The sequence below is a fragment of the Leucopleurus acutus genome, assembly GCF_964270905.1.
Source record: "Leucopleurus acutus genome assembly, chromosome: 18".
Lineage (NCBI taxonomy): Eukaryota > Metazoa > Chordata > Mammalia > Artiodactyla > Delphinidae > Leucopleurus > Leucopleurus acutus.
In genome coordinates this window covers 48,986,850-49,058,938 of record NC_139160.1, presented here as the reverse complement: position 1 = coordinate 49,058,938, position 72,089 = coordinate 48,986,850, and the positions used below count along the sequence as shown (strand labels likewise).

At 38.1% G+C, this 72,089-nt stretch overlaps 1 protein-coding gene across 1 annotated transcript; it reads right to left on the bottom strand.

The window, feature by feature from the left end:
• Positions 1-38,173: 38,173 nt before the first annotated feature.
• On the bottom strand, positions 38,174-71,369 carry UCHL3 (ubiquitin C-terminal hydrolase L3). The gene is made up of 7 exons (XM_082859715.1): positions 71,155-71,369; positions 67,948-68,104; positions 67,517-67,602; positions 65,631-65,678; positions 43,772-43,847; positions 39,115-39,173; positions 38,174-38,374 (listed from the first exon to the last, which is right to left on the bottom strand). Exons 1-7 carry the CDS (start codon positions 71,227-71,229, stop codon positions 38,291-38,293), a joined length of 585 nt encoding a protein of 194 aa, XP_082715841.1. The 5' UTR covers positions 71,230-71,369; the 3' UTR covers positions 38,174-38,290.
• Between the last annotated feature and the right edge of the window lie 720 nt (positions 71,370-72,089).

Genomic DNA, 72,089 nt, shown 5'->3' with positions numbered 1-72,089 from the left:
GGGTGCGGAGGGCAAAGCGTACAGATTCCAGCGCAGAGGATCGGGCCGACCGGCACTCACCAGCCGAGAGGCTTGTCTGCTCGCCCGCCGGGGCGGGCGGGACTGGGAGCTGAGGCTCCGGCTTTTGTCGGAGCGCCGGGAGAGGACTGAGGTTGGCGCCTGCAGGGCGTTGGTGCGCCGCGGCTGGCCGGGAGAGAGTCGGGGGGGGGGGGGGGGTGTCTGGACCTGCCGAAGAGGCAAGAGACTTTTACGTCCCTCTTTGTTTCCTGGTGCACGAGGAGCGGGGATTGGGAACGCTGCTTGGGAGAGCTCCGGGGACGGGCGCGAGCCGCGGCTGGGAGTGCGGAGCCCAGAGACGGACATGGGACGCTAAGGCCGCTGCTGCCGCCGCCAGGAGGCCTGTGTGCGAGCGCAGGTCACTAGCCACGCGCCCTTCCGGGGAGCCTGTGCAGCCCGCCGCTGCCGGGGTCCCGGGATCCGGGGACGGCTCCCCCAGGAGAGCGCACGGCGCGCCTCAGGCTGCAGCGTCACGCCGGCCTCTGCCGCTGCAGGCCCGCCCCCGCACTCCGTGACCCTCCCTACCCCCCGGCCTGGGTGAGCCAGAGCCTCCGAATCAGCGGCTCCTTTAACCCCGTCCTGTCTGAGCGAAGAACAGACGCCCTCCGGCGACCTACACGCACAGGCGGGGCCAAATCCAAAGCTGAGCCCCTGGGAGCTGTGAGAACAAAGAAGAGAAAGGGAAATCTCTCCCAGCAGCCTCAGAAGCAGCGGATTAAAGCTCCACAATCAACTTGATGTACCCTGCATCTGTGGAATACCTGAATAGACAACGAATCATCCCAAATTAAGGAGCCCTGTGGATGAAAGGCTCTTGGTGCTGCAGCCAGGACTCAGTGCTGTGCCTCTGAGGTGGGAGAGCCAACTTCACGACACTGGTCCACAAGAGGCCTCCCAGCTGCACATAATATCAAACAGCAAAAATCTCCGAGAGATCTCCATCTCAACACCAGCACCCAGCTTCACTCAACGACCAGCAAGCTACAGTGCTGGACATCCTATGCCAAACAACTAGCAAGACAGGAACACAACCCCACCCATTAGCAGAGAGGCTGCCCAAAATCATAATAAGTCTACAGACACCCCAAAACACACCACCAGACGTGGACCTGCCCACCAGAAAGACAAGATCCAGCCTCATACACCAGAACACAGGCACTAGTACCCTCCACCAGGAAGCCTACACAACCCACTGAACCAACCTTAGCCACTGGGGACAGACACAAAAAACAACAGGAACTACGAACCTTCAGCCTGCAAAAAAAAAAAAAGGAGACCCCCAAACACAGTAAGATAAGCAAAATGAAAAGACAGAAAAACACACAGCAGATGAAGGAGCAAGATAAAAACCCACCAGGCCTAAAAAATGAAGAGGAAATAGGCAGTCTACCTGAAAAAGAATTCAGAATAATGATAGTAAGGTTGATCCGAAATCTTGGAGATAGAATGGACAATAGAATGGACAAATTGCAAGAATCAGTTAACAAGGACCTAGAAGAACTAAAGATGAAACAAGCAACGATGAACAACACAATAAATGAAATTAAAAGTACTCTAGATGGGATCAATAGCAGAATAACTGAGGCAGAAGAACGGATAAGTGACCTGGAAGATAAAATAGTGGAAATAACTACTGCAGAGCAGAATAAAGAAAAAAGAATGAAAAGAACTGAGGACAGTCTCAGAGACCTCTGGGACAACATTAAACGCACCAACATTCGAATTATAGGGGTTCCAGAAGAAGAAGAGAAAAAGAAAGGGACTGAGAAAATATTTGAAGAGATTATAGTTGAAAACTTCCCTAATATGGGAAAGGAAATAGTTAATCAAGTTCAGGAAGCACAGAGAGTCCCATACAGGATAAATCCAAGGAGAAATACGCCAAGACACATATTAATCAAACTGTCAAAAATTAAATACAAAGAAAACATATTAAAAGCAGCAAGGGAAAAACAACAAATAACACACAAGGGAATCCCCATAAGGTTAACAGCTGATCTTTCAGCAGAAACTCTGCAAGCCAGAAGGGAGTGGCAGGACATATTGAAAGTATTGAAGGAGAAAAACCTGCAACCAAGATTACTCTACCCAGCAAGGATCTCATTCAGATTTGATGGAGAAATTAAAACCTTTACAGACAAGCAAAAGCTGAGAGAGTTCAGCACCACCAAACCAGCTCTACAACAACTGCTAAAGGAACTTCTCTAGGCAAGAAACACAAAAGAAGGAAAGGACCTACAATAATGAACCCAAAACAATTAAGAAAATGGGAATAGGAACACACATATCGATAATTACCTTAAATGTAAATGGACTAAATGCTCCCACCAAAAGACACAGATTGGCTGAATGGATACAAAAACAAGACCCATATATTTGCTGTCTACAAGAGACCCACTTCAGACCTAGAGACACATACAGACTGAAAGTAAGGGGATGGAAAAAGGTATTTCATGCAAATGGAAACCAAAAGAAAGCTGGAGTAGCAATTCTCATATCAGACAAAATAGACTTTAAAACAAAGACTATTAGAAGAGACAAAGAAGGACACTACATAATGATCAAGGGATCGATCCAAGAGGAAGATATAACAATTGTAAATATTTATGCACCCAACATAGGTGCACCTCAATACATAAGGCAAATACTGACAACCATAAAAGGGGAAATCGACAGTAACACATTCATAGTAGGGGACTTTAACACCCCACTTTCACCAATGGACAGATCATCCAAAATGAAAATAAATAAGGAAACACAAGCTTTAAATGATACATTAAACGAGATGGAGTTAATTGATATTTATAGGACATTTCATCCAAAAACAACAGAATACACATTTTTCTCAAGTGCTCATGGAACATTCTCCAGGATAGATCATATCTTGGGTCACAAATCAAGCCTTGGTAAATTTAAGAAAATTGAAATTGTATCAAGTATCTTTTCTGACCACAACGCCATGAGACTACATATCAATTACAGGAAAAGATCTGTAAAAAATACAAACACATGGAGGCTAAACAATATACTACTTAATAATGAAGTGATCACTGAAGAAATCAAAGAGGAAATCAAAAAATACCTAGAAACAAATGACAATGGAGACACAACGACCCAAAACCTGTGGGATGCAGCAAAAGCAGTTCTAAGGGGGAAGTTTATAGCAATACAAGCCCACCTTAAGAAGCAGGAAACATCTCGAATAAACAACCTAACCTTGCACCTCAAGCAATTAGAGAAAGAAGAACAAAAAAACCCCAAAGCTAGCAGAAGGAAAGAAATCATAAAAATCAGATCAGAAATAAATGAAAAAGAAATGAAGGAAACAATAGCAAAGATCAATAAAACTAAAAGCTGGTTCTTTGAGAAGATAAACAAAATAGATAAACCACTAGCCAGACTCATCAAGAAAAAAAGGGAGAAGACTCAAATCAATAGAATTAGAAATGAAAAAGGAGAGGTAACAACTGACACTGCAGAAATAAAAGAGATCATGAGAGATTACTACAAGCAACTCTATGCCAATAAAATGGACAATCTGGAAGAAATGGACAAATTCTTAGAAATGCACAACCTGCCAAGACTGAATCAGGAAGAAATAGAAAATATGAACAGACCAATCACAAGCACTGAAATTGAAACTCTGATTAAAAATCTTCCAACAAAGAAAAGCCCAGGACCAGATGGCTTCACAGGCGAATTCTATCAAACATTTAGAGAAGAGCTAACACCTATCCTTCTCAAACTCTTCCAAAATATAGCAGAGGGAGGAACACTCCCAAACTCCTTCTACGAGGCCACCATCACCTTGATACCAAAACCAGACAAGGATGTCACAAAGAAAGAAAACTACAGGCCAATATCACTGATGAACACAGATGCAAAAATCCTCAACAAAATAGTAGCAAACAGAATCCAACAGCACATTAAAAGGATCATACACCATGATCAAGTGGGGTTTATTCCAGGAATGCAAGGATTCTTCAATATAGGCAAATCTATCAATGTGATAAACCATATTAACAAATTGAAGGAGAAAAACCATATGATCATCTCAATAGATGCAGAGAAAGCTTTTGACAAAATTCAACACCCATTTATGATAAAAACCCTGCAGAAAGTAGGCATAGAGGGAACTTTCCTCAACATAATAAAGGCCATATATGATAAGCCCACAGCAAACATCATCCTCAATGGTGAAAAACTGAAAGCATTTCCACTAAGATCAGGAACAAGACAAGGTTGCCCACTCTCACCACTCTTATTCAACATAGTTTTGGAAGTTTTAGCCACAGCAATCAGAGAAGAAAAGGAAATAAAAGGAATCCAAATCGGAAAAGAAGAAGTAAAGCTGTCACTGTTTGCAGATGACATGATCCTATACATAGAGAACCCTAAAGATGCTACCAGAAAACTACTAGAGCTAATCAATGAATTTGGTAAAGTGGCAGGATACAAAATTAATGCACAGAAATCTCTGGCATTCCTATATACTAATGATGAAAAATCTGAAAGTGAAATCAAGAAAACACTCCCATTTACCATTGCAACAAAAAGAATAAAATATCTAGGAATAAACCTACCTAAGGAGACAAAAGATCTGTATGCAGAAAATTATAAGACACTGATGAAAGAAATTAAAGATGATACAAATAGATGGAGAGATATACCATGTTCTTGGATTGGAAGAATCAACATTGTGAAAATGACTCTACTACCGAAAGCAATCTATAGATTCAATGCAATCCCTATCAAACTACCACTGGCATTTTTCACAGAACTAGAACAAAAAAATTTGCAATTTGTATGGAAACACAAAAGACCCCGAATAGCCAAAGCAATCTTGAGAACGAAAGAAGGAACTGGAGGAATCAGGCTCCCAGACTTCAGACTATACTACAAAGCTACAGTTATCAAGACGGTATGGTACTGGCACAAAAACAGAAAGATAGATCAATGGAACAGGATAGAAAGCCCAGAGATAAACCCACACACATATGGTCACCTTATCTTTGACAAAGGAGGCAGAAATGTACAGTGGAGAAAGGACAGCCTATTCAATAAGTGGTGCTGGGAAAACTGGACAGCTACATGTAAAAGTATGAAATTAGATCACTCCCTAACACCGTACACAAAAATAAGCTCAAAATGGATTAAAGACCTAAATGTAAGGCCAGAAACTATCAAACTCTTAGAGGAAAACATAGGCAGAACACTCTATGACATAAATCACAGCAAGGTCCTTTTTGACCCACCTCCTAGAGAAATGGAAATAAAAACAAGAGTAAACAAATGGGACCTAATGAAACTTAAAAGCTTTTGCGCAGCAAAGGAAACCATAAAGAAGACCAAAAGACAACCCTCAGAATGGGAGAAAATATTTGCAAATGAAGCAACTGACAAAGGATTGATCTCCAAAATTTATAAGCAGCTCATGCAGCTTAATAACAAAAAAACAAACAACCCAATCCAAAAATGGGCAGAAGACCTAAATAGACATTTCTCCAAAGAAGATATACAGAGTGCCAACAAACACATGAAAGAATGCTCAACATCACTAATCATGAGAGAAATGCAAATCAAAACTACAATGAGATATCATCTCACACCAGTCAGAATGGCCATCATCAAAAAATCTAGAAACAATAAATGCTGGAGAGGGTGTGGAGAAAAGGGAACCCTCTTACATTGTTGGTGGGAATGTAAATTGATACAGCCACTGTGGAGAAGAGTATGGAGGTTCCTTAAAAAGCTACAAATAGAACTACCATATGACCCAGCAATTCCACTACTGGGCATATACCCTGAGAAAACCATAATTCAAAAAGAGTCATGTACCAAAATGTTCATTGCAGCTCTATTTACAATAGCCCAGAGATGGAAACAACCTAAGTGTCCATCATCGGATGAATGGATAAAGAAGATGTGGCACATATATACAATGGAATATTACTCAGCCATAAAAAGAGACGAAATTGAGCTATTTGTAATGAGGTGGATAGACCTAGAGTCTGTCATACAGAGTGAAGTAAGTCAGAAAGAGAGAGACAAATACCGTATGCTAACACATATATATGGAATTAAAAAAAAAAAATGTCATGAAAAACCTAGGGGTGAAACAGGAATAAAGACACAGACTTACTAGATAATGGACTTGAGGCTATGGGGAGGAGGAAGGGTAAACGGTGACAAAGCGATAAAGAGGCATGGACATATATACACTACCAAAAGTAAGGTAGATAGCTAGTGGGAAGCAGCCGCATAGCACAGAGAGATCAGCTCGGTGCTTTGTGACCGCCTGGAGGGGTGGGATAGGGAGGGTGGGAGGGAGGGAGACGCAAGCGGGAAGAGATATGGGAATATATGTATATATGTAACTGATTCATTTTGTTGTGAAGCTGAAACTAACATACCATTGTAAAGCAATTATACTCCAATAAAGATGTTAAAAAAATAAAAAATAAAAAAAATAAAGAGTCATGGCAATATAAACAAAAAAAAAAAAAAAAAAAATCAGGTATTTCCTTCCCAGCTCAGACACCTAAGTCAAATTTAAATCTAGTCAAGAATGCAAAATCTTTGATCATGATCTTGGCTTCAGTCCTTACAAGTCTAAAACACTAACTAGAAAGTATCCTCATCAAAAATATGAAATATATTTCGAAGCACTATACAGTAACAGACTGTACAATTTTGGTATACCATGTACTACTTAAAATCAGGTAGTATAAGAGAAAAAATTGGGAATTTTATAAATTGTTTAGAGAAGAAACTAGTTAGATATAATTTATCTCCTACTCTAGTACAAAGTATGACTCAGTGTCATCATATAACCATGTTTCCATTTTGTAACACTTTCAAGGGTTTATGGAGCACTTAGATACACCAGAACATACAAACCTAAAGTCTGCAATTGCTCAAGAGTGTCTGTTAGCAACGCTGTAGCTTACATAATATTCGATCACGAGCTTTCCAGGCACTAACATCACAAGACAGAACCTGTTGTGTGTGGAGGACTTGTCATAAACAGAAAGCAGCTAATCTCACAGCTTTAGGCGGAATGAAGACTGACAGCCCATTCTCTTCCTGATTTATAAATCCTTCGCCACGATTTACCCACCGGTGTCCCTCTTGAACAACAGCATATACTGGTTAAGAGTCAGATTGCTTGGGTTCAAATCCCCAACCACCACTTACTAGTTCTAGTGTTTCCTTGAGCAAATTATTTTACCTCTCACCCTTCTTTTTCCTCATCTGGAAACACACACACACACACACACACACACACACATATTTGGGTAATAATAGTCCTTCATTATAAGAGCATGTGGGTATGATGCTCTAGCCACATGTCTTCCACATAGTTAAAAAAAATAACTACTAGTTGCTTTAATTGTCAGTTACTTACCTACTCTTGGAAAACCTTCACTAGGCGGTAACCCACCACTCAAGTCAGTCCATTCTGGTGTAGGACAGCTCTTTATTTATAGAAGGGTCTTTAAAATACGAGTCAAAAGTTTCACTGTGCTCAATCAGTTATTACCAGTTCTACCCTCTAAGCCCACAGAAGACTTTTCTATTCTCTCTCCTTAAGACAATCCCCCAGGTACTTAAAGACAGATGTGATGCCTAGGGCTGCGCACTATCATCTAAACACACGTAAGCACCAAACTGAGCATCCTGTACCCGGGAATTAGAACCAGGCTTTGAGAAGCCTATCAGGGAGGATTTTACAGTCTTTGAAAAGGCTGTTTATGGGGCCGTGTGGCGATTCATCTGTAAGTGGCAGAGTGAGTGTGCTAAACCTGTTTTCAAGGCTGTGCATATATGACAGGTATCATCCTTATTAAGAGCTCTGAGTACATCAAAAGTGTTTTTAAAGAAACATACCCGACAATTACCTTTGGAAAGAGTAAACACGGGTACAACACATAGTTTATCATTTCCTCGGGCTCAGATACATTTTTGACAGTTAACAGATTTAAGGAGATCTACAGACATCAATTAAATCAGCCAACCTTTTGACTGGACACAAAACTTTCATTTGTTCAACAAGAACCTGAGAACTGTCTGTCAGGGACTGTAGAGCACAGGAACAATATGGACAATTCAATCTGCAGATAATAGATGTAATAGATGAAAGAGTTCACCGACAATCGGTTTCTCCGAACTAAAAGAATCAGGTAAATGTGCTGATGTTGCTTGGTTTTTCTTAACTAACGTTGTCAAAACTAGTGCTTTTCTAAAACTCAAATGCTGTTATGTTGAGAAGTAATTTTGAAAGGAAGCAGGAGATAAAAGGAGCCAGTTAGGGCTTCCCTGGTGGCACAATGGTTGAGAGTCCGCCTGCTGATGCAAGGGACGCGGGTTCGTGCCCCGGTCCGGGAAGATCCCACATGCCGCAGAGCGGCTGGGCCTGTGAGCCACGGCCGCTGAGCCTGCACGTCCGGAGCCTGTGCTCCGCAACGGGAGAGGCCACAACGGTGAGAGGCCCGCGTACCGCAAAAAAAAGGAGACCAGTTAGCCTCAGTGCAAATCCCTGACCACCCAAAGCCCTCTGGGCATCCAGAGACAGAGCGCCCTGGAGCACCGCAGAGAAGGCCAAGAGCCCAACAGGTTAAACGAATTGCACACTTCCTTCCACACACCGGGGAGATTCTTCCTCTCTCAGCCTCGGAGAAGCTTCAAGAATTCCTCAAAACAGCCAACTGTTCCATTCTTTATCTCATAATTGTGTTCAGAACTCAACGGGCCTATCTCCAAACAACCCAAAAGCAAAGTGAGACAACTCAGGGGACGCTTCCTCAATGGCCCTACCCTGGCCTATGAACTTAGAGACTTACGTCACCAGGCCAGGGGCCCTCTGAGCCTTTTGCGACCTCATTTAGAGGAGGTAGAACCCTCCCTGTTTCAGCTTCACCCTTCCTCACTGGAGAAAACCCAATGAGTCATCGGTTAGACAAATGTTTAACATCATTAGTGACCTAAGAAAAAGTAGAATGCACATCTTTCATCTATTTATTTAGAGGGAAAATGCAAATGACAATTTCTAATTCTGGCCAGAATAATGAGAGGCTGGGCCCCCAGCCTCTGCTCATGGCTGCAAATTAGCACAAAGCTTTCACAGAGTGACTTGATGATGTGCATCAAGAACCAAAAAATCGGGCTTCCCTGGTGGCGCAGTGGTTGAGAGTCCGCCTGCCGATGCAGGGGACACGAGTTCATGGCCCCGTCCGGGAGGATCCCGCATGCCGTGGAGCAGCTGCGCCCGTGAGCCATGGCCGCTGAGCCTGCACGTCCGGAGCCTGTGCTCCGCAACGGGAGAGGCCACAGCAGTGAGAAGCCCGCGTACCGCAAAAAAAAAAAAAAAGAACCAAAAAATCATTCATTTCCTTTGGCCCAGGGATTTCATTTCTCTAGCCAGTTCAAGAACACTCTGTTTTATTAAAGGTACGAGTTCCTAGTATTTTCCCCCACTTTAAGGAGAGGTCCACTTCTAGCTTTCAGTGTACCAGTACGCTGGAAGGATCCAGAATGACTGACACTGCTAGAATCCTCCCACTTCCTCAGGAAATACCTTGTCATATCTGTTTACCCTTCCTGGAATCAAGCTATTCTAACAGCATCTCTGCCCTGGTTCCTCTGTGTGAATCAGTTCCTTCCCAAGAGAATTCTGTGAACGCCCTCATCTCTCGCCGCCCCTCCTGTCCTAGGATCCTTTCTTATTTGCTAAATAAAGAGGATGTTTAAGAAATAGGAAGATGCTGCATAAAGAAAAAAGAAACAAACTGACATCAAGACCCTCCTTGGCTGCTCACAACTGCCCTGAGAAATCTATGATGCTAGAAATCTGAAGAGTGGAGAGGTAAAGACTGATGTGCCCTTCTGGAAGGAAACGTTCTTGAGTGGTAAAAATATTCAATAAGTTGATTGGGGTGCTGGGTACACGGGCCTATACATTTGACAAAAAGGTATATCCTGCAACTCTACACTTAAAACCTATGCATTTCACTGCATGCAAAGGTTACCTGAACAAAAATAAACTACTCTGGGGCTTCCCTGGTGGCGCAGTGGTTAAGAATTTGCCTGCCAGTGCAGGGGACACGAGTTCGAGCCCTGTTCTGGAAAGATCCCACATGCCACGGAGCAACGAAGCCCAAGCACCACAACTACTGAGCCTGCACTCCAGAGCCCACGAGCCACAACTACTGAGCCCATGTGCCACAACTACTGAAGCCCGCGTGCCTAGAGCCCGTGCTCCGCAACAAGAGAAGCCACCGCAATGAGAAGCCTGCGCACCACAACAAAGAGTAGCCCCTGCTCGCCACAACTAGAGAAAGCCTGCGCGCAGCAACGAGGACCCAATGCAGCCAAAAATAAATAAATTTTTTTTAAATATAAAAAATAAAAATAAATAAATAAATAAACTACTCCAAGCAACTCCTGAAAGTTGTGCTGTATGCAACCTCAACATCTCTCAACAAATTACAAAGTCACAATGCTCTAGCTCAGGGGGCAAAGGTGTTAGCCCCACTCCAGCCTCGACTCAAGTGCTGCCTCCTCTGTGAGCTCAGGCTGCCTCCCAGATGCCATCACTATACACGGGGCAAAATTCCATCAGAGCAATTATCTGATGGCACTGCAGGGTCTGTTTGCATGTCTGCTCCTCACGGGGTGCACTCTGTCTGGAGGTCCTAGAAAGATACTAAAGAATTGGCAGTTGAATCAGCAAGCCCAGCAAGTGCCTGGTACAGAGTAAGCACTTCATAGGCATTTTCTGGATAACAGAACGACTGAATGTAAGTCCCCATGAGGGGAACCAGTAACTAAAAGGCAGGAGTAGAGTGACATCACTCAGGAACAGGGTTGGGGCAGAAGAGGAAATACTGCGTAAATAGGTAAGTACACACTGGCACCCAGATGAACGCGTATCTTGTAGCTGGTCCCAACCAACTGCCAAAGCAACAAGCTCAGCTTTGGACTCTGATGCACATTTCCACTGGGAGAAGGAAAGAGTCCTGGTCCTTAGGTTTCATTAAAGCTCCAGCCTTAGGACTGTACATTCACTCAACAAGTGTTTACCTGGCTCTGTGCCAAATCCTCAAGCAAAAGACAAGCTATTGTTCCTGCCCTCAGTTAGCGCCTAGTCTAATATGGAAGAATGCTTGTAATGATACCACAGAGAGCAAAAAAGAAAAATCCATACAAGCAATAGTGATAAGGAAGGAATGGGTGGGGTGGAGGCTTGGTGGCCGAGAAAAGGCTTCACGTAAAGCTTGACAGTAGAGCCCAAGCATGGAAGAATGCAGAGGAGCAACACATATTAGGTAAACAAGGAATAGCAGGCATTCCACACACAACAGCCTGGAGGTGAGAAAACAGCACCCTGTGTGGGGCGGGGAAACACAAGCAAGGATTAGGGAGCACTAATTCCTTTACAGTCAGCATCTCATTCAACGGGCGTAAGCACCACTGGAGGCTCAAGGAAGAACACTGACTGAGGCCTACAGCATTTAAGAAGCTGAGCCAGGACTTGAACAATGATTTGATTCCAAAACGGTGCTTTGGGGTTTTTTTCAGCTTTATTGAGATTTAATTGGCACACAGTTTGGTATGAGTTAAAGGTGTACCACCTAACAATTTGACATATATTGTGAGATGTTTACCACAGTAAGCTCAGTCAACATCCGTCTCCTCATATAGTTACAAAAAACTTTTTTCCTTGTAATTAAAAGAACTTTTAAGATTTACTCTCTTAGTAACTTTCAAATCTTAAAAGAACTTTTAAGATTTACTCTCTTAGTAACTTTCAAATATACTGTACAGCAGTGTTAATTGCAGTCATCATGAATTGGATGAAGGTGGTCAAAAGGTACAAACTTCTAGTTATAAAGATAAATAAGTTCTGGGGATACCTGTACAAATCTGTGCTTTTAATGTCTATGCTATCTGGCAACTATGCAAATAGTAATGGAAAAAATGAGCAAAAAATAAAGATAGATATACAGACGGAGACCAGATTGTAAAGGGCTGTGAACGCTACACTTCACAGCTTAATGTAAATGCGGACTTTTAAAATCTTTTCATGGCTCCTCAGAAAACAAAAGACAAAATCAGGTTTATATTCTGAAAAACTAATTTTAATTGCAACAGCTAGTGTAAGAATTGCTTTCTAACATTTAAAATTTTAAACAAAGTTTTACCATCAGAGTCTTTTCAAGCTTAATATCTGTTAATTGAAATTATATATAATTACCAGAAATGCTTCTATGAATTCAGTAACATTTTCAAATGCATTGGTATCTTATCTGTTGACGTCGCTCTACAACCATTTGAAAAGCAACAGTACAAATCATAAGACCCTCATTTAGTCTATTGACAACACTGGTATGCACTGAGGATTCAAGTGCACCCAGCAAACCTTTTCACGCAGACCACAGGTTGGAAACCACCAGTAGAAGGGATGCAGTTTACAGAGAAAGAGGGAAACCACTTAGGGGAATTTTGTAAATATCAATGGGGGACCCACAGGGTGCGATTCTTTAAAAATTTAGCACTAAACGCAAACAAAAGTGATGACCAGCACACAACTCCCAAAGGACAAAAATGGGGCAGGTGGAGAAACAGACCAGTTGGAAGTAACTGGGGAAGGATTCATATTCTGGTGCCAGGCATGGCAATGAGCTCAAGTTGGCATCCCTTTGGTCCTTCTACAGGGTGACAGTGATACTGAAAACTTCGAACACAGAGATAACAGGACGGGCAGGTGAGCAGGAAGGTGTTGAATTAAGTTAGCCTGATCCGCTCCAGTCATAAAAATTACTACTGTTGTTTAAACCTCAACCTAGATAGGAACATTAAGTCACAGACTGGAATGGGTGACCAACCAATGCAATGAGCAATATACTCAGTTTTCAACTTCATTGGTATCTTGTCTGTTTATCACAGGTTTTTAAATGCTCCATAAACAGAGGGACAGAGGCAACTATTAGGTACAGAAAATTAAAAGGTGCTGAAGAAAAGGACTAAAATTAGAGGGTCCAGGCTGCATTTTCTACCAGTTCCTCTCCCACTCCATGACCTTGCTAGAATCAAGCTTCCCCTCTGCCTCTGCCTTCAAACCATTACATTATTTGGCTTTCAACCCGTGTTTAATCATAAACTAGCTCAATACATTATTAATATTCCAAACCACATTTCCAACCAGATAATAATCCAATATCATGATGTTGAATTACCTTTAAAGGTTATGTTCCTACATTTGTTTTGATTTCAAATATGAAACTAACCAGAAGTATATGTACACTTTTAAATATCGAAGAAACACTTTGAAATAAACAAAAAGAGTCATGAAATGACAATAATTGGCAGAATAACAAGCACTAGCCCTCACCTTACCCTTTCTCCTCCTCCCAGAACAAAACAAATTTAAGACTTTAACTTTGGTTGTGGGAATAATACATTAGTTATTTAAAATCGCTGACGGAGAATGGAAATGGCAAAGGCATACGGCCATGGACTCTGGTCATCTTTCAAAGATGTACAACGTTATCGGGGTTTTCTGACCTTGGGTTGGTCAAAGCTGCAGCTGAGAATAAAGGTAGCAGATTATATTATATGCATATTACATACAATACATATAATATGTATATTATAGTATATAATATATTAATGTATTTATTTGTGTTATATGTATATATATAAATACATATATATGAATGATATAATTCACATAATATAATACATATATGCTTATATATGTGTACTGTGTATATATAAATATATATATATATATGAATGAACCACTTATGCTTCAATGCATGCAGAAGAAAGTATGATAGAAATGGAAAAATGGAGCAAAACTATTAGTAAGCAGAAGAAAGATTTACACTATAATCTTCCTTGCTTTCCAAAGTAGTTTATAAATACACTTTGGAATCAATATTTTATCCTCAAATTAGGGGTTCTCAGGGTTAAGTGGTTGTGGAATGAGACACTCATTCACTCTGCTTCTTTTGGCAAGAGCGATATTTTAAAATATGTGCTCTGGTTATAAAGGCAAAGCTAAGGAGACAGATAAATTTGGACACTAACTGGAGAAATAACATAAACCTAACAGTGAACACAATGCTGTCACTTCAATGTCCCAAGTATACCAAAAGTATATGTGAATATGTAAATTATTCACATACCTTCAATGAACGTACTGCCTCGCTCCCTGTGGCACTAGGGGAAAAAAGTCACTTGATTTTAATTTCATGAGAGTTAACCATATTAAAATTATATGGCAAAGCCTTTAGAAAGATTTGGCTTTCTGCTAATGATGAACAAAGCACTCTACAGAGTTGCCAAATCATTGCTGACAAACACTTTTAGGTGGAGTGGGATGGTGGTGGGAAGATGAGCACATTTACCGTGCACACGGGGTATCTTTTATCACAACACACCTCCCCAGAGTTTATTAGATACAAATTTCTCACAGAAGTCTCCAATTATAAGCAAGCTATCACACACAAAAAAATGTTTAGATTTCAAATATCTGTATACTGAAAAAGGAAAGGATGTGAAATCATCCATATTCACAGATTCCCTGAAGCAAATACAGAACTTGCAGATACAAACTCCACACAGGAGGCCTGTATGGCCAAAAAAGTATCCCCATATTTCTTCCCTTCTCCCTCTCTCCAGCTCAACATTCAAACACAGAAGGGCAAGTTTGAGTTCTAAAATTATGCAGTATACATACTGCTAATGGAAAATTACCTTTGGAAGCCTTGACTTTTCAAGGTTTATGAATGGGGGAAGTTATTTCCCTTAACTACATTGCTGGAATTTTTCCACTCTCATTTCAATTCAGAATACAGTGTTTATTCTTCTCCCAACCTCCCCACGCGCTCCCCTCACCCTGTTCTAAGTCACCTTCAAACCAGCTCAAGTTTCAGTACAAAAAGACGGCAAAGCTAATTTCTTAGACGCCCCCCATCTCCATCTCCCGCCACTGTCTAGTGGGTAATGATACATTCACTTTCCTTAAGCGTGAAAAACATAACATTTAAAGTTTATCTTTTTTTCCCCCACATACATAATTTACTTCTTTAAGGAGAAATGAATTGTTTTAAAGTACTGTTTGCTTTGGGATTCTTGAATATTTTGTTTTTCCATGGAATAACCTTTAATCCTAATTTGAATTTTTAAATACGCTGAGTAGACCAGCACGTGGCATCAATAACCCTTAAATGACTGCAAGGCTGGTAAAGGCAATACTTTTGGTTCCTGATTCACATCTGCTCCGAAGACTTCTTTAGCATCATTATAAAAGTCATCTTTTTCATCCAATAATAAAACGGCTAGAAGTCCTGGTGTTAACTTTCTACAGACAAACGTAACCCTAATGCGTTGATCAAGGAACTTCCAAGAGACCATCTCCTTTTTAACGGCAAAGAGGGGAATGGAAGATCTCCTCCCTGAGGCACAGCTGGGAAACTAACAACCCTTGAGCAAGTGATTTCAGGATATCTTAGTCTTATCAATGCCGACTTTGGAAAACGTACGCGCCTTGACTCACACACCCTGGGCTCCAGAAGCTGCCTCGGAGAAAGCATCTCTCCAGGTGCGCCACAGGTGTCTAACCTCCTCCATCCGCCCTCCCACACAACACACAATACGCTGCCCAAGCAGGTGTGTTTCAGGCATTTCCACTTCTAGCCACCCCAAAGAAACGCTCCCGAGGACCCTGGGCCGTCTCTGCCCAGCAGGTACATCCCAGGCGTCCTGGCGCGGACGTGGGCTGCTCCACAGAGATGCGCGGTACCCAAACCCGCGGGGCCAAGCTCTCGACTCTGTCCTGGCAGAGGAGATCCGGGGAAGCCAGCGAGACCGTCGGCGGGGAGGGCAGCGCTAAGCTTCGCTGGACGTTAAATCATAGGAGGCGCAGAACTTGCAAAGTCCCCCAAACTGCTGAGCGAACCAGCCTGAGGCGCTGCGCAAGCTAAGGTCAGGGAGGCGGCTGAAAGCAGAGTGGCGGGAGCGGCCGCAAGGCCGCCAACTCTTGCGGAAAGAAGAGGAGTAAAGGCACTCACCTCCACCCATCTCTGGGCCTCGGCGAACGCTAGGGCACAGTCGGCCTCCGCCTCCTCCATCACTTCCAGAACTAGGGGGAGAGGGGGAGAGAGAGACATAGTGGGTGCGCGGAAAGGCGGGAGTGCCGCGCGCGTCCGGCCCGCTGCTCCGGCCTCTCTCCGGCTGCAAGACGCCCGGACTCTCTGACCCTTTGTTGCACCCTGCAGTTCGGTAAAGTTTCGAACCCACGAGAAATTGAAGCCGGGGCCTTCTCTAAACTCCTGAAAACGCCGCGGAGACCCAGGCAGAGCGCGGGAGGCGGAGAGGGCTACCAGAGGCGGCGCGCAGCACCAACCCAGAGGGCTGTTTGGACTTCAAAAGTGGCTGCGCGGCCGCCGCCCTCCCGGAATGCCCCGCCCCCGCGCACCCCCGCCGCCCACCCCCGGCCGGCCAGCCAGCCGCCGCTTCCGTCCTCCCCACCCTACCCCCCGCCGCGCCCGGGGGCTCCCGGCCGCAGCGGCCTTTGTGGTCAGACAGTCTGGCCCAGGGGATGCCACCGTCCGCCAGGAGGCCGTGGCCCGGGCCACGCACCCGCTCCCGCGCCACCCGCCGGACCGCGGCCCCGCCCGGAGGAGATGCGCCCCCGCGCCCGTATCCTGTCCGCATCCTTCCCGCCTCCGGCCGCCTGGCCGCCTTCCCTCTGCCGGGGCCCCAGGAAGAGGCGCCTCCAGGGCTCGCGGCCGCCCGGCCCGCCTGACATACCAGGAATAGCTGCTCACAACTGCACCTTTCCCAGCCAAGAAACGTCCCCCGCGGTGGAGCGCGGCCCAGCCCGCCGCCCTCACCTGCGGCCCGACTTCGCAGCGCGCCGCTCCCTCTCCGGCGGAGTCCGCTGCGCGCCCGCCCCGCCGCCAGGTGAGGACGTCCGCACTCCCGGGTCTCCGCCCCCTGCCGCGGCCAGAGCTCTCCTGGCGGCAGGTGAGGGTAGTGGCCTTGGCATGTGCGGCCCATTTCCCCCAGCCTGGGCCAGCCCCTCTCCGCTTCGCTTCCAGGTGGGTGAGGTGGAAGATACCTGCCACTCAGGCCCCATCCCTCCGCGAAGGGTCGGAGAGGAGGGGAACCCAGCATTCTCCCGCCCTCACCCTGAGCGTCACACCCGCCACCCTGCGTGGTCTGGGAACACTTAGGGAGCAGTAAGGTGACGGGTTATTCACCATCCGCAGGGGGCCTGGGTAGGTGCGCAGGACTGGAGGGTCGGAGGCTCAAGGGTTGCCTTACGCGGGTTCTTTTCCCACAGAAATCAGATCTCCGGAAAGGAACCTGCTCGTCTGTCTAGGCTCCCTGGAATCCCGCTTCACGCTCCTGAAGCCCTATCCGGGCCCACACGTTGATGTTGTCACTGCTGGAAGAAGATAAAGATCGAAACTTACTCTGGTAAAGGAAGCCATACCTTTTTTTTTTTTTCCCCTGGTTGATCCTCTTTATGATGCAAAACGACGTCAAAGAGCAGAGAGACTAGTATAATGGATAGCTAAAACCTAGTTTTGCCTTATTTACCTCATCACATTTTCTGCTGAAAATATACATATTTTCTACATATTTTATAAAGATAAATATTTCAGGGCCTCCCTGGTGGCGCAGTGGTTGGGAGTCCGCCTGCCAATGCAGGGGACACGGGTTCGAGCCCTGGTCCGGGAAGATCCCACATGCCGTGGAGCAACTAAGCCCACATGCCACAACTACTGAAGCCCGCGCGCCTAGAGCCCGTGCTCCGCAACAAGAAAAGCCACCGCAATGAGAAGCCTGTGCACTGTAACCAAGAGTAGCCCCCGCTCGCCACAGCTAGAGAAAGCCCGCGCGCGGCAAAGAAGACCCAACGCAGACAAAAATAAATAAATAAAATAAAATTTTTTAAAAAAGATAGATATTTCCTAAGTATTATAATATACATCTCGTTCTTTAAAGAACGCTTTTCTACATAACCATATTACCATTTTCACACCTAACTAAAGCTAACCTTAATTACTTAGTATTAATATATGCCCAGTCCAGATTCAAATTCCTCCAATGGATTCCAAAATGTCTTTTACAGCTGACTTAAACCAGAATTCAAACAATAACCACACATTGCGTTCGGTTACCTCTTTTTTTTTTAGCCTAGAATAGCCTCCTCCTTCTCACCCACTCTACCCCCTCCCCCTTTTTCGAATGACATTATCTTCTTAAAAAGAAACCAGGCAGACTTCTAGATTTGTCTTATGGCTTCTTTGTGGTGTGTTCAACATATTTCTCTTCCCTCACTATTTCCTGTTACCTAGAAGTTAGATCTAAAGGCTGGATTAAACTCATTTACACTTCTGAATAAAGATTTCACCAGCATCCTTCCCAATTGGGGTGACTTCTAGAGGAATTTGTTATGTTTATTTTCATCCAACCCTTTTTTCACTGGCGTTGTCTGTAATCAGTGGGTCTGTTTAGAAGTGCTCACAGGTGTTCCTGCTAAAGTGGGAAACGGTCGACTGGATCATCTCTTCACCTCCTGACGACACCATGATCAGGACAAACCCAAAATGAGGATGAAAGGATAAACGAAACTAGGAAGAAATTTCTTTCCGGCTATTTAAGACCTGTTCTATTAAATATTTAGTGAGCACATTATATGTGTAATGTGCTGGGTATCATAAGTGTTACAAAAATTTAAAAATTTTAGATAGTGAATCCTATGGACTTCCAACCCAGTAGAAAGACAGACATTCTGCAAGCTTCATGAGAGTTACTGTTACTACAGTTGTTTTATATATATATACTATACCATTTAAAGCTACTGCTGTGTCACTTGACTTACAGCTTCGGGGGCAGCAGCCCAGGATGGCAAGAAGTGCACAGGCTTGGGAACCTGTATGACTAAGGTTACCAGGTTACCAAATTCTGTGAGCTTCAATTTCCTCACCTGAAAAATGTGGTGATAATAACTACTTCGAAGGGTTCTTGTGAGAATTAAATGGGATGGTGTATGTAAAAGCCAAGGGCATTGCTTGGCATGGAGCAGGCACTCAATAAATGATGGTTATTTCCCGTTCGTCTCTCTCTAACAGTAGTGTGTCAAGTATGGATTCTTCCTAATAAGTGGGAATTTCATTTATTTGCTCAAATACTCACAGGGAAAGAGCTGTAGGGTACTGCAAATTCTGTTTCAAGTCAGCTCAAGCACCAGCCATTTCTGTCACTTCAGTGTTGCAGATTTACAACTCACGAGACCGAAATCCGGTTCTTTGTGTCTTACCATCAGTCATTAGAGTGTTTTATCCTTTTGGAAAGATTTATACAGCTCTATAGAGAAAGGTAACCTGCCTTAGGAGTTAAAAATGAAATTCACAATAACAAAACATCACAGATATTATTTATTTTCCAAAAGAATGTGAGGTGCCTTTCAATATTTAAAAACATAAAACAGTACAATTGTCATGTTCTTATATATTAGTGACGAACTGAACTGTTGGTAGGAGAAAGTGACCCATCTTTCTGGGAGGTAATTTGGCAATAAATATTAAACGTTTTTAAAATGCCCACGTTCTACTGTAGCAGTCCTACTTCTGGGAATTTATCCTAAGGATATGAGTGAAGATATATGCACACAATGAGCATCTGCAGTGGACACAGAGATGCACTGGCCAAACCTCCCTTGGGAAGTCTACCTCAGCCACAGAGGGCAGCCTCACCTGAGGTCATGCCCTGCCAGAGCAGCCCTTGTCTGGTGACTGAGTGACTTGAGGTTATAAAAGCCCAGTCATTTCCACCCAATTCAGGACAACGCTGATGGGCCCTTTCTGTAGATATGAGGTCTGTTGAAGCAGTCAACCTCTGTGATAGTTCAACTTCTCCCTTGCCCATTGCTGTTCCTTCCCTCTTCACTTCCCTGGGGTCAATCCCTAATAAATATCTTATGTTTCAAGTGGCATTTCTGTCAGTTTCTGGAAGACTCAACCTGTGATGGCATTACACATGATTTGCTAGAAATGAGAATCTCGAAGCAATCTAAACAATAGAGATGGTGGAGTAAATTATGGTTCTTCCATAGAGTGAGATATTGTGCAGTCAATAAAAATGTAAAAGGATGTTCAATGACACAGAGAGATGTTTAAAAATATATTACGAAGTGGGGAAAAAAACATCTATAAAGCACCCCAATTTGGTGATTGCATTTTTTTTTAATTGGGTATAGTTGTTTTACAATGTTGTGTTACTTTCTACTGTACAGCAAAGTGAAGTAGAGTTCCCTGTGCTCTACAGCAGGTTCTCATTAGTTATCTATTTTATATATATTTGTGTGTATATGTCAATCCCAATCTCCCAATTCATCCCACTGATTGTATTTTTAAAATGCATAATTTTCCACATAGAACAAATTGGAAAAAACTTCACTCCCTCCCAAAAAATGGGAGTTCCCTGGTGGCCTAGTGGTTAGGATTGCGGGCTTTAACTGATGTGGCCAGGGTTCAGTCCCTGGTCAGGGAACTAAGATCTCGCAAGCCACGCAGCACAGCCAAAACAAAACAAAACAAAACAAAACAAAACTCCATCCAAAGTTTAACAGTGGTTGGATGGACATTTCATACTTCTCTCTCTTCTACAATTTTTTGGTAAGAGACATGTATACTACTTTTATAAATGAAAACATTTGTATGACACAAAGATACGTCCAAAATTGACTTTCTATCTCATCCCACAAACTTCCCCTTGCCTTCCCTGACTTGTAAATGGTACCACACCTGAAATTTGGGGGTCATGCTGGACTTCGCGTCTCTTACCTCCACGTCCACCCCATCCCCAGTCCTGTCCTTTCTGTCTCCTCAATATCACTCCAATTGGCCCCTCTTACTCATCCTCATTTCCACTTTAGTTCAGGCCCTCATTAGCTCTCAGCCAGATTTCAGAAATTGTATGACCTTTCTAAAGTTAAATCTTATCTTATCATTCTACCCAATTAGCTTCTCCTTCAAGGACTCCCAGTTGCCAGCTTAAGGGCTATCTGATTGTTGCCAGCACATTGACATCCTTCAGGACTTGCTGCTGCCCTCTTCTCTAACCATGTGTCTTGACCCATATTTTTCCCTTTGTGAGAAACGTGCTTCTCTCCCTTTATTTGCCTGGCTTTCTCCTATGTATTCTTCCAGGCTCAATTCAGGCCTCTTCCTTCTCAGAATCCTTCAAAATATCTTTGCAGATCATCCTGGGCTACATTAGTTACCCCTTCTTTTTTAAAAAAAAATTTATTTATTTATTTATTGGTTGTGTTGAGCCTTCCTTGCTGTGCGTGGGCTTTCCCTAGTTGCAGCAAGCAGGGTCTACTCTTCATTGCGGCGTGCGGGCTTCTCACTGCGGTGGCTTCTCTTGTTGTGGAGCACAGGCTCTAGGCATGTGGGCTTCAGTAGTTGTGGCATGCGGGCTCCGTAGCTGTGGCTCGTGGGCTCTAGGGCACAGGCTCAGTAGTTGTGGCGCATGGGCTTAGTTGCTCCGTGGCATATGGGATCTTCCCGGATCAGGGCTCGAACCCATGTCCCCTGCATTGGCAGGCGTATTCTTAACCACTGCTCCACCAGGGAAGCCCAGGTACCTTTTCTTTATGTAATCATAGCCCCTTCAATCACGAGGTATTATACTGTCTGTCTTCCTCATAGAACTATGAGCAACTTAGGAGTGCCTAACTCTGCCTGACACGTATCTGGTGTTCAACAATTGATTACTGACTGGTGTGGGTAGGGGTATAAAATATATAACTTTTAATGCACAGAAGTAATAAAACATTAATAGGAGCAGAGTAGAAAATACCAATGATTACTGAAGGTAATATAAGAATTTCTTTACAGTAGGATTTCTCAACAGGTATACTACTGACAATCTGGGCTGGACAATTCTTTGTCATAAGGGATTGTCTTGTGCATTGTAGGATATTTAGCAGCATCCCTGGCCTCCACCCACTAGATGCTAGTAGCACCCTTGTAGCTGTGACAATCAAAAATGTCTCCAGACATTGCCAAATGTCTCCTGGGGGCCAAATCACCACCAGCTGAGAACCACTGCTCTACAGGGAGAGACTGGCTTCATCGATTAGTGCTTTGGTTCAGTAGAGGTGCCCAAGTTTTTTTAAACAAGTGTGTGGGGTAGAGTAGAGAGGAGTTAGGTGAATTATGGGAAAGGAGTTACTCTGTGTTATGAAAGAGGAAGGGGCAGGGAAGCACTGGGCTGGATGATGCCTGGGGCAAAGATGATAAGAATGAAGGGACTTTGTGGCTGGAAAGAATTGCAAGAAGAGACAGGTACAGTGGAAACACTTCTAATAAAATAACTGAGTTTTATACTCTGGTTGAATATGGCTCATAAAAATGTCAACCCTCATGGATTCAGATAGCCAACATCCACATGGCTGGTATATTTCTCATGCTTATAAAACACATTTATTAACAGGAAGAATCACTCCTAGAAGGTAGATGAAAAAATATAATGACATTGTCTCTGTTTGCAGATGATAGGATCTTGTATAGAGAAAATTCTAAAGAATCCACCAAAAAGCTTATAACTAATAAAAGAATTCAGTAAAGTTGTGGATACAAAATCAACATACAAAAATTATTTGCATTTCTATACACTGACAACAAACTACCTGAAAAAGAAAGAAAATAATCCTATTTTAAAACAATAAAATACTTAGAAATAGATTTAACCAAGGAGGTTAAAGATCTGTATACTGAAAATTACAAGAGACTGATGAAAGAAATTAAAGAAGACACAAATTCAAAATGAAAAGATATCTAGTGTTCATGGATTAGAAGAATTAATATTGTTAAAATGTCCACGTTACCCAAAGTCATCTATGGATTCAGTGCAATCCCTATTAAAATCCCAATGGCATTTTCCACAGCAATAGAAAAAACAATCAACAAATGTATACAGAACCACAAAAGACCCCACATAGTCAAAGCAATCTTGAGGAAGAAGAGCAAAACTGGAGGCATCACACTTTCTGATTTCAAATTATATTACAAAGCTATAGTAATCTAAATAGTATGATACTAGCATGAATACAGACACATAGACCAATGAAAGAGGATCAAGAGCCCAGAAGTAAACTCACAAATATATAGTCAACTAATATTTGACATGGGAGCCAAGAATACATATTAGGAAAGTATAGTCTCTTCAGTAAATGGTGTTGGGAAAACCAGATATTCACATGCTAAAGAATGATATTGGACCCTTAATTTATACCGTTGACAGAAACTAACAGGAAATAAATCAATTGTAATACTTGAAACCATAAAACTCCTAGAAAAAAAATAGGGAAAAAGCTGCTTGACACTGGTCTTGACAATGATTTTTGGATGACACCGGAAGTACAGGCAACAAAAGCAAAAATAAGCCAGGGGGACTACATCAAACTAAAAAGCTTCTGCACAGCAAAGGAAACAATCAACCAAATGAAAAGGTAATCTACAGAATGAAGATGGAAAAAGTATTTGCGAACCATCTATTTGATAAGAGGTTAATATTTGAAATATATAAGGAATTCATACAACTCAACAGCACACACAAAAATCTGATTTAAAAAATAGACATTTTTCTAAAGAAGACATACAAATGGCCAACAGGCACATGAAAAGATGCTCAGTGTCACTAATCATCAGGGAAATGCATATCAAAATCACAATGAGATATCATCCTACACCTGGTAGAATTGCTATCATCAGACAAGAGGTAAGTGTTGGCAAGAATGCTGGGAAAAGGGAACCCTGAGCACTGTTGGTGGGAATGTAAATTGATACAGCTAATATGGAAAATAGTATGGCGATTCCTCAAAAAACTAAAAATTGAACTATCATGTAATCCAGTAATTCCATTTCTGAATGTATATTTGAAGGAAATGAAGTCAGTATCTTGAAGAGGTATCTGCAACCCCATATCCATTGCAGCAACGTTCACAATAGCCAAGCCATGGAAATAACCAAAGTGTCTATCAATGGATAAATGGATACAGAAAATATACACATATGTTATACATACATACATATATATATATAAAATCTTAAAATACCAAACTCATAGAAATAGAGACTAGAATGGTGATTGCCAGGGGCAGGGACTGGTGGAAATGGAAAGATGGTCAAAGGATACAAACTTCCAGATTTAAGATGAATAAGTTCTGGGGATCTAATGTACAACATGGTAACTATAGTTAAAAATACTTTATTATATACTTGAAAGTTACCAAGAGTATAACTTAAGTGTTATAACCCCCAAAAAAGAAGAAATGGTAATTATGTAAGGTGATGGAAGTGTTAACTAACCTTATTGTGGTAATCATTTCGCAATTACACGTGCATCAAATCATCATGTTGTACACCTTAAGCTTACACAATGTTATATGTCAATATATGTTATATGTCTCAATAAACCTGGAAAAAAATAAAAGTTCACATAAACAGAAAAAATAAATAAATATATAATGATAAAATTCTAATTATCCCATCTTTGCCCACAAAAATACATCCTTCAGTGTTGGTAATTAAAGGATTACGGATGTTGTCAGTACTTACATAATGATATTCAGAAAGGTAGGTTTAACCCTAGATTTGGAAATGGAAGCCAGGGAGCAAAAAGTAGCCACAATGTTACAGACAATATTTAAGAAATGAAGGTAAGAGGGAGGAACGTAGATGTGCAGGAAGCAGAAAGGGAAAATATTCTAGGCGAATCCTGTTTTATATCACTCCCCCAAAAGGCAGACAAATACTGAGGAAGTTTTCGGTACAGCCTTAAGATGATGATAATGAGTGCTTTGCCCAGTGGATAAAGGCAGGGGTCCTAAACACGTCTTCTGAATCTGCTAGAGGAGATGGGATAGTCTAGATAGAAGCCCTTGGTTCTTATTGACCTTTCCCCTGTGTGCACAGACAGCTCGTTAAGAGACCAGAGAGATGATAACTTTCAAAACATGGGACCAACCCCATAATTTGAAGAGTAGTTGGTTATTTTCTTCCTACTGTAAAGATCTGAAGGCTTTGGGGTTTTTTGTTTTGTTTCATTTTCTCGGCATGTACAAGAGTTTCCTATCGTTGAACTCAAATGATTTAACAGAGAATCTAAGACTTTGGTTTTTGTTGGGGTTTTTTTGTTGTTAAGGTCCTGCATTCTAGCCAGATTTGCAAAACCACACTATAATTCTCTAAGTGATAGCAGTAAGATCAAAAGGACTTACCCTAAAATTATCTTTAAAATAAACTATTGGGGCTTCTGGGTAAGAAGAAAGAGAGAATGTCTGTTTACTAAACTTCTCTTCCTGCAACCTAGTGAAATGAGTAAAATGAACTCTGTATTTTCCCTAAAAGGATATATTTAGTAATAATAATCAAAGATAAGAATAGTCAAGCCCTGTTTTCTCTAAAACATTTTCTTTCTTAGTGTTTTTATGTTTTGGCACAGAAGTTCTACCTGACCTCTCATTAAGTTTACTTGAAAAGACCAACAACATTACTGTCTGTTCAACTTGTTCTGCTAAAAAAAAAAGGAAGAAAAATTAAGCACAGCATTTACTGTGTATTTAACTTAGAATTGTAATAGCCATTTTTATTTATATTTTGAAGTATAAAAGATTTCATTTTATTTTTGCAGAGAGGAAACACCCATATATTATAAGAAACTTCTAAAAATTCAAACTACATTTTTAAAAATAACCCCTTCATTCTTCCTATTCTGTGAATAGTGGGTGGATATCAAAAAAATATTAGCTTCAAAAAGGAAAGGTTACCAAAACTACAAAATGGACTGGCCTGGGGAATAAGAGACCTAAGTTGTGCTCCTAGATTTAGCCCTAGTAGTTGTCTGGGCATCAGTAGTGAGATCAGAGTGATCTCTAGCACATCTCATGCTCACCATCATGCAGAGTGAAGAGACCTTACAAAACAGCTATGAAATGAACCCCTTGGGACTTCCTTGGTGGTCCAGTGGGTAAGACTCTGCATTCCCAATGCAGGGAGCCCGGGGTTCATTCCTGGTCGGGGACCTAGATCTCACATGCATGCTGCAACTAAGAGCCCACATGCCACAACTAAGAAGTCCGCATGTGCAATGAAGATCCCAAGTGCTGCAACTAAGACCCAGCACAGCCTAAATAAATAAATAAATATTCTACCTTTAAAAAAAGAAAAAGAAAGAACTGAAGCCTTTGTCTATTCAGAGTTCCAGCACAGCCATGAAATAGTCTACACAGAGGAGAGTCAGGTGTTCCCTCAAGGATTGGAAGTAACCACAGAAGAGGCCAGCTTTGGTCCCACCTCCTTCAGAAGGTTCTTTATGAAACAAAGCAAAGGGATTTCCTTGAATGTATGGGTCAATTTGTTTATTTATTTATTTTAAACAACAGCAATTTTTTAAAATTAATTAATTAATTTATTTTTGGCTGCATTGGGTCTTCATTGCTGCACGCGAGCTTTCTCTAGTTGCGGTGAGCAGGGGCCACTCTTCATTGCGGTGTGTGGGCTTCTCATTGTGGTGGCTTCTCTTGTTGTGGAGCACAGGCTCTAGGCACGTGGGCTTCAGTAGTTGTGGCACGTGGGCTCAGTAGTTGTGGCTCGCGGGCTCTAGAGCACAGGCTCAGTAGTTGTGGCGCACAGGCTTAGTTGCTCTGCGGCGTGTGGGATCTTCCCGGACTAGGGCTTGACCCTGTGTCCCCTGCATTGGCAGGCGGATGCTTAACCACTGCGTCACCAGGGAAGTCCCCTTGTGTGCATTCTTGTGTCTAAGGATGTCTAATGAGTCCTAGAGAGAAACCAATTCCTGTAGGTAGTGAGTGGAATATTCTTAAAGTAGGATGGAAGTTGGCCCTGTGAAATATTTATGAAAGGTGTTTTCTCCAACAAACAAGTACAGGGTGGACTCTGATGTAGGGCAGAATAGCTAGGAAGCTGGATATACCTGCAAAAGGTTTAACTCTTTTGCCTTAGATTCGAGATATAGTTATATTCAAAGTATAGATTTAAGGTAGTGGTGGACATTGTTATATTCTAATTCTCTCCTGAAGTATGGAGACCTTTGGTAAAGTTGGATACGCAGCTTTATGTTAGTGGTGCTTTGAAGGGTACGGTAATGTCCTACATGAGGCAAAGTGCTACCCGGGAAAGATCAGTGTCTGTCGTAGTTGAAAGACTGAAACAGAAATTGACAATTCAGCAGAAGCATATAATTGAACCAGAGAAGGCTGGAGATACATGTGCTCTTAAAAATCCTTGGAGATATTTGGGGAAGCTAGAATAGTCATTCAAGGTATTCTATTTGAAAATTAAAGGAGATGTAACTCCAAAAGATCAAAGATTTAGGAATACCCAAGAGACACCTGGGTATCATATGCATTTATGAACTGACTTTATTCTCCTAGTGGTGGAATAGGCCAGAAGAATGTTATTTACCCATCATTTCACTTTCTAAAATCTTATTAATAATTATACCATGGCCAAATTTTCAATAATTTTTATCTTCCTATAACATATTTAAAAATAAATCTAAATTAAGGGGCCTTGATGTGTCTATTTCTGCTTTCAATTTCATCATTTTTTGCTTTTCATATTTTGAAGTCTATTTTTTGGTGCAAGCATTTAGGATTGCTATGTCTTCTGGATGGATAGACTCTTTTGTTACTATGTAATGTTCCTCTCTGTTTCTGTTTTTTATGTTTTGTATTATCCTGGTGTCTACTTTACTGTTAATAATAAAGCCACTCTTAACTTCCTTCTAAAAAAAGACAAAAAACAAACCTAAATTGATAAGCTTCAATAGCCTAGGTTTTCACCATTTTGAAAGAAAAATTTTATTTGACAACACCTACAATAAATTACCAATTTAATTATTCAAAAAATGCTTTGACTTTTCTGGTTCTGGCTTAGAAATTAGAGAAAATTTTTACCTTAATAGGAATAGTCCTTCCAGAATTTCTTTTAATCTCCAAATTTATATCTGCATAAAAATTCATGACTAGGAGAGCTAAACCATTAACATGGGAAAAATGAAAATTAACTAATCAGCATATATTTATTGAGCAACAACAAACATTTGCTGAGTCTCCAAGGCACTATACTAGCTAGCAGAGATACCAAGATACACAAGTGCTTGTCCCAAAAAAGTCAAACACAAATATGTACCCGATAAAATACTAAGAATATTTTTACTTTAATTCAAATTTTAGAGACACTTAAAATTATTTTTGCTCTTCTAGTGGCTTGTAGAAATTTCATATCATTTGCAAAATAAGTGCAATGTAAAATTAACCTTTCATTTTGTTATACAACAAAAAAATTTTTACAGTAATATTTCATGCCAGAAAAATTCTTTGCCAAGGAAGTGCTCAGTTCTTTAAGCCATTATGGCCAGAGAAAAGTTTATTGGATGTTAAATCAAAAGCAGGAGTTATTAGTTTTCAGATCTTCTTTTAATTGGTATCCTGATATAATCAGCCAATGCAGTAGAGAAAAGAAACTCTTCATGTGCATAACTAAATTTTACAGAATCAGATATCAGTATACTCCATGTTTATTGCTGTATCTGTTGAATAGATCTAATGTCAGGTTAGGATAGTTGTTGTAAATCAGCATGGCACCCACCATAAGCATCCATTTCTAGTCGGGTCCTTTTTTTTTTTTTTTTTCCGGTACGTGGGCCTCCCACCGCTGTGGCCTCTCCCGCCGCGGAGAACAGGCTCCGGACGCGCAGGCTCAGCGGCCATGGCCCACGGGCCCAGCCGCTCCGCGGCATGTGGGATCTTCCCAGACCGGGTCACGAACCCGTGTCCCCTGCATCGGCTGGCGGACTCTCAACCACTGCGCCACCAGGGAAGCCCTAGTCAGGTCTTTTTGAAGGGATCCCTGGGCTTAGAATTCTTAAAGCTCTTAAAAGCATGATTAGAATAGGAGCATGAATTATGACGGTAGTACTTAACAATTACAAGATTTAGAAGAAGGAGAAAAACTTTTCAAAGCAAAGTCCAGCAGGATCTTAATAACACTGGGCCCGCAAACCTAAACTACAACTGGCTTCAAGTAGCTTGGCTGACATTTCTGTACGCCCTCATCACCTTTATGTGAAAGCACGCTACAAATTACAATATGCTTTATGCTATATTAATATCTCCCGCCATCTGCACATATTCTACCAGTGCAAGAGATCAACAATGATTATAAAATAGATAAGACAGAGCTAATTATTTGCAATACTGTGACTACTGGCAATAAAAGTTCAGGTAAAATGTGCCTGGGAATATTCTGGAATACTGACTTAATTTTTATCTCAATTGCAGTATTTATTTCTTAACCTTCTACTGAGTTCCTCTCTGCCATCTGCATGTGTTTCCTGAAGAAAGCCAAATGAGGACATTCTGCCTTGCTGTTTTCAAAGCAACAATATGGAAGTAGTCAAGGGACTATTACCTTCTGTGCAGCTGACTCCCTCCCTGAGATACAGCAGCCCACACATACCCAGACACTGGGCAATGATCAGTTGCCTCAAAATTCCCAGAGCTCGGAGGTCTGTTCTTAGTATAGGAAGTCCGACTGTAAAAAGTGAAATATTGTATATCCTCATTTTCTTCATAGTAGATCTAACAAATTAAAAGAGGTGTACACCATAACCTTATATTGAATGTACCTGACCTTGTTTTGTCACTGTATTGAAATTTGTCAAAATTCAAATGGCTATAAATGAAGAATGAGTTGTTATAATAACTTGAAATGTCAAAATAATTGCTCAGGGTGATTTACATTCCATAAACATAGCTATAAAAAAGAAAAACAGCATTCTTGGCCCCCAAGAGTAAAAGATTCAGATAAAAATGTTTTCTAATGAGCAGTATGCTTGGATTGCTTGGATATAATAGTATTACAGGAAAGGCCGAAATTCCAATCATCCTTGCTAAAATTGCATGTCTGCTAACTTGAGCTATTTTGAGATTTTTTTTTTAAGTTAAACCATGTCCGAATGCTAGAAGAAATATGCACAGTTCTCTTGTGCATAGAAATGAAATGTGATCTGTTCATTCCACCTTCTTATTTAAATTATTTTAAAAAATTAGATGAATCTGACGATTCATGAAACAAAGTTTGAAATTACATTCAATATAGCTTATTGCACTTGTGGAGTGATTGTGGTAATGATAGACACCACTTTTTGTGTGCTGGCTTTTATGTACTACATCTGTAATTCTCACAAAACAACCTGCATGAAAGTACTTTTATTTAAGGTGTTAATAGCCCAAAACCACTCAGAGTCAGAGCCAAGAATCAAACCATGTCTAACACCAAAGTCTGAGCTCTGTTTATGAAGCAATGACATTTAGACAATTGTTAGTGATCCTAATAATGTCTCTTTTCTAAAATAGTAAAATCACTATATCTTATGTCATAACCTCAGTATCATGCTATCAATCAAGCATTGTGGGAACACTGAAATTCTAAATTACTAGAAAGGGTATTTAGAAAGGAAAAGGGTACTAACTGGATATTAGAGAAAAAAAATTCTCTCTTAAAAAAGTTCCATCAGGGGCTTCCCTGGTGGCGCAGTGGTTGAGAGTCCGCCTGCCGATGCAGGGGACACGGGTTCGTGCCCCGGTCCGGGAAGATCCCACATGTCGCAGAGCAGCTGGGCCCGTGAGCCATGGCTGCAGAGCCTGCGCATCCGGAGCCTGTGCTCCGCAACGGGAGAGGCCACAACAGTGAGAGGCCTGCGTACCGCAAAAAAAAAAAAAAGTTCCATCAGCCAAGATCTCCCAATTCAATGGAAGAGGTATCTACTCCTCCTCCAAGGTTCACCTCTTCAGCTGGGTTCTAGAATCTCCCTACTCATAGTGAGGTCCTCAGACCAGCAGCCTGGGTGCTAGTTAGAAATACACAGTTTCAGAATCTGCATTTTAACTAGATCTAGGATCTCATATGCTCATTAAAGTATGAAATGCTTTGCTAGATGATACATATCTTACCCATCCCCACCCTCCGTAGGTCCCCCTGTCATCCCTTTTCTTTCCTGTGTCCTCAGATTCTCTCCGCTCTTTTTGTTTTTGTTTCCTCACAAAGAAACACTCTTTTAAAAGACCTTTCTGATCCTGCTCTGAATCCAGTTATGACCTAATTTCTCTCCTGTTCTCAACCAAGTGGCTTGAAGGTGGTGTCTGTGCTCCCTGAATCCGTATCTTCACCCTCTATTCACATCTCAACCCAATGCAGTATAGTTCAATCACCTACTGAATATCATCTGGGCCCTACTATGTACCAAGCACTGTACCAGACTCTGAGGATAAAATGCTGTGCAAAAGACACTGACTTTGTCCTCCAATGACTGTCTTCAAATTGTTTTGACATAGATCACCACCGACTCCCTAAACTGCCAACTTCAGCAAGCACTTTTCATTATCAGAAAGGAGACTCTAGCTGTCTTCAATAAGTCATATTAAAGAGATTTTGCATTTTGTTAAATGTGAAACAGTGCTACTCTTCTCACTAAATTTTAAAAGTTATTTTAATTAAAATGTTATTTTTTAACTTGTAATGGGTTTATTTTTACTTTTAAATGAATTCATAAAAATTCTTAAAATTTCCATAAATTTTTAATACTTACAGATCGACAAATATAACCTATAAAGGTTCTCTGGGCTCCTCAATAATTTTTAAGAGTGTTAACGGGTTCCTGAGATGGAAAAGTTTGAGAATAACTGGATCCCATTTTAAACCAGGTTAACTGCTCAAAAAATTCTTAATATCTACATAGCTATAAACTATAGAATTAATATTGGAGGGATATGAATAAATTGGCCTAAGCATTTTCTCTCCTATGCTTTATTAATTTAGCTATAGAAGTCACTTTCTCTAGGCATTCCATGCACAGTAAGTAAACAGTAGACGGCTACTAGCCTTGGGAAATTAAGAGCCTCCACTGGAATACTTGTAGCAAATGAGATACATGGGTTCTGAAAATGGAAAAAAACATAGTAAAAACTAAAACAGTAAGGTGAATAGTTCCCTTTAAACATTCTTTCTGTGTTTATTTTGCCCACAAGTCACATTTTCTAAGGTTCTTAAAATAAAATCAGTACTACTGTACTGTTATCTCAAATACTTCATATGTAGCTGATTATTAAGTCATACCAGAATACAGCTATGAGAGCAAATATTATCATATTAAAATGAAGAACTATTTAAGGCATGTGCATTTTGTTTATAAAAGAAATCAGTTCTTCATGTTTCTTTTAAATTATACCCAGACCATGAAATATGTTTTGGTTTCAGTGGTAAAAATATATATATATAAACAATGTAACATTCCCATTAACTGTATACACTATTATCAAATGTGTATACTTCTACCAGTGGTGGTGGAGGATGGGAGGAATGTCTGCCTTCAAATACTTAGTATTCAGGGCAGAATAAAGGAAAATAACTTTCTACTACTGAGCCCTAAGGAAAATTCAAAAGCCATCTTTTGTCATTCTTCAACCATAGGTAGTTAAACTCTCAGTAGGCAATGCAACATAAACAATGTTTATGTTTTAGCATAATGTTATTAGCATAATTACTGTTATTTAAATACCAACTATGTTTACATGTTGATAAAGGGCAGAGTTTTAAATGAACTAAAATGTGTCACTCATATCATTTGGGATTTATTCTTGACCATATGGATTTTTATTTTAATTCAATTTACACTCATATCTGTCTCATAGATTAGAACAGCTTTATTACATATTTCTATGCATTTTAAATAATTCATTTTGCAAAATAGCTTTTAGTATGGATTATGTACATTCAGTGCCTCTAAACCAGGGATTTCCAACCATCCTATCAATTAGACAAGAAATTAATGCTCATAATCTATATAGCCCTTGTTGTCTACATAGCCTCCCTTATAATATCTAGGCTTGGACTGTAGTAATGTCATACTGGGGACTCTCACCTATCAGGTGGAAGCAACAGACAGGTTCAGAACCACTATCCTAAATGAAGAAATCAAGAGAAAGGTTTAGAATAACTTTTATAGAAAAGCAAAACAAGTAAGAATTTATGTGAAACTAAGGCATGGTGGACTGGTCTCATCTACTGACACCATTGGCACCAAGAAAAAAATGCCCTTAGGACACTGGATCTTCCAAATCACAATAGTTTATGCTTGTAAGCGGTCAAAATTTGAAATCAAAAGGAACAAAGGCAGTGACAAAACTTATTTTCTGCTATCTGAAAACTCAGTGTATTCCACACTTGGTTTTTGGTAGTAATTCTGTTGAGAGCACAAGGAACCTCATTTTAAGACCTTGCCAGAGATTTCTGTAAGATTAAAACATTATTAAACTTTATATGCGTACAAATCCATCTAAATTATCTCTAAAAACCTTCACAATGATTACACACTTTTCAAACTGGTTTTACTTTAACTTCAGTCAGGGATTTTAATAATATGCAGAGAATTTAGACCAAAGTTATTTTCCTATTCAAGGTATGAATGTGTATGTACATATATATACATGCACATATATGCATATGTACATACATATATACACATATATACTTATTAATTTCCAGATAATGTATATACACCCACACATGCATATATGCATGCGTGGGTGTAAATACACCTATATACATGTATGTAAACTTTCCCTAAAAGAAATAAATTTCTATAAATAGAAGTTTTTAAAAAGTAATGAAAATATGCCTCTTTGCAATTTTCTTATAAGCATCAATATAGGAATCTTAAGCCTATAGATGCTTCTTTTGAAAACTATAGTAGTAGTCAAACATTAATGGCTAGGGGCTTCCCTGGTGGCACAGTGGTGCAGGGGACACGGGTTCGAGCCCCGGTCCGGAAAGATCCCACATGCTGCGGGGCAACTAAGCCTGTGCGCCACAACTACTGAGCCTGCGCTCTAGAGCCTGTAGGCCACAACTACTGAACCCATGTGCCACAATCACTGAGCCTGCATGCCTAGAGCCCGTGCTCCGCAACAAGAGAAGCCACCGCAACGAGAAGCCTGCGCACCACAATGAAGAGTAGCCCCCGCTCGCTACAACCAGAGAATATCCCACACGCAGCAACGAAGACCCAACGCAGCCAAAAATAAATAAAATAAAATAAGTTTATTTAAAAAAACATTAATGGCTAAAAACCTCTTCAACTATATTTTCATTACATGAAATAAGCAGGTTTATGTTATACACAACCCAATTATAAAGCTTACCTAATAAATACTGTACACAAATCTAAGATGGAAATTAAATTTAAATCAGATCTTTGTTTAAATAACTTTTACAGAATTAAAGATCGTTTGCAAAAAAAAAAAAGATCGTTTGCATTTAAGATATATTAAAGTTTGATTCACCATAAAATACAGATAACTTCTGTTTTAGTCACAAATGAACACAATATATTAGGGGTTAAATATTATAGAGTTTATAAATGCTCCTCTGTTTCAATAATTTAAAGCAAATAATTACACCTGCTGAAAGGTGATGTTTAGTCAGCTCTCAAAAGTCCACCAAGAAAAAATTTAAAGTTTCATTTTAGTCAGTCCCATTTCCCCAAAACATATTATGGTCCTTAACAGCAACATACAGAAATGACCCAGAACTTGACATACAAATGGACAACAGGCACATGAAAAGATGCTCAACGTTGCTTATCATCAGGGAAATGCAAATCAAAACCACAATGAGGTATCACCTCATGTCTCCTAGAATGGCTATCATCAAAAAGACCACAAGTAATCTATGTTAGTGAGGATGTGGAGAAAAAGAAACCCTCATATACTTGGTGGGAATGTAAACTGGTGCAGACACTGGGGAAAATAGTATGGAGGCTCCTCAAAAAACTAAAAATAGAACTGCCATATGACCAGCAACTGCATTCCTGGGTGTAGTTTTCCTGAAGAAAACAAAGACACTAATTCAAAAGGTAAATGAACCCCAATGTTCATAGCAGCATTATTTACAATTGCCAAGATATGAAAGCAACCAAAGTGTATATCAACAGATTAATGGATAAAGAAGATGTGGTATATATACAATGGAATATTACCCAGTCATAAAGAGTGACATTTTGCCATTTGCAACAACATGGATAGACCTAGAGGGCGTTATGCTTAGTGAAATGTCAGGCAGAGAAAAACAAATACTGTTCGTTATCACTTATATGTGGAATCTAAAAAAATAAAACAAAGGCATGAATATAACAAAACAGAAATAGACTCACAGATATACAGAACAAACTAGTGGTTACCAGTGGAGAGTAGGGAGAGGGAAGGGAGGAAGGGCAAAATAGGGGTATAGGATTAAGAGATACAAACTACTATGTGTAAAATAAATAACCGACAAGGATATATTGTACAGCACATGAAATATGGCCAATATTTTATAATAATTTTAAATGGAGTACAATCCATAACAATTTTGAATCACTATGTTGTACACCTAAAACTAATATTGTAAATCAAATATACCTCAATAAAAAAAAATTTTTTTAATAGTACTCAACCTAGAAAACTTTGAGAAACTATGTAAATTCTTGCTAACATGTCACTGATTAAGAATCTATTAAGAAATTATGGGACTTCCCTGGTGGTGCAGTGGTTAAGAATCCGCCTGCCAATGCGGGGGACATGGGTTCGAGCCCTGGTCCGGGAAGATCCTGCACGCCGTGGAGCAACTAAGCCCGGGCGCCACAACTACTGAGCCTGCGCGCCTAGAGCCCGTGCTCCGCAACGAGAGAAGCCGCCGCAATGAGAAGCCAATGCACCGCAACGAAGAGTAGCCCCCACTCGCTGCAACTAGAGAAAGCCCGTGTGCAGCAACAAAGACCCAATGCAGACAAAAATAAATAAACTTATAAAAAAAAAAAAAAAGAAATTATGTAGGAGAAATCCAGCAAGGCAACAGGCAGAACACTGCTTAGGAATGTTTAAAATATTTAAGATGATACACAAGATAAATTTGAGGACAAAATGCAAACAATGTAACAAAAAACCCGAACACTTTGTTGTTGTTATTGGCATGCCAAAGCATCATCTCTATATACTATCCATTTACAGCATTGTTTCAGATTATTTCTTCATCCCTATTGCCAACACTTCATTCAGGCCCTCTTCAGATAGGTCCAAAGTGACCTCATCATAGTCTATTTTTTCTAATCCAGTGCTTCCCAGACTTAACATGAATCACTCAGGGATCTTGCTGAAAACACAGATTCTGATTCAGTAGGTAAAGGGTGGGGTCTGAAATTCTTCATTTCTAACAAGTTCCCCAAGTAATACTGATGTAACCACACTTTAAATAACAAACAGCTAATTTATTCAACTTTTTTTTAAGGTGTACAATTTATTTAATGCATTTATATATTGCAAAATAATTACCATAGTGTTAACACCTGCATCAAGTTACTGACCATTTCTTTTTTAAAATTAATTTTTAGTGGAGTATAGCTGGTTTACAATGTTCTGCTAGTTTCTGCTGTACAGCAAAGTGAATCAGTTATACATATACATATATATATATATATCCACTTTTTTAGATTCTTTTTTTTTTTGGCTGTGCCATGTGGCACGCAGGATCTTAGTTCCCTGACCAGGGATCGAACCCACGCCCCCTGCGTTGGGAGCACAGAGTCTTAACCACTGGACCACCAAGGAAGTCCCTCTTTTTTAGATTCTTAAAATACCACTTATTTCATGTTGCAGCCTCAGGAATCCACCCTAACTCAGTGAAGCACGTATAAAACATCTACATTCAATTCTACAGGTTCAAAACTTCATTCTGGACCAATCTGGTCTTCTGCTATACTCATTCCACCCCATCTCTGCTCTGTTTTTTTTTTTTTATTGTTGTTTTGTTTTGGGGGGGTAAAATGTATATATAGTGAAGTAAGATTTCAATGAGTTTTGCTAAATGTATACACCTGTGTAACCAATATTCTCCTGAAAAGATGGACCATCACACCAACCGTGTTTTGACGTTAACTCTTCAAATACTCTTCCACCTTTCCACTGCCTTCCACCTTAGCCTTTAAGACTTAACTGAAGCCCCTTCTTTTTCAAAACACACCCCAAATTCACTCACATACCTCAATCTAAATTACTACTAATTTTAAGACCCTAGCCATCACTGTCTCTTAACTAAAGCAGTGGGTTCCTCACATCTCTCTACCCCTATTCTTATCCCCCTCCCCAATATATTATCCACAGAGTAATCAGTGATATAAAATTATAAACCAAATCAGGTCACTCTCCTGCTTAAAACACTCCAATGGCTTACCATCACACCTGCAATAAATCCAAATTCCTTTTCCCATATTCCTGTATCACTAAGCCCTCCTACTCTGCCCTCATCTCTTGTTATCTTCCCATTATTTTCAACGCTCTGGTCATATGAACCTTTTTTTCTGGTCCTACAACACAGTGAGACTTGCCTACTTTAGGGACTCTGCATTAATTATTCCCTCTATTCTCCCCACCACTCTCCCCTCTTCTCCCATTTCTATGACTGGCTACTTTTCGCTATTCAGATCTCAACTTCAAAGTTACCTCTCACAGAAGCCTTCCCTAACCACAAAAATCTAAAGTATCCACTCAGTCACTCTCTAACACAAATCCGACTTTAATTTCTGCATAGCAGTCATTATTGGTATGTATCTTATTAATGTGCTTATCATCTGTCTATTCTCACAAGAACATAAGCTCCGTGACTAAGAAACTTGCCCACAGTGTTCACTGCTGTAACTCCAGCGCCTAGAACAGTGTTCAGCTCATTAAAAGTAGATGCTAACCAAATGTTTGCTAAATAAATATATGATATATGTTCATACTATGCAGATGGAAATTGTGCCTGTGTCCCAATACAGAATCTCCCATGAAATTCAAAGAGAGTAAGAAAGATACAGCTAGTCATCCAATAAGGTAAATCCTTCATAAGAAAGAAACGGAAGAACTGCAGCTTTAATCTGAGGCAAAAATAATATAAAACACAGATTAAGCCAAAGCTTAGTTCACATAAAGTTTAATCAGTCAAGTTAATGAAAATATCAAAATTTTTGAGTTAGTGTGTGGCAGAAGAAATTTAATTTTGTTGCAAATAATACAGTATTTGGTGTTTCCATTCTGGACAAGCTAAGCTGCAGAAAGAGCAATGGCATTGAATCTCAGTTCATCAGGGTCACGTTCCATAAACTTCTTGCAAACTTCTATGGCATCCTATAGGGAAAAAAGATACATAATCTTTCAATTTAAAAACGTGTTTTACTTAAAACTGATAAATAAATGTTTCACGTTTTCCTAATCCATACTAATTTTGTACTGCAGACTTCTTTTCTCAAATAAAAAATAACTTAAAGGACACTAGAAGAGTGAATGGCTGGTGGTTTAATTTGATTAGTACGAAAGTATAAGATCTGCTAAGTGTTCTTTCTTAAAATGCTTTTAAGAAACTTTTAACATGAAAATTACATATTTTATTGATTCTAAGCCATAAAATTTGTTTGTAAATTTAAAAATCTCTAAGATCAAGATATAAATGATGGTATCTTGGATTTAATGAAATATGGGATATGATGTGCATCTCTTTCAATACTATTCTTGTCTTTTTCAAATTTGATACTTGTTCACACAAAGAGCTCTGCAAACTTCTTTATTTGCTGTAGATTTTTAACGCTAGTTCAAATTTTTCTTTTTGGATTTTCTCAAGAGAGCCAGGATAAGGAGAAATACAGAAAAATGTTATACCAGTTATCTTTTATTTATTTCTGCCATGCCACGTGGCATGCGGGATCTTAATTCCCTGACCAGGGATCAAACCTGTGCCCCCTGCAGTGTAAGTGTGGAATCTTAACCACTGGACTGCCAGGGAAGTCCTATACCAGTTATCTTTAGAGATGTTTTAAAGATAACAAGAACATTAATGACACTGAAGGTGGGCCAACAGGTTTTATTGTTACCTCTAATAAAGTTTCATCACTAGTTTCCCCATGGTTAATTGGAAATGGTTTCCGTCCATCTGTGGAAAATACATGAACAGGTGAATGGTTAGTTGTTTGTATAGGATAATGTACTTTCTTTCTTTCTTTTTAATACTATAAACAATTAACAACATGTATTTCACGTACAAATTTTTCCAATTCACCCAGAAATATCCTTTATCCATGTTGTTTTGTTTTATGTGGGATCTAATCAAGAATCACATATTCTATTTAGTTATCCTATCTCTTTAGTCCTCCTTAATTAAGAATGACAGGATAATGTACTTTCAACATCCATTTTCCTCTTCCCACAGTGAGGCAAAAGTTAAAAGATAAAATAATATATCCTAAAACAAACACTTTAAGTACGCTACCTACAAATATTTTTAACACCAATAGTTATTTAGAACCTTGTTTCCATGTTTGAAAGCCTATATTATCTTCAGAAACAGACATTATTAGAAATATATACTATTGGCTTTAATTTCCTAAAAAGAATATGCAAAATTAATGTCAGCTTTTCAAAAGTTATGACCATCAGAAATATAAAAAATTTCTTTCTTCACTGTAAAGCCTTCTAATGAAGGCTCCTAAGTAAGACTGACATGTTTATACCAATGAAAGGAAGCCACTACAAGGTTTATATATTACTACTACTAATTGTGTACCAAGGTAGGAGTACAGAGCAACAATCTAAATCACCTAGGATTATTTTACTGACCACCAAAAGTAATCAGTATCACCTTGAATAAACTAGTACTTTTTCAATACTATGAAAAACGAGAAAGTCCAGAATTATATAAACTCCCGCTAACCCAAAGTTAACTGATACTCTCTATACAAGCCCATAATTTCAGATGTTTTATAAGTGGCACATCAAGTTCAAGCCATAAAACACAACTCCCTCTGTAATTTCATGGCTTCTAAACATAATAAAAAGTTTTGAATCAATATGTTCACATAGTGATAGACCTGGACTAACAGATACTACTTTTAAAGAAAATATGAGTGAAAATTAACCAAACCAAAAAGCAAAACAGGACAATTATGACATCTGAAGAAATAAAAAGTTAAAAAGAAAAGTACATTGACTATGGCTCGTCTGAGAATAGTATTTCTGTAGTCATAAGAATATAAACAACTATAACAACACTGGAAGAACAGGAAAAAGTAAACCATGTATTTTGTGATTGGGAAGGAGAGGTAGGTAAAGAGGGTGACAAAGGAAAGCTAGATTATCTTCATTGTGGGAAGCCAAGGAATAACATTAGGTAACTTCCACCTCTAGCCAGAATGAAATAATGTACTGGACTAGGCCTTCCACTGGAAACAACTAAAGACCTGGACAAGATATCTGAAACCATTGTTTTATAGATTGGGAAACAGGTAGCCCAGAACTGTTAGCAAGCCTAACAGTAATGTCCACTTATCTGCCAGTGCCGGAAAGGAAAACCCAAGCAGCCTACAGCAGCCTCACTTAGGAGACTGAGGGGAAAGAGCAGAGTTCAAGGAGGCTGAGGCAGGTGGAGTTTGCACAATGCCAGGAAGAAGGTAGCTACACACTTTGGCGAGCTGTTGCTCTTTGTCTGGGACCAGGCCAGGATCCGTGGGCCAGCTGGGGGCGGGAAGCAGTGTGTCTGGAACAGAGCTTTGGGCTGGGGTGGTCAAGAGCTTGTTTATATACCAGGGGAATGCGTAAATCAGAAAAGAAATGAAGGATAATGAGAGCTAGATTTCCCATGTTCAGAAAAGGAAGTCACAAATATGGATAACACTAGAATAAACTGTATATTATTAGGTTAGAATTATAAATGTGGATGTAAATAAATGCTTTTTAATATATAATTGTGTGTGTATGTATATCCATATTCACATACATGTGTCTATGTATATAATACAGACAAATATTTCCTAGCTCTGTCCTCTGAGAAAGCCTAGAAGTAATGATATCTTAATAGCAATTAACACACTTAGCACCCAGGTCTTGGTTCTAATCATCATTTTCCAATAAAAGGAACCAGGGCTCCTTGGAGAAGTGGCTGAACACAGGGCTGGGGCATGGAAAACAAAGGATGAACCAGGAAATGTTTTTCTACTAGAAAGTTAGAAAGTGCTCAAAAGAATGACAGGGACACATAAGAAGGACATATGCCAAGAACTACATGAAGCCCTAAGGACAAGAGGTGATAATAGAAAGATGAATAACTCAGTCCCTTTCATCAGCTAACCTTACAATTAGGTATAGAATGAATACATTGAAGACTACCACTACCCTTTGTTATACAATTGTCCTGTAGAAATTACCTTGCACCACGTCTATAATTATATAGCCTGTTTTTTTAAAATAAGGATATGTAGAAATGACTTTTTTTTTTTTTTTTGCGGTACGCGGGCCTCTCACTGTTGTGGCCTCTCCCGTTGCGGAGCACGGGCTCCGGACGCGCAGGCTCAGCAGCCATGGCTCACGGGTCCAGCCGCTCCGCGGCATGTGGGATCTTCCCGGACCGGGGCACGAACCCGTGTCCCCTGCATTGGCAGGCGGACTCTCAACCACTGCGCCACCAGGGAAGCCCAGAAATGACTTTTTTCTTAAAAACCATATGCTGCTCTCTTACCCACTGTTTTCTATGCACTAACTCAATACTCCTCTTGCTCAACATTCCTTTTAACTTTATTAGGAATTTGCGTCAGGGCTACCACCAATTCCCCTTGCAATGAGTCAGCAGCTGCCCATCTTCATTTGTCTTGCATTCGTCCCTGTCCTCTCTAACATCTCAAAGATTCCAGCTATTCTGTAGAACTCTGAAATTCTTTAAACTCATTTAGAGAATGTAATCCTCAAAGGGCTCTGATTCTCTATCAGCAACATCGATCATTCTTCCTGCTAAAGAATACTTGAACCAAACAAGACCTCAGTAGTTCTGCCTTTCTTTTCTGATGTTCTTAGTTCAAACCAATTTTAAAATACTTTGGTGCTGATCTTGACATGCTACAAAAAAGAACCATTCTGCATATGTAGCCTATCCCGGATACACATCTTTCCTTCTACTGCCCTTTTAGTCTCTGAGCTCAGAAAGCTAGCTAATCAGTCAAACTGAGGTTTTTAGACAACTCATTCCTTCCCATGAGATGATCAGAGATGCTCTTCTTCTGAATATCTTTTAGATGTTATTGTTTGCTCTATCATGAAGTCGCCCATTCTGAAAGTCACTGGTTATGGATATTATGGATATTATGGATATTTATCACTCCTCTGGCCTCTCCTAAATCTACTTTCTTGAAGTCAACAGAATGTGTCTGTAAGTCTCAGCACACTCTTTACTTCCACTTCTACTAGTTACTCTTTATTATTCAGAATTCAGAGCAGAAACTAGCTTCCAGCAATCGGACATTTGAAATCCCCAATCTCTATTACATTTTATCTTTATGTAGATTCTAGAGACTGAATTAGCAAAGCATATGCTCCAAATCGCTCTGCAGTCTGTTACATACTCCGATGACAACTATCTGATTCCTACTCAAATCACTCTACTATTGCAGATGACCCACAGGGATGTACATTCCTTTTCTTGTCCCCTTTAATAGAGCCACTTCTTTTTAATGAAGTGTATGATTCTGTTGCCATATTCCAAATACAAAATCCATCTAAATTTTATGGACCACATTTACAGTCACAATCAGAGTCCTTCTGGAACTCTTCAGTCTTTAAGTTAAGGAAAATGAAAGTGAAAAGTTACTATTTACAGCAAATGAGAAGAAAGAGAACTAAAAATCACGGTATCTAGAAATTGAAAAGGATTTCACTTTTTTGTTTCTTTATTCGGCCTTTTTTAATCAAAGAAGGTCTCAGAGAGAAAGACAAAAAGGACTCATAAGTACTATCTACCAATTTTGAAAGAATCATAAAAGTTTCTTCTGCCTGAATGAATCAATGTAAACTATCCTTGAGTTATTATCCTCTAAAATTATCCTCTAATTATCCTTTAATTATCAATGAAAATATCCTCTCCTCCAAATACAAACTAAAGTAGTCCACCTATAGTTAAACTTTTAAAAGGTAAGTGCAGGAATAGGCCAAAATACCAAGTAATTAATCATGGCTACTTTGACACATGCCTTAGGGAACTGTTGCCAGAAAACATAGACTCCTGTAAAGTCTTTTTAAAAATCAGATGTGATAAAAAGGTATAGTACAAAAGCCTGAAAACTAGTAATACTCATTATTGAATACAAAAACTAGTCATTATGAATAATACGCTATGTTTTAAAACTAGTTTCAGGATCAAGATCGTTCATCCAAGATGTTGATGATAACCAACTCAAAAATTTAGTAAAGACTGCTGAAGTGATTTACAGGAGTCTCCTAAATGATTTAGCAAAGCATTTTCCTGCTTTGCTAAAATGCAAAGGTGGTATGCAGGAATTCTTGAATTATAAGTTACCTGAACATCAAAAACATATTTATTTTTTGTAGTAAAAATTTTTAAATGGAAAACTTCCATTATGCCAACTCAATGTTATATGGTAATCAATTAATTTAGGTAAACACAATAAATATCAACAGTCATGTTTATCAGAAATACAGATTTCCCCATTTACTATTTCTTTCCCCAGGATAAATTAAAATAGTTCTTACCTAATTCATAGAGATGCCCATCTACATGAACTAATGCAATAAAATGAAGATCTACTTTTTCATCTATATTTGGAGCCTGGAATAGGAGGGGAAAATACATATTATATATATTAGTAGTCAAACAAATCAATCAACTAAATGTAAACACATACAAATAATATTAAATGACATGAAAAAATATTTATCCAATATAATTCAAGGCTTAATCTTTGATATAGTGGACAGAGTGAACATGCCTACATTTATAACAAATGTGCTTGCCCATCAACAAGGAAAACACTGACTCAAGGCACACCTTTCTTAATCTCAATTGATTTTAACCTAAAGTTTTGTTCACTCTGGAAGCCCAGCACCTAGCACAACACCTGATACATAGTAGGTATACAGTGTATACTTGCTGAATGAAATGAATGCATGAACTAATTTGTCTAATTTCTGAAATTTGAAATAATAAAGTTTTTAGAAGTTTAATAATAGCATAAACAGAGTTTAAAAAAACTCTTTGCAAGTTAAATTTTAGGACATCAAGAAAGTGAGTTCTTCCCTTAATGATGTAAACTTAATCTCATTTTTTTGAAAAATGCAATATAGACTTAGAATAAAATAAGTACTTTTATTCATCCTAGATTCAAAAGGTTTAAAAACGAAGAGAGGGGCTTCCCTGGTGGCGCAGTGGTTGAGAGTCCGCCTGCCGATGCAGGGGACGCGGGTTCGTGCCCTGGTCCGGGAAGATCTCACATGCTAGGCCCATGAGCCATGGCCGCTGAGCCTGCGTGTCCGGAGCCTGTGCTCCGCAGCGGGAGAGGCCACAGCAGTGAGAAGCCCGCGTACCGCAAAAAAAAAAAAAAAAACAAAAAAAAAAAAAACGAAGAGAAGCAGGAAAATAGCCCAAAAGATTAAAGGAGAAAAAGGGAACAAGTTAAAGTAACTTGAACAAGTTAAAGTAAAATTTAACTTAGCCTACAATTTTTTTGTGTGTGTGTGTGATCTTTTTTTTTAGCCTACAATTTTTCTCTTGTTTTCTCAGTGAACTATTTGATATTAAAACTATACCTAGGTTTTTTTAGCTTGCCAAATTCAATTTACATGAGCAACTTGTGCTACATTTCTTAGACATTCAAATAACTTATGCAAGTCAATACATGATAAACTGGCACTGTTTACAATATATAGTAACTACACAGATAACACTAATATGTGTTAGCTATATACCAAATCTAAATGGTTTGAAATGAAATATAATCACTGTTAAATGTAAGTACAGATTTTAGAGGCAAAAGTTTTAAAGAGGCATAATCAAGTTATATCTCATATTATTTAATATCCAGTAAGTAACACAACAGTATCAACTCTAAAATTTCTATTTTTTCACCCTCAAGTAATTATATGATTTTAAGTTTTAAGTAATACGAAGTTTTCAGATGCAGAAATTGAAAGGAACAGAACAAACATTACTATCTTGGATTTACTGGATGCCTCTAAAGCATTTACAGATAGTGACTCATCTAACCTCATCTTATTCTTCAGGGATTATTGCCCTCGAATTACGAATGGCAACAACGCAACATAAATTGCTGTGGCAAACTAGCTCTTCCTAAATTCAACTTAGAACTAAAGAATTTCACAGTGGGTAGGAATCACAGTTACGTAGTTTTACTGTTGTCTCCAATGCTAGACTGCTCTCTATTGTAGCCCCATCTTGTGGTATCCCCGCAAACAACAGGGAACTGCCACTAGGTTTTCAGGCAGTCCATTCCATTTTGACAGTTTTGTTAGAATTATCCCTCATACTGAGGCAAAAAATGTTTCCCAATATTTTCCATCATCTTAAAAAAGTCTAATCCCTCTTGAACATGATATTTCTTCAAACACTTAAAGACAGTGATAATGAGTTCCCTTATTTTACTGGTCAGAGAATCAAAGATTTTAGTGATCACTCAATCCAATACCCCCATTTCACCAATGACCAGAGAGAACCCAATTTTTCAAGGTTAAATCTAGGCAATTCAACAAACTATAAATTCAATTCTATAACAAGAACACTACAAAAAATTCCTTATCCAACTAGGAAAGGGGCTTGATTTACTTATTTTAAGATAATTCTCCAATAGGATATAAAGTATATTTAAAATCTTTTGAGCTCCTATGTCTTTAAAATTATTACTTATTTTAACACCATCTCTTCTTAAGAATAATACCTCTAATCTTGTTTTTACATTTTGTCAGTAAATACAACTGTGCTAGAGATAAAAGTAATACAACCAGAACCAGAGACCTGAATATGTACCCAACCCCTGTGAGCACTGGGTTTCTTATCTGTTTTGAGGTTTAAACGAAATGCATGAAACTACTTTGTAAACTGTTAAGTGTCATATAAACATTATGTGTTATTACAATACTAAGACTACATTATTACAAATGTAAGAAGTCACTAAATCTAGTGACTTAAAATTGTGAGTCATTGTACCTTTTAACCAAAAGTGCATACTAAAAATACAAAACGCCAAAGAGGGCATGAAAATCCTTCAAACTATTATAAAAGATAAATGCTCAAAATTTCTAAACTTTCCACAAGACCTCAGCACCTATTACAAGCCTTTTCCTTTGGTCAACTTCAATTAGTCAGAGTCTGAAATCTATAATTATGCAATTGCTTAAACATTATTCCACTGAAAACAAGAACAATACATAAAAAGCAAATTCCAGGGCTTCCCTGGTGGTGCAGTGGTTTAGAGTCCGCCTGCCGGTGCAGGGGACACGGGTTCGTGCCCCAGTCCAGGAAGATACCACATGCTGCGGAGTGGCTGGGCTCGTGAGCCATGGCCGCAGGGCCTGCGCGTTGGGAGCCTGTGCTCCGCAACAGGAGAGGCCACAACAGTGAGAGGCCCGCGTACCGCCCAAAAAAAAAAAAAAAAAAAAAAAAAAAAGCAAATTCTAGTATGTCTTCTGTTTCAAAAAGTGACCAATAACTAACAAAAGGCAAAAACCAGAAGCTACAGATTAGATAATTTTTACCTACATTTTTATATCTTATTTTTTACAAAGTTTCTTAATTTAGAACATACTTATTACCTTGAAGGATTAAAAAAATGATGTGACAAATCAATTAGATAGAAATTAACTAAATGCTAAATAAAAATTTCAAATTATAAAAAACAGTTTAAATTTAATTTATAATTGTGGCGCTAAATATGTACCAGGCACTGTTCTAAGTGCTTTATAAGAATTGACCAATTAATTGTTATATAAACCATATGAGGTAGGTAATATAGTTATACCCATTGTACTCTCAAGAAAACTGAGGCACAGAAGTGTTAAGTAACATGCTCTGGGTCACAAAGCTAGTAAGTGATAGAATCTGGTTTCAAATCCAGGCAATGTCATTCTAGAATCCATCTTCTTAACCACTAGGCTATGAAAACACTTATGAAGCTATAAAGCAACGGAATTAACATGGGGAAAAGATCAATATTACATAAAAACATAAAACTGAGAATGCCAATTTTTATGACATGTTCATTTATATTTAGAATATTTTTTAAGTACAAAGGAATTTATTCCTATTTGGAATCAACCGTGCCCAAGTCAGAATTTAGAAAATTACGGTTTTACTCTGATCATCTAATTCACTTGTGTCTCCTACTGTGCCAGCGTATGGCACAGTAGGGAAGCAATAAATATCAGATGGATAAATATGACAAACGCATGTTGTGACCCAATGAGGATAATGAAGTAGAGAGACACCAGTCTGTTGATACCAGTTTGTGGACGAAAGGTATTTTGATGACTATACTGATATTTGGTGGAAGCAGATGTTTAAGGAAAAGTGCCAAGACTCCACCTCATAGTTTGAGAATAGCTCTAGAAGAGTAAATAAGGGGAAGGAAAGAATGTCTGACACCAACTTTTAATTTTTTTAAGCATGAAAGTATGTGTAATCAGACTTCCTCTGGCTTCAAAAGTCATGATGATTTACTGAAGTGTCAAGTTTCTTATATATGTGTGGCATACACCAAATCTTTCGGATGTAGCATTTCTAGGTAGGCTCTGTCAAGCTATAGTCATTACCATTAATTTTCGAAAACATCAGAAAGACAAGAACTATAGTTGCCATCCTGCATCTTATTTCAATTATGAGAATTATTAGAATTCCATCATCAACCTCAACATTTAAGGTAATTAGGTAATTAGCACAATTACAAGAACAAATGTACTTTTTAACAGTTTGCTAATATTATCAACTTAAAAAGGAGAAATTATAAAATTTGTGGGAAGTCTATATCAATTCACAAGGAGAAAAATCGTCACCTCCTACTTGAGAAAAGATCTTTAGAAACTGAATAGGCAGGGAAGATTGGATCAAGATTAAACCAAGTACCTGAGCCACCTCAGGGAATAAAATAGCTTAGATGAAACACCCTACACCATGGAGGCTTAGATTAAGGATAGAGTAAGTAAAATAACCCCAAAGCATGACAAGAGACTAAAGTCATGTTCAGAAACATGAAAAAAAAATAAAGTAAGAGATGGCAAAGAACTCAGACAATACACAGCATTTGTTGACCTGAGTCAACTAAATGAAATTGGAAAGATGAAGGGTAAGAGAATACATATTCACTTTAACAACTGACAGGAACTTAAACATTATCATGAATGTCGATCAGCACTCATCAAAAGGCAGGCACCTGTTGGTGTTATATGGAGTGGAAAGATGGATGTTCACCAAGGCACTGGTGAGAGTCAAGCTGGTCTGCAAAACATAGAGGTATGCTTGCAGTCTTACTGGGGGAGAAAAAGCTAATGGTTGATGAACCAAGAGAAAAGCGCTTTGAAGACTGAAGAAGTTTAAGGGAAAAAATGGACTGCCCCTGTCACTGGAAGAAGAGATGGAAGATTGACTACACTTACAACAGAATGGAGACCCAAAGATGGTAGGCGTAAGAAGGGTCGCCAGCGACGAAGACGGAGAGATGGACTGGTAGCCTTTGCAGGGCCTACATGGTTACGTTTGGCCCAGGGCAGGGATGCATGGTGACACCATGATGAGGCCTTCGCTCTGCAGTGGCTAGAATGAGGCTGTGATGAGGATGGCGAAGAGGACTACATAATTAAAAAAGAGAACATTTTACTGAGACCACGTTACTGGGAGATCAGTTATTCTTAAAAGCACCGTATGGTCATACTTGGATTTATATGGTCTAGTATTTTTAATCAATCATAATTTAGAAAAGAATCGTAAATGAATATTAGTTAAAGGTACGTGAAGTGGAAATACATAACCAAAGTATCAGGTTATATTCCATAGCTTCTGTTAAGTGCACATCTAAACTACCCTCATTTGTATAGCGCAGACTCACGGAATTATTTAAGTCACTAAAGTGGAATTATTACATCAAACTGTTTTAAAAAAAAAAAGAACACACACACAAAAAAAACACGTAACACATACAAAACATACAAAGAATTATATGTAAAAGAAAACTGTATGGTAACAGGCACTAGTAAAAAGAATTCCTTAGCAGTAATAAACACTAAGGAAAAAACCAACTTCAAAATATAGAGGAGTGAAACAAATCCCTCAGAAGCTGATGCCATGCATAAACTATCCTCTTACTTAGGCTGAAAAGTTAAATGGAAACTATCGTGGATTATTAGCCATCTTCTAGTAAAAGAAAAAAAGTTAAAATATGTATCACTTATTTTGTGCCAGGCACTCTTTTAAGCACTTTACACATATTAATTCATTTAATCTCCCAGTAACCCGTGAGATAGTTACTGTAATTATCTCCATTTTACAAATAAGGAATCAGAGCACAGAGAGGTTAAGTAACATAACCCAGGTCACACTGCCAGGAAGCGGCAGGGCTGGGATTCAAATACAGGAAATCTAGTTCTAGAATCCAATGATCTTAATAACTGTGGTGTACAGCCTAAGTGGCCAAGAAAAAGTTTTTAATACTAATTTATTAGACCAGATTCCAACGAGCAGAGGAGTAATCCTCTTAAAATTAGATTTTTGGGAGTCACATTTTCGAACACTATTGTACCACAAAAGGTGAATCTGACCTAAGAGTTTTCCACAAAATGCACATGCTAATAAACACTAACTTATTAATGGTAATCCAAATGATAATTTTACAATTGTCGCCTCCAATAAATAACACCAGCACATGAAACTGAGTTTAAAGCAGTATGATAAAATTATAATCACTAACAACCATAGTGAGAAGAAGTAAAAAAAAAAAAAAAAAGTGATATAAGTCCTTGCTTAGTGATAATGGATTTCACTAACCATGACCTATTTTCTTTAGGAAAATAAAGGGGTTTTCCTTGAATGATTTCTAAGACTTTCAACCCTGAAAACCCTATGATCCTACTTAGTACTTCTGATCTATGTAAAATAATACAATAACCTAAAATAAAGCGTTTTAAAAACATGTTTGTGAACAGTTTAGCTGCTCATAGTAAGAATCAATCAATTAGAAATACATAAATGAATCCTATACTTTGCTCTATATGGGAACAAACATGTATATAATAAAGTGTCTGCTCTCACATAGTCTAACATGTTTGTCATATTCAATCTGATTACATTTAAATAAGAGAAAGACAGAAGAGTGGGGAAGAGGAAAACGAAAATGGATGGAGAAAGAAAATGGAGTAAAGGAAGAGAGGAAGAGATGACTAATGAGTAGTGGAGAAAACAAAAATTTTCTAAGAATCTAGGGAAGGAGAGAGTACTAAACCAGAAGTAGAACTAAAGGCATACATTGAAAGAACATATAACGTTTGGGCAGGCAAAATGGGAAAGGTATTCCTAGCAAAGAATTCAGTGTGAGAAAAAAGACAAAAATAGGAATGAGGATGACATGTTCAGAGGACTAGGACTAGGACTATCAGGTCTGGGATCTGACTTTACCCCTCCCATCTAAAAAGTTATCCTGTTACTTGTTCATAGGTGCTGGCAGAAGACATGAGACGCTGTGTCAGAGACAAAGGACTTTACTCATAGCCCAGCAAGGAGCACGATCATCACTATGTTAGTGTCAGTTCACATGAGGGCAACACAGAGGGCCCAGATGGACGGCTGCACACACAATGGGCTGCATTATAGGAGAGGAACACTGGGCTTGGGGAAACTGATGTATTATAATAAGCAGTAAGCAAACTTGTCTTTGTTCTGGAGGCAGACATTACCTCATCCCTCACAGTGCTTACTGGGAGAAAAGTGATTTCTAACTTCAAATATGATGGCTCTCTTCTTTTGCCATTTTTGAAGAATGTTTTTTAAAACTTAAAAAAAATTTCAAATTACAAAGAGTTACAAAAATAAAAAGAGTACAGGAAACACCTAGATTTACCTATGACATTTTATTCTGATTTGCTTTATCATCTGTACTTACACTCTCTTGCTCTCTTCCTGTCTCTCTACATAGTTGTTTTTTTTTTCTTCCTGAACCATTTGAGGATAAGTTATATATATCATGGTCCTTTACCCCTAAATACTTCAGTATTTCTTAAGACTAAGAAAATTCTCTTGGACTTCCCTGGTGGCACAGTGGTTAAGAATCCGTGAACCAGGGGCTGGGCCTCCCTGGTGGCGCAGTGGTTAAGAATCCGCCTGCCAATGCAGGGGACACAGGTTCAAGCCCTGGTCCAGGAAGATCTCACATGCCGCGGAGCAACTAAGCGTGCGAGCCACAACTACTGAGCGCGCATGCCACAACTACTGAAACCCGCGCATCTAGAACCCGTGCTTTGCAACAAGAGAAGCCACTGCAATGAGAAGCCCGTGCACTGCAAAGAAGAGTTGCCCCTGCTGACTGCAACTAGAGAAAGCCCATGCACAGAAATGAAGACCCGATGCAGCCAAAAATAATTAATTAATTAAAAAAGAAAATTCTCTTTTATAACAGCAGTTATCACCTTCATAATTTCATATAGATATGGGCTGTGTTAGGATGTGTGTAGGTTGGATGTCACGTTAGACTTCTGTCTAACCTTCCATCCATATTTTAATTTTGTCAGTTGATCCATTCATGTCCTTTGTAGCATTTCCCCTCAGGATCTAATCTGGGAGCAGGTATTGAATTTTTTTGTCATGTCTCTTCAGTATCCTTTAACCTGGAGCATTTCCAACAGCCTTTGTCTTTTATGACATTAACACACAGTCCCCTTCCCCCATTTTTTAATATACAGGTTTTTTACATTAAAAAAATCATGCTCTCTGTGAATACAGACATCTGTATTTCTTCCTTTCCAATCCATATGCCATTTGTTTCTTTTTCTCACCTTACTGCATTGGCTATAGGACCTCTAGAACAATAACAAATTTCGCTGATTTTCACTTTTAATTATTTCTTCCTTGTGCGTGCTTTAGGGATAATTTGCTTTTTTTTTTTTTTTTTTTTGCTACCTTTAGGTAAAAACTTAGATCACTAACTTGAAGCCTTTTTTCTTTTCTACTATAAGCATTTAGTGCTATAGATTTTTCTCTAACCCCTGCCTTTTCTTTTCTACTATAAGCATTTAATGTTACAGATTTTTCTCTAATCCCTGATTTAGCTGCAACTTGTAAATTTGGATATATTTAATAATTTTTCATTCAATTCAAAATGTTTTCCAGAAAACAAATTTATGGTTACCAAAGGGGAAAGGGGGTTAGGGGAGGGATAAATTAGGAGTTTAGAATTGGCAGATACAAACTACTATATAAAAAATAGATAAAACACAATGTCCTACTGTATAGCACAGAGAACTATATTCAATATCCTGTAATAAACCATAATGGAAAAGAATATGAAAAAGAATATACATATATATGTATAACTGAATCACTTTGCTGTACACCAGAAACTAACACAGCATTGTAAATCAACTATACTTCAATTAAAAAAAATTTTTTTTAATGTTTTCTCATGTTCTCTGAGACTTCCTCTTTGATCCAACAAGCTATTTAGAAGTGTATTGTTTAATTTCTAAATATATGGGGATTTTCCAGATACTTTTTACTGTTATTAATTCCTAATTTAATTCCATTATGGTTAGAAAATATTCTTTGTATAATTTAAATTTTTAAAAAAAATTTTAAGATTTATTTTCTGATCCATAATATGGTCTATCCTTGAGCACTTAATCATTCTTTAGAACAATTTAAAAAACTAAATTTATTTTATATTTACCTTCACTTGTTCCATTTCCAGTGCTCACCAATTCTTTGTGTAGATTCAAGTTGTAGTGCAGGTAAGCTTGTAATGAATTCTCTCAGTTTTTGTTTGTCTAAAAGACTTTATTTCTCCTTTATTTTTGAAAAATATTTTTGTTCCATCGAATTCATTTTAAAAATCTTTTTCTTCTTTTTTTTAAAAAAATATTTATTTATTTGGCTGCGCCAGGTCTTAGTTGCAGCACATGGTATCTTCGTAGCAACGAAGGGATCCTGCGTGTGGGATCTTCGTTGAGGCATGTGGGATCTTTAGTTGTGGCACACGGGATCCTTTAGTTACAGCATGCAGGATCTTTAGTTGCAGCATGTGGGATCTGGTTCCCTGACCAAGGATCGAACCCGAGCCCCCTGCACTGGGAGCGCGGAGTCTTAACCACTGGACCACGAAGGAAGTCCCTCTCTTTTCCTTCTGATTCTACCTGCACATATTAGATCATCTGAAATTGATCCACAGCTTTTGGGTGACCTGGGGGGTTTTGTGGGGTTTCTTCCCATGATTTTTTATTTTTGTGATTCAGTTTGGGTAAATTTCTAGCAATTTATCTTCACATTTCCTGATTCTTTCCTCAACATTTGCAAGTCTACTGGCAAACCCATTAAAGGCATTCTTCACCTCTGGTACTGTGTTTTTAATTACTAGATTTCCATTCGATTCTTTCTTAGAGCTTCCAACTCTCTGTTGATATTCCCCATCTGTTGGTATCTGTTGTCTACCTTTTCTACTTGAGGCTTTAACATATTAATCACAGTTATTTTAAGTTGCATCTGACAGTTCCAACACCTGGATCATATCTGAGTTTGATTCTGTTGATTCCTTTGTCTTGTGACAGTGTGTTATTTTTCTTGTTTTCTTCATCTTATAATTTTTGTTTAAAAGGCACACATCCTGTGTAGGAGCAGAGAGACTGAGACAAATGTATTTATGTCTGGGAATGGGCATGCCTCCTCTTCTGCTAGGGCTTTAGTGTGTGGAGTTGAGTCAATCTAGTTAGAAGTTGTGCTGTTTGGTTTGTTTTTGCTATGGTTATCCTCAGTAATCTACCAGCTTAAAATCTGCCTCGCATTACTGTGTGCTTAGGGTAGGAGCTGGGTTGCTGAATGCTTTCTTTTTCAACGTTCTTGTTCCACTCATAGCTTTACGATTTTTCTCAGAGTCTGTGCCTCAGAGAAGGTCTCTCTTCATGCTCTTGGCCTACCCCACACATTTGACACTTGTTTGTTGGTGCTGGCTGGTCTAATGGTGGGAAGGTGAAGGCATTCTTTGTTGACATGGTTCAGCCTCCATCATAAGTAGGTTGTTTGTACCTGGATATCAAGGACAAGGCTTTCCATGGGATCCTTCCCTCCTCCATTGATTTCTCTCATAGGAGTTTCCTATACCTCCCCTGAAGGGGTAGTTTTGTCTGTTCCCTTCTCCAGGGAGGGTTTTCTGTCCCAGCATTGTTAGGTTTTATTCCATAGGGGAGAAGAATCCAGGCCCTTCCCAAAGTAGAAGCTGCTTCCTCCCCCCAGGCCTGCATCTTGGGCCTCTCTCTTGCCTTGTCCCTAGTTTAAGCTTATAGGCACCCACTGAGGTCTGTGGAGAGTGGATGTGAGCTCCCCTTTGGCACTGCTTACAGGGATTTTATAGTATCATACCAGCCTATACTTGACCTTTAGCAATTTGTTAAAATTTTTAACATTTTTTACAAGGAAAAAAAATCATATTCTTCACGCTGCTTTCACTTTCCATATATTTTGGGCATCTATCCACCTCAGTAAGTATATATCTACATTATTTTTCACGACAACATATTATTCCTTAAATAGATGCACCATAAACATATTATGGCATCTTTAGTTTGTTTCTAGTTTTCTACATTTATAAACTATGCTGTAGTAAATACATTCACACAGGTATCTTTATATGTTCATCAGTCAACAATAATAATAGCTAGCACTGAGTGCTTACTATTACATACCAACTGTTCTAAACTGTGGATGCCATAGAGTCTCACAATGATCGTACTAAGGTAGAAATTATGATCATTTCTATTTAAAGATGAAGATACAATTTTTGCCCAAACATTATCAGATTATCTATGGGTAATTTTAGCCCTCTTTTTGCTCATCACGTTTTCCATATATAAGAGGAAGGAATGAAAAAAAGAAAGGATATGTTCAAAAGCACACCCTCCTGAATGAGTTCCATACATCAAGGTTCATGTGTGTGTGCATGTGTTTCTATTTGGCAACTGTTTTACAATATCAAATACAGGACAGTACGTTACTACATTATGACTGTCTTACTTGTAACTACCTTGTAATGCTCTTAGAAAAACCTTTTATCCACTATCATATTGCTAGTATACTAAGTATTGTTTTCCATAAGTAAATGAATATGTTGAGTTGTTAAACATTAGAACCAGTAATTCTAAATTTTTACTCTAGTCATATTTATTCCTACCTCCTAAAGCTAAAGGAACACAATATATACACATCTTTTCCAACTGTACAATTTGTAAAGATAATTTAATTCATAATATAGACATAACTGTGTACATCACGTATATTTTCAATTCCAATGAAAGTTTATATGATAATTCAGGGGAGGACTTTCTTTTTTTTTTTTAACATCTTTATTGGAGTATAATTGCTTTACAATATTGTGTTAGTTTCAGGAAAGGACTTTCAAGTAATATTCTTCTAAGAGATGAAAAGACTGATATGAAGAACGTTACTATGGAATCTTAATATTCCTAGGTTTTCTCTTAGAATTACAAATATTAAAGACATATTCACCAACTTTTACATTGTCATAATATTAGCTGCCGAAGTAACTAAGTTAGCTTTGCTTTCAAATATGAAAATTTAAACTGTAAGTAGAATCTTCAGAATAAATAGCCAATTTCCTTTCTATACTAACTGGAAAGGATCAAATATCTACAGCTTATTCTTGAGTCTTTCAGAAGAATTTAATAAAGAGCTCACTTTCTAGAGCATCTGAATAAAGAACTCACTTCCTCAGTTTTTCAGTTCTGGTAGAGGAATCCAAAGTTGTCAAAAATTATGTATTTCATTAGAATTATTAATGACATCACTGTCTGCCAGGACATTAACACTGAACCCGTGCCCCCTCTGCTTACTGCGTGGGTCTGCAACGGTATAATGTGACTTCACATACACCACTGCAATATAACCTATCTCTTCATTACAGTTTTGAAAAAACCAGAACAGGCTTTTCAAAAACCCTAGGAATTAAATGATTTGCTCTTCAGAAAGTACTCTAAGGAGTTTAACAAATATTTTTTGCATAAAGGAATTAGGTATAGACATTCATTTTGAGATTTTTAAGCATTCTGATTCTGACTTAAATCCTCTTGAGTTAAAAAAAAAAAATACAGGGTGAGCCATTTGGACACAGTCCATGAGCATCAGAACAGTGTCGGGGTCTTTTAGAGGCACAAGGACTTAGTTGACTTGCCCACAGTCATATAACTAGTGACTCTCAAAGCAGAGGCAGAACCCATGACTCCTGGCTCCAATTTCAGTGTTTTCATCTCACACAGAGCCACCCACCCATCAACTGTCAACTACCTAATTCATAGAGGCAAACCTATTACTATCTCTAGCTGTATTCCCAAAACAATCAACAGTTCAAATTTTTCTATCTTCAAAATTATAACTAGTTCAGAAAGAAACCAAAATACCTGGGTCCCAGAAGGCCAAATTACTTTTCCTTCACAGTTAATGTGTATGTCACTTTGTATATGAAAAAATGAGTCAACTACCCTTTAAGATGTTTAATAACCACAAAATTAGAAATGTCATGAAGCCTAAAAAAAAAAATTTTCAAACCTTTAATAAAAAGGTGGAAAGAGGGGCTTCCCTGGTGGTGCAGTGGTTGAGAGTCCGCCTGCCAATGCAGGGGACACGGGTTTGAGCCCTGGTCTGGGAGGATCTCACATGCTGTGGTGCAACTAGGCCCGTGAGCCACAACTACTGAGCCTGCACGTCTGGAGCCTGTGCTCTGCAACAAGAGGGGCCGCGATAGTGAGAGGCCAGCGCACCGCAATGAGGAGTGGCCCCCGCTTGCCGCAACTAGAGAAAGCCCTCGCACAGAAACGAAGACCCAACACAGCCAAAAATAAATAATTAAAAAAAAAAAAAGGTGGAAAGAGTGTGTCGGTCTATAAAGCCAAATTACTTTTCCTTCAGTTAATATACATTCTCTGGGTGTACAAAAAATAGATTACTCTTTAGAGTACCTAATAATAATCAAAGAATTAGAAATGTTGTAAAGGCTAAAAAGAAATGATACAGACCTTTTAACAAAGGGGGCAGAGGGGCAGACTAGTATTACTTCTTTATTAAGAAATCAAGTGTTCGGTAGTTTACCCTAAGTGCTTAAATCTAAATTATTCTAAAATGTTAAAATAAAGCAAGTAGATTTTGGCTTATACACAAAATGTTTTCCCATCTAAAAGGGCATCCTGTTACTAAGAAAAATATCATTATAACCATGCAATTTCCTAAATATAAAGGGATCATTGGCTGGTAGGTACTTAAAATAATTACTGTTTTCCAAAATACAGATAACATAATTACCAAAAGACTGTGGTTGGTTTATGGGTAAGACTTTATGTTTAATATAAGGAAAAATCTACTGTTGACTAAGAGCTTGTTTGTTTTAGCAATTTTTATTTATCTATACATTTTGTTGCCTTAAGAGCATGGACAGTACTTACTAGCTGTGTGACTTTGGACAAGTTAGTAACTTCTTTGTCTTCCAGTCTGTAAAATGGGATAACATCTATCTTAAGGAATTGAGAAGATTAGAGTAGGGTACACACAGTGCTTAGTATAATGCCTACCACATAAGATGCGTTCAGTAAATGGTAACCATCATTATAATAAGATGACAGACATACTTTTAAAAGCAGTGAGAATTTAAGAAGATGAGAATACTTGGCAATTGATAAGCATGTCAATTTCCATTGCATTCACCCATAAATGACACTTAAGAATAATCAAGACTGATACTGTAACACCTCAAAATGATTCCCAATGTTTCCAGCAACCCCAGGTATCTCATGGTGAGACTCTTTTGTCTTAAATACCTACAAAATCATTCCTTTTATTGACCTGTTGATAAAATATATACTTAATCATGACAATTAAATTTATTTCCAGAATAGGACATGTCCTTTCAAACTTTAGAGATACCACTGAGTCTAAAAAAATGGCACATGGAAAGGAAGAAAATTAGGAACTTCTCTAGGGCTTCCAAATGCCATGAAAAGAAGTAAAATTATAAATGTAGGCATACATGCATGAGGATATGTACACATATATAAAACTTTAAAAGTTTAAAGTCAAAATTATAAATTAATTCCAAATGGACTCCTGTAGATTTGAATAAATTTCAGTATAATACATTGAATTACACTAAATTTGAGGTCCAAATTTAAAATAGGCAAGTAAAACCAGATTCATGCAAAAGATGCAAACTTTCCTACAAGGTATCCATGTTCAGTTGGCAAAGAAGTCAAACATGAGCTAGATACCGAAATACACAAAATACCACTACATATTCCATGGAAAATGGCAAATTTCTTCATTTTGCTCACCTAATAAATCAAGATACCCACAGATTTCTAGATATTCTTTAAAGACTTTTTTCTCTTACTAGTTTAACAACTGTATTTTCTCACTTCCGTTAACAATTCTCCAAAATCTCTATTAAGATAATGACCTATATCTCTATACTTTACATTAAACTCAAGCTTACCATTGTTAAGCTGGCCAAAAACTAAGTCCCAGAAATTCTTTATTATTATTATTATTTTTTTACAATTTGAGAGTAGCTCCAATAAGATTCTCATTGACTACAAACGAAAAGAATCTTAAATCTTAACCCTTTGTTTTGGAAAGTTGTGGTTAAAACAAAACAAACAGAAAAATCCACCATTCTCAAATATCATTACAACCTCAACTCTATTTTTATTGCTGGAGACATTTTTAGATAGAAGAATTACATCTAGTCAGGTCTGGAAGAGTCAACTGATGAGTTCAATATAAGAATTTACTTTAAAATAATAATAGTTATATATCTCCTTTTCCAAAACGCTGATATTGGAGAAAATAAGAACAAGAAGATGATGCAGAAAGAATAAAAAACAGACTATTTTGATTCATTTAGGACAAAATATTTGTTAACCTAAGAAAGGGAAAAAAGTGTAAACAGGACAGAGTAGTAACTACATTCTGACCCTTTCAACAACTAATTTAATCCATTTAACCATCATTCATTTTCAAGTGCTATAAGATAAAGAAGAACTGGTTACATGTAAGGAGACACAATATCACTGCTTGAAAACAAAGGATCAAAAAAAGAACCATTTCAATAATATTTACCCCACTATGACTAATCCTAATTTGTACTTCCTCCTTCAAACTCAGCTCTCCCATTCAACTCCACACATACGCTTTAAACCAGCTTCTATTCAGGGAATGATATACAGAAAAAATGATAACAGAAGGAGAGAAAAAGGCAAAAGTGTAAGGAGTCAGGACAGAAGTTCCAGAGCATTTCTCAGTTTTAAGAATGACATAAAATGAAGTTGCCCCAAAAGGATTTCCCTTACATCTTGTTGGAATGGAATAGAGAAAATGGGATACGGAAAATAAATGGAAAACAAAAAGATCAGAAAGATGCAATTTCAGATTTCTTCACAAAACTGGACTATACAGCTTAAAATGCATGGTACTTGCATCTGAGTTTCATTTACAGTTCCCATCTGATTCTCCCAAAACAATCAGGACCTTAAATTGTACATTCTATAAGAACTAAGTTTCTTCCTAATAGCTTCCGTTTCTTTCAGAGTCAAGGAAAGAAGAAAATAAATCCCTAAAGAAGGAAAATAAATGTGAGAGCATCTTAACTCCTTGTAATTCTAACATAATCAAAATAATGAAAAACTATACTTCAGAGTAAAATGAAGCCATGCAAACTATACTTATACAACTAATAAAGATAAAACTTGACACTATTTCCTCCCCCATCACTGACATTCTGCACTGATTGGGCCAGAAAAGCCAACTAGACACATACATATACATACACACATACACAATTTATTTAAAATTGTGTATACATATACATGAACACATACTTGAAATCAGAACTTACCCACTGCTTTCCCAATAGTCAAAAACACCTTCTCTTATGGGACAACACTAACCAAAGTAGATTACACATTTCACTTGTAAATTAATTACAATTTAATTTCATGATTGAAATTCATTTCATAAACTTTTACAACAGATCTTTGAATGGTCTTAGCAATCAACCACATTATTTCCCTCTATCAAACAAGCCAAAATTTAAAAATAGAATTCAACACTGGCAATGGCTATTTTTGAAGCTATCTCCATTGAAGTAAGAGATCCTCGAAGACACAAACTGCATCTTATTTATCTCTGTATATATAGTTGCTAGCACCATACCTGGCATAGTAGGTGCTCAAACAGATTACTAGGTTAATCAAATGAAAGACAATAATTTCATATTATGTAACAAGAACTTGAAAAATGTTCATCCCTTTGACTCAAGGTAATTCTACCTATAGGAAATGATCTTAAAGAAAGAACCTAGAATGAATATATGAATAAACAAAGATATTCAATGAAGTTATGCCTTTAACTTGAAAAACTGAAAACAATCTAAATATCAAAAGTTAAGGTTACTGGAAAGTAAATTATGGTTCATTCACATGAGAGTACAGTGCCATAAGGAATTATTTATAAAGAGGTTTTGATGAAGAAAATACTCATGATAAAATATTAAGAAAAAAATCCCACAAAAATGTTTGATTTCGACTGTTCTAAAATTAGCTAAAAAAAGATTTGAAGTTAAAAAAAAAACCATAACTACTAAAAGCATTTTTTGCTACATTTTCCATACTGGCATGTTTGTTTAATACATACATAGAACAATTGTGTCAGTTTCTATTATTCTTCATTATTACTATAAATTTGTATGGAGGTTCCTGAGCAATATAATAAATTTATTCTTTTTGTAAAAAGTTAAATAAACAATAAATCATCAGGAGATCTCTACTCATATCTGGGCTGGCTCCTAAATTAATATGGGCAAATCACAAACTTCAGAAATGGCTTTTTAGATAAGTATTGATGAAGTAAAACTAGAGTCTGAAGGCAAATAAAATATTCTTTTGGATTTTTCTTTTCTTGTCTTTACGTTTGATTTGCATACTGTTTCCATTATTGTATCACTGTATTTGTTCACAATTTAAAAAAACACTTTTAATTTAATTTCCTCATATCCCATTGTTGTTCTTCTATCTTCCCAAACTTAAGTGAAACATGAAAGCAGAAACTTCCAGCGTAGGTTAATGAAGCATAAGTGAGGTGGGGCTACCGTCCAAATTTCTGGATTAGCCAGAGTCGACCAGACAATCATGGTGGGATTCAGAACATACAAGTAAACAACTACTCTTTCGCCGCATTTACGGCCAATCTTCTAAAGAGGTTACTGTGTTTTGGTGGCTCATCTCACTGATCTCTCATTTAGTCTACAAGTCTCTGCATGCAATAAGGCTCCTGCCTACTCCATTCCCATGAAAGCGTTCTGACAGAGAGTATCAATGATGTCACTTGTTATTACACTGTTATTACTGGCTCCTCTTCTTCCACCCACTCCTTTAACACCTATGTGCCCCAGGGATTCACTGTGGTTCACCACTATTCTCCCTTTGTAGAATTCTCAAGGTTCTAACTACTCTCCGACCAAATACAAAACTCCAGATATCACCCTAGAGCTTTAGACTCCATATCCAACGTCTACACAGATGACCCATTACTCACCTTAAACTCAATACGCTGAACACTAAACATACCATCTTTGGTGGCTCCCCACTGTTTATAAAATTCAAGCCACCCCTTGATCTGGCTTCACCCTATTGCTTCAGCTCATCCTCTGCCATTCATATTCATTTTTCTGAAAGCCTGGTAAAACAAAATCACCACCTAGTATTTACTGAGGGCCCATTAAATACCAGGCACTATTTTAAGCACTTTATATGATTAACTCATTAATCTTCACAGCAATCCCATAAGGTAGATGCTATTCTTTTCATTTTATGCTAAGGAAAGTATCTTGCCTAAGCTACTAAATAGTAGAGTCAGTATACAAACCTACATCCTGTGCTCCTTACTTTTATACTACGCACTTTTTCATAAATGCCTATATACTGTCCAATGCCAAGCACTGTCCTGGGGATTCAAGGTAAATATGACAAAAAAGACCCACGTCCTCATGGGACTCCTATTCTATGAAATAAATGGAATAAACAAACAAAAAAACATATTGTAGATTAAAAAATGCCCGGAAGAAAATAAAAAGGGTTTTATGACAGAAAATTCACTGAGGTGGCCCTACTTAACGGTAATGAAAGAAAACCTCTCTGAAAAATGACTTTTAAGGTGAAACCTAAAGATGAGAAGGTACCAACTATGTAAAGTGAAAGGGTATACCTGGACAAGAACTGGGCCCTTACAAAGCACAAAAATGGTACTATGGACTGAACGATGTTCTCCAAATATTCATATACTGAAGCCCTAATCCCAAATGTGACTGTGTTTGGAGACAGAGCGTTTAAGAAGTAATTAAGATTAAATGAGGTCATAAGGATGGGCCCTAATCCAACAGGGCTGGTGTCCTTATAAGAAGAGGAAGAGACACTAGAGACTTCTCTCTCTCTGCAAGTGCACAAAGAAGAAAAGCCATGTGAGGACACAGTGAAAAGACACCCGTCTACAAGTGAGGAAGAGAGGCCTCACCAGAAACCAACCCTGATGGCACCCTGATATTGACTTCTAGCCTCCAGAACTGTGAGAAAATAAATTTCTGTTGTTTAAGTCATCCAGTTTGTGGTATTTTGCTATGGCAGCAAAACCAAACAAATACAAATGGGAAAGACTGAGGTGTGTCATAGGAACTGACAAAAACTAGTGTGCTGGAATACAGAGAGCAATGGAGATAATAATATGTCAAAGACTCTTAAGTCCACAGATGGTAGATGAGCCAGAAATAAAGTGATCGCAAAACCTGTCCCTGGTGCAGGAGTTTTAAGGTGGTTGATACTGAATTTGGAAAGGTATGGTGTGGGTTTTTGTTCTCTCAGTGACTGGGAGTCACTAACATACAGTGGCTAGAATATAATAATCTATATTCCACCCTGGAATGCACAAAACAGCCCATACAGCAAAGAGCTGAACTCGTCCCAAAATGTTAATAGTGCCCTATTGAGGAACAGTGGCTAATAGTATGTTTGGTTTACTCAGGGGACTACAGAACATCAAGATTTAGCCTTTTTTGGTAGTTTTTACACCACTAAGGTTAGTTTTGAGCTAATTCTGGTGAATTAATAATTATGTGTTGTGCCTATGCACAAGGAATGGTGTTGGATACTCTGGGGCATACCCACAGGAATCGAACACCAATCCTAGGTCGAAGAGCCACAGTAAGGGAGATATGACACCACATTTCAGCAAATCTAAGGCACCGGTGGTTTTAAGATGCATCATTTTATGTACAACTAAAGAAGGTAATACCACCAAGTAAATTACAAAATCAACTGTAAGATACACCCTAATTTCAGAGCTGTTATGATGTTAAAAAAATATACATCTTAAATAAATGAAAAAGAATATGAAAACAAATAGCTAAAATGCAAATAGTAGGAATCATACAAAATAAAATAGTCTACAGCGGGAAGGAGTTTAGGTCTAGAGAAGAGATGTGAACATCATCTAAAAGGAGGTATTAAAAGCCGTAATTTGGATAAAGGCCAAAAGGGAGGCAAGAGGAGGCACCATAAAGACAATTTTTTTAAGTAAACAGGTATTAAAGCATTTAACTGCTTTACTACAATTAACGGTTTTCATATTTTACAATAATTTCATGCTGATCTTCACCATCACTGCTAATTTTTTTTTTTTTCGGTACACGGGCCTCTCACTGTTGTGGCCTCTCCCGTTGCGGAGCACAGGCTCCGGACGCACAGGCTCAGCGGCCATGGCTCATGGGCCCAGCCACTCCGCGGCATGTGGGATCTTCCCAGACCGGGGCACGAACCCGTGTCCCCTGCATCGGCAGGCAGACTTTCAACCACTGCGCCACCAGGGAAGCCCATCACTGCTAATTTTAACACTACAAATTTGTAAACAAAAAAAAGCAAAACATAGTGAAGATTAAGAACATGCTCAAGATCGTAAAAAGCAATACAAAAAACAGAGCATCCCATTCATTTCCAATATGGTGTCGAAACCACTTAGACATGCCACTGTGTGTGTGTGCGTCTGTTATGTAAACTTAGTCAAAAAGCAATGGTACACACATCTGAAAGCAGAACCTGAGAGCAACCAAGAAAGTATGATACAATTACATGGAGAATTAATGTTTAAATTCCTAAGTGGTTTTATTATAAACATTCACAGTTACCAGTCAGAGCTATGGAAAACTGCAGTTATATCATAGTATCAAATTGTTTTCTCCTTAAAAAAAATTTTTTGAAGATAGTGGGAATATTTAAGTTCAATACTTTTAAATCAGTATTTTTTCAAGTTTTTTTTTTTTTTTTTTTTTTTTTTTTGTGGTACTCAGGCCTCTCATTCTTGTAGCCTCTCCCGCTGCGGAGCACAGGCTCCGGACGCGCAGGCTCAGCGGCCATGGCTCACGGGTCCAGCCGCGCCGCGGCACGTGGGATCTTCCTGGACCGGGGCACGAACCCGTGTCCCCTGCATCGGCAGGCGGACTCTCAACCACTGCGCCACCAGGGAAGCCCTTTTTCAAGTATTTTTAAAGCATAAAGGCAATGTCATCTTTGTACATGAAAAAGTATGGTTTCAAGTCACGCATAGGATAAGAAAGAAGAAAATCTATAATTCTCTGGTATTAACACTTAAATGTGTTATAAATACACCAAATGATTTTAATTAAACTCTATTCATTTTGACTGAAATACCTTCTGACAAACTTCCCCCAAGAGTGGGAGGGTGAGGTTTGAGGGAAGAAAAAGGAGAAATGGAGGGAGGGAATCCCTCATGAAAAAGAGAATGAAAAAAGAGACAAGAGAAGGAGAGGAGAGGTGACCTATCTGAAGAAATAACTAGCTAACAGAGTAAAGATGGTGAAGACCATCACATTGCCCCAGAACAGATTTCCTGAGTAAAGAGAATGTTACAGCTTTTTGCTAGAAGCTGAGCATGATAAAGCCTCTTGAAAACCATACTGGCTATCTACCTTCACTACAGGGCACGTATTTTTCTCAAAATACTTGCAAGTCAAAGGAACCTGATGGGGAACACGAAGACCACCCGTTAGCCAAAGCAAACAGCACACAATCTGCAATCTGTCTAAATGATTAGACAAACTGAGATGGCTGTTGTCAAAGTGCATATTAACAGTTTGTCAAAACATGTTCTTGGGCTACTTTATGACTACTTTTACGTAAGCAAATTCCCTCAAAGGAAAAAAAATCCCAATAATTTTCTAAAACTACATGTCATACAATAGAACTTTGGTTAAATTTACAAGTGGCAGGAAAAGTTTTGAAAAATGTGAAATACCTCAGTCTGACCTTCATGGGCACTGGTCTCATGAGTAACTCGAATGGCCTGTAATAAGAATATAAATATTAACAGGAACAAATGACTATATCCAACTTTTTAAATGAAAACAACAATGCTAAATTTTAACATCTAAAGCCTTGTTAAGAAACAAATTGGAGGAGATTTTTGGAACAGTTTAACACTAAATATTTAAGAATGATTTCTGAGTAAGCAAATGAATTGCTGTGCTTTCCAACCCTCAAATCTCTGAAACCTTAGGAAACTGAGTATCTGCTTATTTGTAATTGCCAGGGGTAAGTGGGAGTCATTTACTTTATTTAATTGCTGGAACTAACATTTAACACTTTATTCAACTGAGACTAGAATAAAGTAAGCATCTCACAGATAGAGACTGAAGAAGCTTAGCTCATCTGTTTCTCCAGGTTACATGCTATTCTGCAGCTCTGGCTGTATTTATGCTTAATCATGCAGCTTCAGTCAGCACTTTAGAAATGTGGAGCAAAAGGCATGCATTTAACAGAAGCTAGAGATTTTAGGTTCCTGAACTTAAAAAAAAAAAAAAATGCTCTTATAATAGGCACTATTAACAAAGATGAAGAGGAACAGTCAAAGTAAACTACGGGTGAAAGTACCTTTATGAATGGTAATTTGGCAATAAGTATCAAAGCTTTAAAAACATGCAAACTATTTCGTCCAGCGATTTCTCTTCTAGGAGTTTACATATTTACATATAACTGTACATAATTATATATCACTAATGATATTTGCAAAGACTTAGCTACAATGATATACCTTGTAGTATTTTTTCAAATGGTGAAAAAAAGGGAAAAATATTAAATTTCTGACAATAATTTATTGGTTAAATAAAATACTACACTATGGAAAGCTAGGCAGCCATTAAATGATGATGTCAAATATATACTTACTGGTATGTAATATGTTTGTGATAAGTTACGTGAAAAAAGCAAGTTATAAAACAATATTACAGTGTGATCAAATTTTTGTTTTAAAATATTGTGCATACAATTATATATTCCCTATTAAAAATATAAATGGTGGCTACCTCTCATTGGTGGGATTACTGGTGACTTTTATGTTGTTCATTTTATTTTTATGTAAAATAAAGACGTTTTATGAGATCAGCAGGTTTTTTTAAAGAAAATACAACTTAAAATAATCAAAGTACATTAGAATGCTAAAACAACATAATCAAGTCAATGGATTTATTGGGCACAAACTGTGCCTAACACATTGTTCTAGCCAAATAATTTGTACACTATACTGTTTCTAATTTCAAAGAACTTACATCTACTTAATAATGTCATTAAAAGGTAAAAAGCCTTCAAAAGAAAAATAGATTTCAAATAGAATAAAATGTAAATACCAATCTAAATTCTATGAAAAGGTACAATCATTTAAAACGTCTTAGACTATGTGGCCTGTGTCCTCACACATGCAAAAATATTACACTGATAAAATAGCTAGAGAATATTCTAACATCTACCTTTAAACCTTTGTTTTTTCCATTGGTCTTCAGCCTTGTTCCAAATTCCCAGTGAAAGACACACAGGGTATTGCCAAGCATATATTTATTATAGGGAGGGAATGGTAAGGAACAGTCAATCATAAGATATTTTATAAATTGTTAAATCAAATTGCCTTTTTTCTCTCATTCAGCTCTGGACATAGAAAAGAAGTGGCAATTTATCAACATTTATGGATATTTCAGATAATGTTACAAAAGTACAAAAGGCCTGTTTTAATGGATACAACAAAAATCCATAATTGCATAATATACGGTTTCAAGACAAACCCCCCAAAAGAATCTACAATCCCAGAGAATTTTGCCCACACATGAGATCAAGACAGAAAAAGGTACCGACGTCATAGTTCTCCAGGTATCTGGCTCGTTCTTCAGGGCTCATTGATGCAGACTCCTCCAGGAATTTTTTCAAGGTTGATCCAGATTCTGAGAATATTAAAGATGATAAAATTGAAAAGGCTTGCTATCTCAAAGAGACTGAGATATGAAAATACTAGAAGCATGCTAACTATTTCTCAGGTAAAACCCTTTTACTGGTAAGTTAGGAATATAATATTGGGATAAATGATAGGGCTTAAGTTATTTGTTTGTTAAACCTGGGGAGGATTAATATTTCCCCTAACAGTATACACATTCCCATTATAAAAGAAAGAAGGGAGGAAAAGCTTTATTTGACACTTTGAAAGAAAGAACTAGAACACCACCTACTGCTCAGTAAGTTAACTTATAACTTAAGCAGGGGGAAGATAGCAGTAATGAAAAATTACTTACCAAAGTGCATCTTGTCTTTATTGTTGGCAATAGCATGGATTAGTCCAATTGTTCCACAGGCATTGCTGATGGTTTGCTTCATGAAATATACTGATGATGTAACATCTTGTCCCTGAGATTTTATTTTTTCCTCTTCTTCTGTTCTGAATATTTCATACTATCAAAAAAAAATCAGTAGCCTACATGTGAAAATAATATATTAAAAAGGACTTAAATATAAATATGGAAAAACTCTAAATATACATCAATGGGGATTTGGTTAACATGGCATATGTGAATGCAATACTATAAAACATTTTAAAAAGAATAAAATAGATTTATATATTCTGACTTAGAAATCTGTCCATGATTATAGAGTGGTTACAGGCCAGTATATATTAATATGATTCTCATTTATGTTTTAAAAATATTTACTTCATATATGCATTGAAAAGTGTTAAAGGATATAGAAAAACTTAACAGATAAGAGATAAGAGATCTGGGATAAGAGATTACTAGAGGATTTTTACTTTCTATTTTTCACATTTCTATACTGTTACCTCATATTATATTAACAAAATTCACACTATATTTATAAGTATATGGTATTCATAACATTCACCATTATCTATAACAACTGATTGTAAAAACAATATGGTACAATAATGTCAAAAGTGTGGGCTCGGGCTTCCCTGGTGGCGCAGTGGTTGAGAGTCCGCCTGCCGATGCGGGGGACACGGGTTCGTGCCCCGGTCCGGGAGGATCCCACATGCTGAGGAGTGACTAGGCCCGTGAGCCATGGCCACTGAGCCTGCGTGTCCGGAGCCTGTGCTCCGCAACAGGAGAGGCCACAACAGTGAGAGGCCCACGTACAGCAAAAAAAAAAAAAAAAAAAAAAAGGGTGGGCTCTACATCTGATTGCCTTAACCCACAACCTGGCTCTGCCATTATTAGCTGTGCAACTCCAACAAGTTACTTAATGTCTCTGTGTCTCATTTTTCCAATTGTAAAAAGCATTAAAAATAATGAGGTTAAAAAATGGGCAGGGAGAGAAATTAACACAACATTGTAAATCAACTATACCTGAATAAAATAAATATTTAAAAAATTGAGTGAGGATGGGGACTTCCCTGGTGGTCCAGTGGGTAAGACTCCGTGCTCCCAATGCAGGGGGCCCAGGTTCGATCCCTGGTCAAGGAACTAGATCCCGCATGCCACAACTAAGAGCCTATGCGGCCAAAATAAATAAATTATTTAATTAAATAAATTTAAAAACAAAAGTGAGGAGAAGGAAGAGAGTAGGAAGATGATTTTATTGTTTTGTTTATTGTTTTCCTATAATTTTCAGATTCCAATAGAGTAGGGAGCCCTACTACAGCCCACAGGCTACAGGCCAAACCTGGCCCACTGCCTGGTTTCGTAAGTAAAGTTTTATTTTTGTATTGTCTATGGCTGTTTTCATACTAAAAGGCAAAGTTGAATAGTTATAATAGAGACTATCAGGCCTGCAAAGTTGAAAATATTTACTAGCTGACCCTTCACAGAAAAAGTCTGCTGACCCCTGTGATAAAAGAAACAAATGATGTCTATTTAAAACCCGTAATTAAGGAACTGCTTTTAACAACAAACGTACCTGTGCCTGAAAAAATAATTTTTATAAATGTGCTCCTAAATCAAATTTTTATTTTTTTTTTAATTTTTTACTATTTTTTATTAGAGTATAGTTGATTTACAATGTTGTGTTAGTTTCTGCTGTACAGCAAAGTGAACCAGTTATACATATACATATATCCAAAATCAAAATTGTAAATATTTTCAGAATAAATTCTGAACCATTAATTCATTCATATAAGTTCAACTGATAAAAACTGAAAAGTTCAATACAGTAAGGTCTTGGGCTGAAATGTTTTGTACAGTCCTGGAGTTTAGTTTGTTATTGTTGTTGCTTAACATCAATGTTCCTTGGTGACAAAGCAAAAGAGTTTGAAGTTATCAAAAACTTACCAGAAAGTTATCAAAAGTTTGATAACTTCTCAAGATTTAAGGTTTAGAAAAACAATCCTAAAATGATTCAGAGCAAGTATAGGAAAAAGGAAAGTGACTGTGTTTTCACTGTGGTCTGCCATAATTAAAGACAACAAAAATATCAGAGAGAAATAAATTAATAGCGTAGAGCACATTTAAAACACTGTAACTGACTTTATCTAAAAGATAATGATGTACCCATAACAATTCTTTTACTATTAGTATGCTGAAGCCATTCACAACTACATAATCAGTTTCTAAATTAGAACTTAGAAGATTGAAACACTTCATATTTCCTAAACCACCCACTAGATATCCTTTGAGTGATTTTTATTATGTCACTTATGAGCTGAAATAGGGACCGACCAAATTGTAAGAGATATCAGAAAGTGGCAGATGCCACTATATTTTCTACTTATATAAGTATAAATACTCATTCCTCACATCTTCCCATTTACTTCATTTTTTACAATGTTGAGTTCATCCTATTATTTCTAAGTTTAAAAATAAAAATCAGAAAGATATAGACTCAAAACTTTTAAAATGGCTCCATAATGCACATAGCTATAAGATATCATTCTAGAAGGCCTGAAATATGGAGATTTGAACTTAGATACAGAGAGCTAAGAATAGCTGTTTATAATCCCCAACATATCCTAAATCTGCCAATTAAATTGTATTTAAGCTTAACGATTCTCACCCAAATCAAGTTTATTCTGAAAATAATGTAACCCATGTCATTAGTTACATCTACCTCCTTAAAACAAAGATTTCTTTACGTATATATTGAAAACATTTACATATTTTATATATTAAAATTTTGAATATTCTTTATTCATATATTTTCTAAGACAGATTTAAGAATATCCTAGTACTTAACAGTTCTAAAGTATACACATCAAATTGTGATTAAATGTCACATCAAAACAGTTGAGGCAAACTAACCATATTTTATAAAAAAAAAAAACTACCAGAGTTTAAAAGACTCAGGGCTTCTCTGTCAATCTACAAATCAAAATCTAAATACATCTCTTTAATAAAACTAGATTTTTAGGATGTCCCCACTGTCTAGATTTCCTCATTTTATGCAAGAAGGGAGTCATCTGTTCTTAATTCATAGGTTTAATTCAACAGCATAGGTTTAATTCAACATTGAAAGAGAATTCTGCATTTACTGGAAACTATATCTTACTTAACAATTACCTTTTCTGTAATAGGGAAGAGAAGCAACACTGCACACACTGGTCTTGGTACCATGCTAAGGAGTTCAGGATCCATTCCATATACATCAACAAACTGCCAGTTAGGATGCAGACCTAATTGTTTGAGAAACTGGTAAAAAGGGGAAACAACCAGTTTAGTGTTAACAGGGAAATAATGTGTATATACTGTATACCTGATACATAAAAGGGAATGGAAGGTACAAATATTACTGATGTTCAATAAGAATGAAGTCAAGCAGGTTTTCCATGAACAAGGTAGGAAGAGATAGCAATTTATTTATATCAGTTAACAAACATTTAAAATTTACAACATATTAAGCAAAACTCCGTTTTTCAAAATCCATTACTTTGGGATTGAACATAATAAGTCAGGACTTCACTGAACACATACAAGTGGCTTGGTTGGTATCTTAAACTCATTCCCAACATTGGATTTTTAAGGAAATGCATCTAAGTTCTAGTACATAAAGAATTATTTTGGTAGTAAATCAGCAATAGTCTATCCTAATTATCAAAAATGATGACTGAGGTTTAAAGATAGATGATAGGTCGATATCACAAGTTTTATCAATGAACAAAGAGTGTATAAGGCCAAAAAAGTCCAAGCAACTTGTGGGAACACCAGGAAATGCTTGATATAAAAAGTAACCTGGGACTTCCCTGGTGGTCCAGGGCGTAAGACTCTGCGCTCCCAATGCAGGGGGCCCGGTTCAATTCCTGATCAGGGAACTAGATCCTGCACGCATGCCGCAACTAAGAGTCCACATGCCGCAGCTAAGTCCAGGTGCAGCCAAAATAAATAAATATATAATAAATAAATATTAAAAAAATAATTATATAAAAAATAAAGTAACCTGCTGGCTTCCTGACTTTCAGTACACAATGAAACCTACTCAGCTTCACTGTCTCCCCTAC

Excerpts from the sequence above, each read along its gene's own strand:
- UCHL3 (XM_082859715.1), bottom strand. The coding sequence starts at position 71,229 with ATGGATCCTGAACTCCTTAGCATGGTACCAAGACCAGTGTGTGCAGTG. Across the intron at positions 43,848-65,630 it reads CCCATGAAGGTCAGACTGAG|GCTCCAAATATAGATGAAAA; the intron begins GTATTTCACATT and ends CTCCTATTCCAG. Across the intron at positions 38,375-39,114 it reads GTGATGAAACTTTATTAGAG|GATGCCATAGAAGTTTGCAA; the intron begins GTAACAATAAAA and ends TTTTCCCTATAG.